General features: G+C 36.3%; 2 long non-coding RNA genes across 2 annotated transcripts; one reads left to right on the forward strand and one right to left on the reverse strand.

Annotated features, from left to right (window-relative positions):
* Nucleotides 1-12,311: 12,311 nt before the first annotated feature.
* On the forward strand, nt 12,312-15,967 carry LOC122237045. Its single transcript, XR_006215244.1, has 3 exons — nt 12,312-12,389; nt 13,853-13,934; nt 15,860-15,967. It is a non-coding gene; the product is annotated as an uncharacterized LOC122237045 (long non-coding RNA).
* Nucleotides 15,968-38,322: 22,355 nt separating this feature from the next.
* LOC122237046 lies at nt 38,323-56,585 on the reverse strand. The gene is made up of 3 exons (XR_006215245.1): nt 56,516-56,585; nt 54,662-54,740; nt 38,323-38,422 (listed from the first exon to the last, which is right to left on the reverse strand). It is a non-coding gene; the product is annotated as an uncharacterized LOC122237046 (long non-coding RNA).
* Between the last annotated feature and the right edge of the window lie 15,504 nt (nt 56,586-72,089).

A 72,089-nucleotide genomic window follows, 5' to 3' on the forward strand; every position in this document is an offset into this window, starting at 1 on the left:
TTTGAATATAAATGGACTAAGTGCTACAATCAAAAGACACAGGGTGAGAGAATGGATAAAAAAAGCAAGATCCATCTCTATGCTGTCTACATAGACTCATTTCAGACCTAAATCCACATGCAGATTGAAAATGAAGGGATGGAGAAATATTTATCATGCAAATGGAAATGAAAAGCAATACTTACATCGAACAAAACAGACATTAATACAAAGACCATAAAAAAAAAACAAAGAAGGATACTATATAATCATAGAAGAGACCATCCAAAAACAAGATATAACAATTATACATACCTATGCACCCAACATGATATATAATACATACATAAGGTGGCTATTAACAAACATGAAGGAGTTATCAGCAAACATTAAGTGATAATAATACAATAACAGTCAGGGACTTTAACATGCCACTTGCATCAGTGGATAAATCATTCAAACAGAAAATCAACAAGGAAACAGTGGCTTTGAATGGCACATTGGACCAGATGGATCTACCATATATATTCAGAACATTCCATTCTAAAATACCGGAATATACATTCCTTTCAAGTGTAGAAGGAACATGCTACAGAATAGATCACAGGGAGGACCCAAAAAGAAAAAAAAAGTCTCAACAGATTCAGAGAGACTGAAGTCATATTATGCATATTTCTGAATGCAATGCTATAAAACTAGAAATCAACCACAATAAAATAAATACATGGAGGTTAAATAGCATGCTACTAAACAATGAATGGGTCAACCTAGAAAGTAAAGAGAAAAAAAAATACATGGAGACAAATGAAAATGAAAACAAAGATTCAAAATCTTTGGGATGCAGCAAAAGCTACCCTAAAAGGGAAGATTATGGTAATACATGCCTATCTCAAGAAGCAAGAAAAATCTAAACCTAACCTTAGTCCTAAAGGAGCCAGAAAAAGAGAGCAAATAAAACTGCAAACTGGGAGAAAGGGGAAATAATAAAGGGGAGGGAGCCAAGAGGGCAGAACAGCATGGAAGTTTTTTGTGCGTCTGGCATCCATGAAATACAGCCAGACCAACACCAAACCATCCTGTACACCTAGAAAACTGATTTGAGGATTAACACAGCAATCTGCACAACCTGAACCACAGAATTCAGCAGGTATGCGGTGCAGTGAGGTGAACTTGGGGAGCGCGAAGCCATGGCAGGCAGGGAGCCACTTTTGCAGGCAGAGAGAGGACAGAGACCAGGGGTGGGGGGAGAATACAAGAAAAGCACCCCTCCCTAAAAGCACCTGGAAAGAAAGTGGAAAATTGGAAACAGCCACAGGGACTAAACTAAAAAGGGAGAAAGGAGAAAGGAGAGGGTTTAAATTCCAGTAAGACTGTAAACAAGGGGAGTGCAAAGACTGCAACTCTGCAGCTCCGTACCTGGCAGTGCTCTGGTAGGAAGGGCAAATCCCCAGGAACAAGGTGGGGTCCGGGAGATTCTCAGGCCACACGTGGAAAAGCGGTTCCACTGCTGGAAAGACATTTGGTAGAGACTGTTAAAGCCTCCTGGTCCCAGCAGACCCCAGAGAATGGCCACATTCGCTGGTGCTGGAACAAGGTCGTTAAGAGTGAAGGCTGGTGCCAGATGTGTGTTGTGATTTTCCATAATCCCTGAAATGCTGCTGCTACACTATCTTGCGAACTTTTTCTGGGGTGGGCTGGCACCTGGCCACAGTCTCAGGGCACCAGCAGCAGCAGAGTCCAGCAAACGTTCCTGGGTGCTGATTTTTGGCCATTGCTCAGTGAGACGCTCCCGCAGAACAGGTCAAAGCCACAGTCCTTCAGAAGTAAGGGGCTGGGGAAAACAGCTACATCTGAGACAAAACTTGGAAGAGAGGTACTGCCTGGGGCTTGGTCATGGACTGTGTAAAAGCAGGGAGTGGATGAAAGCTGAAGACAGAGGATGGGTGTGTGATAGCTGATTGGGGAGAACAGAGTTCCGATACTAGAGACTGGGTAGCTGGGTGACGCCATTTTCACCCTCCCGCACATGCACATAAGCACCTACAAGCGCCCCAACAATCTACCCCAGTAGGCTAGCAGCGCCGTCTAGTGGAGAACAGAGCCATTACACTAAGCCCCACCCAACTGGGCCAAACTTGCTCTTCAAGAACACAAGTCTCACTGCCTGCTTAGTTTATGGACAATAAAGCACTTCACAGTCTGACTTCTAGGGGAAAATGAAGTAATTTCAGTCGTACTTCAATCTGTTAGCATGTCCATCTATTCAATTTTCTTTCTTTTTTTCTCCTTTTCCCTTCTTTTCATTTTCTTAGATACAAAAAGAGAAAAAAATTCAATTTTATTTTCAATTTTTATTAAAAATATTTTTCTTTAAATTTTTTACTATATTTTTTACTTTTGTGTAAATTTCTTCAAATTCTAATTTACTTCCATTTTATTTTAGTCTACTTCAATGTATTCACTTTTTCAAACTTTTTAAAAAATTTTTTCTTAATGTTTTATTTATTTTTGAGACAGAGAGAGACAGAGCATGAGCAGGGGAGGGGCAGAGAGAGAGCGAGACACAGAATCCAAAGCAGGCTCCAGGCTCTGAGCTGTCAGCACAGAGCCTGATGTGGGGCTCGAACTCATGAACCATGAGCCAATGTCAGACACTCAACTGACTGAGCCACCCAGGCGCCCCTACTTTTTCAAACTTTCAAACTGCTTCCTTTTTTTCTTTTTGTTTTTTCTCTTTTTCTTGAATACAGAAAGAGAAAAAATTCAATTTTATTTTCAATTTTTATTAAAAATATTTTAATTAATTTTTTTACTATATTTTTTACTTTTATGTATTTTTTCAAATTATATTATACCTCCATTTTATTTTAGTCTACTACAGTGTATTCACTTCTTCAAATTTTACACAATTTCCTTTTCTTTTTCTTTCATTTCTTTTCTTTTTCTTGAATATAGAAAGAGAAAAAATTCGTTTTTATTTTTAATTTTTATTAAAAATATTTTTATTTATTTTTCTACTATATTCTTTACTTTTGTGTAAAGTTTTTTCAAATTCTATTTTAATTCCATCATTTCATTTTAGTCTACTTCAGTGCATTCATTTTTTCAAATTCTCAAATGATTTCCTTCCCCCCCCCCGCCTTTTTTCTCAAATCTATCAAACCACTTTCAACACCCAGATCAAAACACACCTGGGATCTAGCATCATTTATTCAATTTGTGTGTGTGTGTGTGTGTGTGTGTGTGTGTATGAGTCTGTGTGTTTAATTTTTCAATTTTAATATTTTTTCAATTTTAATATATTTTTAATTTTAATTTTTCTACTTCATTAATTCCTTTTCTCCCTTCAAATTGACAAAATGAAGGAATTCACCCCAAAAGAAAGAGCATAATGTGTATCAGGCTACATAGTTGCCAACTCCTTACTATAGGCTATGCATGTGACTTTCCTCCAATGAGTACAGTATGAAAGTACAGTATAGAAAGGGAGGGGAAAAGAGCAAATTACAGTGCAGAAACCTAGCAACACTACCTCAACCAGTGATCAAGATAAACTTTTATTACATTGACAGCATATTCCCTTGATATGATGAAATGGCCCGTTAGCTTTGTGTTCTTCTTCCCCCAAACCTATATTCCCAGTCTAATTATCAGACAAATTCCATTCTACAAAATACCTGACCACTACCCCCTTAAACTCATCAAAAACAAGGAAAACCTGAGAAATTTCATAAACTAAGAAGAGCCTAAGGAGATGTTACAACTAACTACAATGTGATATCCTGGAGGGGATCCTGGAACAAAAACCAAACAAACAAAAAAAGACAGTAGCCAAAAATTAATAAAATGTAAGTAGCACGACTTTCATAACAAAGTACTGATATTGGTTCTTTAATTAAAACAATGTTAAGAAATGTATCAGACTGATGTAACATGTTCTTTAAAAAGGGGAAATTAGGTATGGGGTATATGTAAACTGTACTTGGGAAACCATAAGCTCACCAGGTATAGAAATACACGTGGCTCATACTAAGCAGAATGCACTCACTGCTCTTTGAGAACTTGCGGTATGAACTTGTTCTGCTGATATATGATCCCCTCTTTCTTGAACAATATGCCTTAACTCTTTAAAACTGAACCAGGACTGTTGGGAATTGATAGATTAAAATACTCTGTGTACGAGATTATTTGTTTCTAAGAACCTCCTGTGAAATCATATTGTGTTTTTGAAACCAGAATTCTAAAAGTGGATCTCTATACCTATCTGTATGAGAAACACCTATTATACTTGTTAAAAGGCAAGGACCTGGGCTTTCCTACAGTTTTTCTGAATCAGAATCTCCAGGGTTTCTCTTTGAAAATACCAGATATCATCTTAAGCTGTCAAATGGCATAACTTATAGAGATTTAAAAATAGTGATGTTTGGGTCCCACCCTAAGAGAGTCTGAGTTAATGGGTCTGGAGTGTCAGTTGGGCATGATATTTAAAAAAAAAAAAAATTTTAATGTTTATTTATTTTTGAGAGAGAAAGAGGCAGAGAGCGAATGGGGGAGGGGCAGAGAGATAGACACAGAATCCGAAGCAGCTCCAGGATCTGAGCTGTGAGCACAGAGCCCAAAGCGGGGGGGGGGGGGCGAGGGGCGGGGGGAGGGGGGGGCGGCTCAAACTCACAAACTGCAAGATCATGACCTGAGCTGAAGTTGGATGGTTAACCAACTGAGCCACTCAGGTGCCCCGGCATGAGATTTTTTTAAAACTATCCACAAATGATAATAATGTGCAGCTAAGATTAAGAATCACTTTATAACAGTTCCCCAGGTGGTTCTCATGCATATAGGGTTTGAGACTCACTGCTTTTAAACAATTTCTAAGAAGCCTTTCCTGAACCAAGCAACCTTGAAAAATCTACTCTGTCAGGGCTCTGATTTGCAAAAACTAGATTTAAATATCTCCCTAGATTTAAATATCAATGTAGGAATTCAGGCTATCTAATTTTGTAAAATGTTTCCCTTAAAGAGTCTAATTCATATACAATCTTTCATTTAACAAGATTCTACCACATATTTAATGAGCAGCTTTTTGCAGTGTTCCAACTCTGTCTTTGACTCTCGTTCTAGCATTCATTCATATCAGCTACTGGTTCCTGGACCCTGAACTGTAGCCCCTAGACTGGATTCCGTACAGCTCTAGTTCTTTTCACTCAGGTGAATTACTCCAGCATCTTTTGTTGTTGTTGCTCTGAGTTTTCTTCATCTCCCTACACTCAGGGAACACAACCCCTTTCATCCTTACCCTTTTGAGATATGCTTTCAAAAAAACATGTTAATATGGCTTATTTTCAACTTAGAAGGGATATAGGTCACAGTCATTTCACTCTTCCAGAAGAACTGATATTTTTAGCATCATGTTACACTATGGAATGAACAATTTTATAAATTAGCAGGTATTAACAAACAATGAACATGTGGGAAATGAATATTTTGATAATTTGATTTTGATATTTAGAAATTTATCTAATTTCTAGAAATCATACCTTATCTTATTTACATGTCTATACTCAACTATCAGGGTATATAGCATGGAAAGTTTGAATGTCTTTTTTTTAACTAAAGGAAAAAAATTCCAATTATTAAAATTTATTTTTTTTTAACATTTATTTATTGTTGAGATAAAGAGTGAGACAGAGCATGAGTGGGGGAGGGGCAGAAAGACAAGGGGAACACAGAATCGGAAGCAGGTTCCAGGCTCTGAGCTGTCAGCAGGGAGCCTGATGTGGGGCTAGAACTCACAGACTGCGAAATCATGACCTGAGCTGAAGTTGGATGCTTAACTGACTGAGCCACCCAGGTGCCCCCAAATTTATTATCTTATTAGAAGAACAAATATTGTTAGAGTGTTCATACTACTCAAAGCAATCTACAGATTTAATGCAATCCTTATCAACATACCAACATTTTACAGAGAACTAGAAAAAATATTCCTAAAATTTGTATCAAACCACAAACAAACCCAAAGAGCCCAAGAAATCTTGAAAAAGAAAATGAAACTAGGAGGTACCAAAATCCCAGTTTCCGAATATACTACAAAGCTGTAGTAATCAAAACATTATGGTACTAGCACAAAAATAGACACTGGCATAAAACTAGGTCGCTGGCTTACGCCATACACACACAAAACAATTTTGATCAGTAGAACAAAATGAGACCCCGGGGGTTGGGAGACACCTGGGTGGCTCAGTTGGTCAAGCATTTGACTCTTGATTTTGGCTCAGGTTATAATCTCACAGTTCATGAGTTTTGCCACAAGTTAAGCTCTGCTCTGACAGATTTTGTCTTGGAATTCTCTCTCTCCCTAGCTCTCTGACCCTGCCCCCCGGAAAATAAATAAATAAACATTTAACAAAAAAAGAGACACCAGGTGCACCTGGGTGTCTCAGTCAACTTTGGCCTAGGTCAAGATCTTGCTGTTCCTGAGTTCGATCCACATCAGGCTATGTGCTGACAGCTCAGAGCCTGGAGCCTGCTTCGAACTCTGTATCTCCCTCTCTGCCTCTGCTTCTTTCTCTGTCTCTCTCTCTCCCTCTCTCTCTCTCTCAAAAATAAATACAATCTTTAAAATAATTATAATTAAATAAATTAATTATAATTAAAATACTTAAAATAAAATCTTTAAAAAAATAGAGACCTCAGAAATAGACCTACATTTATATGGTAATTTACTCTATGAAAAAGAGGGCAGAATATGCAATGGGACAAAGACAGTCTCTTCAACAAATGGTTGTGAGGGGTACTTGGGTGGCTCAGTTGGTTAAGTATCTGACTACTTCTCAGGTCATATCTCATGGTTCATGGGGTCAAGCCACACATCAGGCTTTGTGCTGGTGGTGTAGAACCTGCTTGGGATACTCTCTCTTCCTCTCTCTCTGCCCCTCTCCCTTTGACCTAACCCCCAAAAATAAGTAAATAAACTTTAAAAAAAAAACAAAAACAAATGGTGTTCAGAAAACTGGACAGCAACATGCAAAAGAATGAAACTAGGTCACTGGCTTACACCATACATAAAAATTAACTCAAAATACATTAAGGACTTACACATGAAATCTGAAACCACAGAAATCCTAGAAGAGAGCACAGCAATAATTTATCTGACATAGGCCATAGCACATTTTTCTAGACATGATACCTAAAGCAAGGGTAACAAAAGCAAAAATAATCTATTGGGACCATATCAAAATAAAAAGCTTCTGCACAGAAAATGTAACCATCAGAGACAACTAAAAAACAACCTACTGAAAGAATATATTTGCAAATCACATCTCTGATAAAGGGTTAGTATTCAAAATACATAAAGAACTTATATAACTCAACACCAAAAAACAAATAATCCAATTAAAAAATGGACAGAAGACATAAACAGACATTTCTCCAAAGAAGACACCCAGATGTCTAATAGATACATGAAGAGATGTTCAATATCATTTGTCATCAGAGAAATGTAAATCAAAACCACAATGAGATATCACTTCACACCTGTCAGAATGGCTAAAATCCATAACACAAGAAACAAGTGTTGGTGAGGATGTTGAGAAAAAGGAACACTCATGCACATTTGGTGGGAATGAAAACTGGAACAGCTACTGTGCAGTTTCCTCAAAAAATTAAAAATAGAACTGTTATATGATCCAGTAATTCCACTATTGTGTATTTACCCCCAAGATACAAAAACAAAAAATTCAAATAATATAAACAATTGAAAACGATATATGCACCTCTATGTTTATTGCAGCATTATTTACAATAGCTAAAGTATAGAAGTAGCCCAAATGTCTATTGAATTAATAAAGAAGAGGTCACACACACACACACACACACAATGGAGTGTTACTCTGCCATAAAAAAGAATGAAATCTTGCCATTTGCCACTACATGGATGGATCGAGAGAGTATAATGCTAAGTGAAATAAGTCAGTCAGAGAAAGACAAATACCATACTATTTGACTCATATGTGGAATTTCAGAAACAAAATAAAAACAAGTGGACAAAGAAAAAAAGGGAAAAACCAAAAAAAACAGACTCTTAACTAAAGAGAACAAACTGATGGTTACCATAGGGAGGTGTATGGTGGGTTGGGGGAGGATAGGTGAAATAAGTGATGGGGATTAAAAAGCAAACTTATCATGATGGGCACCGAGTAAGGTAAATAATTGTTGGATCACTATATTATACACCTGAAACTAATATAACACTGTATGTTAAGAACACTGGAATTAAAGGGGCACCTGGGTGGCTCAGTCAGTTGAGTGTGCAACTTCAGCTCAGGTCATGATCTCATGGTCTGTGAGTTCGAGCCCTGCATCGGGCTCTGTGCTGAGAGCTCAGAGCCTGGAGCCTGCTTCAAATTCTGTGTCTCCCTCTCCCTCTGCCCCTCTGCCACTTACTGTCTGTCTTTTTGTGTGTGTGTGTGTGTCTCTCTCTCTCTCTCTCTCAAAAAATGAATAAACATTAAAAATTAAAAAAAAGAATACTGGAATTAAAAAAATAAACAAAATTTAATATCATGCATGAATATAATGTGAACTTCTTTGGTCTGAAATGGAAATAAATTTATTTGCAGCCTTAATATATATTTAGCCATTATAACTTAGGCATTATTTTAAGGACCTTTCATATGTTGTCTCAATCCCAAAAACAACACATAAGGGAAGTATTCTTTCTATTGTTATTTTATAAGGAAGGCAACTGGAGTACAGAGACTTTGACAAACTTTCACAGCACAGTGGGGCTAAAATAGGAACCCAAGTAACCTTCCCCAAAGCCTGTTTTCTCCTCATTGTATAGCTATGCTCCCTACTACAGTATACTCTTCCTTATAGTATTTTGAGAACGTAATATGTCTCAACAATACTATAAGTAGTCTGAGGTCTAGATACATCTTTGTTTTAACTTTTACTATGCCATAGTACCAAACATATAAAGTCTTTCAAATAGCAAGCTTTTAAAAAGAATGAACAAATGAAAAAAAAATAGATACATGAAAGAGTAAATATGAGATACAGTTCTTATCAGTTCATATGGAAGCTTTATGGAAATATGGACTTGGATTCAGGAAAAAAAAGAAAAACTTACACACTTGCTGGTTGGCCAGTTGTCCTGACATGTAGTGAAGTACACCTCAGTTGTCAGGGGCATCAAGCATGATGTCACGGAATTTTTGGCTTCCTTTGTTGAATTAATTTCACATTTAGCTCTTGGGATTACTATGGTGTAATTGTTTATCATATTTGGAAGCTCTGACACAAGCAATAATCTAACTGGAATATAATTTAATAAACAAAAAACAGGTGTGTTTGGAGTATCTGCTAAGATAAACTTTATTAAATACATACTCTAAGGACATTATATATAAATTCTTCCACATTTCTAACAAAGTTGGCCATTTATGCATCCAAAAAAAAAAAAAAGTAAAGGAGTAAATGCCAACAGAATTTAAGCCAATGCATGACAATATTCTTTATGTAACCACAAAGTCAGTTCATTAGTTCCTTACTTGCTATTGTTCATTCATTCGTTTATTCATGGACTTTTAAGAATGGACATGAAACAGAGAGGTGCCATTTTCTACTTTTTTAAATAGAAAAGTTGTATGTTGAAATCAACACTACAGCTCTCAGCCTCCCAGGACAGACTTTTCAAAAAAGAGAGTATGAAGTCAAAAGAGAAAATTACTGATGCAAATATGATGCATACATATTAAAAAGTTTTTAAAAGGTTCCTTTCTTCCTTGAAATGAGGCACCTAACTTCCCAACATTTCTAAATAATTTTAGGCTCAGCAGTGCCCTCCAGGGTGAATATGCTGCAGCCAGCATTGCAGCCTTGTGGAGCCCAAAGGAGAGCGATTTATCACTTACTGATCCACGAGGTAAATAGAGGTTATAATCAATCTGTACCTTTCAGCACACTCTAGGACATTAGAATTCATCCCCAAAGGGAATATGCTGCAGGATGACTATTCTTTAAACAATTATAAGGTAGAATTCTACCTAGAAGTAAAAGAAACAACAAAAAGGATGGAAAGTAACTGTAAGGATGATTTCAATTACATGCAGGTATTTACGTGTGTACATATATATGTGTTATAAAAAACACAAAAAGGGATTGGTTTTATTTCCTCGAAAAACAAGATAATATTATAATCAATGAAAAAATCTAATAAGATGGGGCAATTTGTATGACATTCACACATGTCTTCAAGTTTTACTACCCTGTTCCATTGTAGCTATACATATAGTAATGATACACATTGAGAATACTGACAGAAGGAGATATCCATTATATAATTTTTATCATTTTCTTTCACCAGATCTCATGTCTTGTCTTAGGGTATACTATGAATTTGTATTTTTCAAAATCCTGCTTTCATCTTGTTTTACACTGTTTACCTTAAGTAATTTCTGTTGGCTCCTTTTTCTTTTATTTAAATATTTATTTGGCCTCATGTCCAAGAAAAGGGGAATTAATGTTTATTGATCACAGCATCTCCTCGGGACTGTAAACACCTTATCTTGCATCATATCTATATCTATATCTATATCTATATCTATATATCTCATAACATTATAAAGGTTTGCATATTTTACGTGTGAAGGAACTGGATATTCAATAGTTAAGATTCTGGCACTAGATAGGGCAACAGAGAAATATCTTTTGGGAGAAACTTACTAGTCCCTTTAACTCGCACCACATTGCTGACACACTAAAGTGTTTTCAAGGCACATGGAAGGCTGACTGAGGAAATCAGAGAATGTAAAGCCTTTAACCTTCTTCGAAATGAGGCCACATTTAGAATCAGAATGTTAGATAGGACTATAATATTTCAGATGCTTCTTTAGAATCCATTCATTGCTCCCTTCCATAGGAGGAGGAGTTTGTTGGCCAATAAGATAATGTAAAGTTATGTTTGTACAGGTAAATCCTCAATCATATTCTATGTCACAAAATTTTCCATATTTATTTTACGAAAGATGCCAATGCTAAGAGTACAAAGTGAATTTCATGATTTAACCCTTTTGTGCCATAATCACAAGCCAGTTTAAGTCACCAGGCCTTTCTTCAATTCCTCAAATGCACTTAACTTTTTCCATTCTTAGGCCTTTGTTCACTGTTTTCTCTCCTGGAAACTTTTCCACATCTCCTTGCCTACTTCTACTCTCCTTTGTTTAATTTTTGTTTTTTCTCAGCCATCAGAATTTAGCTATTATTTCACTTTCTCAAGGAAGCTGTCGCTAGTTCTCTATACTAAATGCGGTCACAGAGACACCCCTTAGGTTAGCTTTGCAGCTTTTTCGCAGTTATAATTAAAATATTGACTACTTAAAAACTTTACTAAAATTATCCAAAATATTAAAAATGCCTCAGGTCTGGTTTTCTTTAAATACTCTCCTTTAATGTGAAGATAGCCCTCAAAATAGCGGTTGCAAACTAGTGATGCAGCATGCAGATGTATTTGCTAGGCTCACACAATGTTTAAAAATGTGATTAGTTACTAATATGTGAATAATTAAAAATTTAACTGCAAAAAAATTTCCTTTCCTAAAATTCAGAAGGTCTGACACATCTAGAATCTACTTTCCTGAATGACAATAATTAACGAGAAACATGTGGCCTCTGTACCATTTTAAACGGAACATTTATAAAATATATTTCTCATTTACCACTACTCCTGGCTGGTTTTATGTCTGACTTTCTTGTCACATTTCCATTGCCTCCATGTCTTTTGCAGGCACTTGAATAGCCAATTCGGCCTGGGAGGTTTATATGTGAAATCATTATCTACCCCTAACCCCCAAACCAGTGCTCTTCATTTTAATGTACATATGGATCCTGAGGAATCTTGTTAAAATGCAGATTTTGATTCAGTACATAGAGGTGTTGGGTTCCGAGAGTTTGGACTTCTAACATGCTCCTAGGTGATATGCTGAAGCTGTTGAAACATGAGCCACACATTAAATAGGAAGGCAGAGCTACATGTATCTAGGTGAAAACGAGATTCATGTGGAATTGCTCAATAGAATCAGGTTGATCCTACTATGAGGGAAAATAATGAGGTTGGGTCTGTGGCCTCGTGTCCTGACTCAGGGAGATAGATTTGAAGAATTCTCTGGAATAAGGTACTCTGAGCTATGTGAATGGAACGCAAAAGTGAGTAGTACTGAAGGAAGGAGTGTCCTTGGGTACTAATGGTAGACTTGGCCTAGATCACAGGCATATATTCTGTCTTGACAATGGATTGACAGCACTAAGAGTTCTGGATTTTTAGGGAGAGTTCTAGAATGCATGGCACAGGTCGCAGAATATGGTAAATTGTGCCCTAAATGGTATAAGGCTCCATTGATAGAGAAATAGAGAAGGTATATAAATGTATTTTCTGTTTATCTGATTAATCGTGTTATAACTTAGAGAGCAGACAGAGTAATTATTAGGTATCTAATTGTTGTATGATTATTTCTAAATAATACTGAGTTTAGTCAGCAGCAGTACTGTTTAGCTACCATGTGTTGAGTTACTGTCATGAAGGATCACAATGTTCTTGGTGATTACTTCTATATGTTGTGTCATGGATGGAGTATGTGTGTGTTGGGGGGAGGTTTGAAAAATTAGTGACTCACAGTATCATTCCCTTTTCTCAGTCTCTCTACCTCATTTCTTTCTTGCCTAAACTGACTTACATAAGAAACAGATGAAAAATAACACATGCAAAATGTGGTAGACAGAAAAGGAGAGGGGGAAATAAGGAAGAACACATGCCTGAATTTAGTTTGTGGAAAAACAGTGAAGAGAAATTATGGGGAGGGTTGTCTATATAAAATCAATTATTAATTATGTTTTGGAGAATAATCACTGCTCCTAACTTTGCTCTTCAGAGGAATTCAGAAGACATAATATAGTTATTCAAGGCTTTGAAGTTAGAACAATTTTTCTTCATATTATAACTAAGCCATTATGGAACTTAAAGGAAGCAAAATCCAGTATAATTTTATTAATTAAATACCTAAAACATATTCTTACATATTGTGAATGCAAAATATATTTATTAATTAGCCATTGATTTAAGTTAACATTTTTTCATAACTGATAGGTTTATGTAATGACTAATTTTTTGCATGCAACTTAGGATATTTGTGTTAATGTTAAAAAATGAAATTATTTTTAAATGTGGAGACCCTCAGTCCAGGGATAGGCATGGTGTATATACCATCACAAAGGATTTCTCGATTCCATATCTGATGTTAATATACTGAGCTCAAAACCACACCATAGAATTTAGGAGTTGGTTAAATTTTATATGATATATATATATATATATATATACACACACACACACACACACACACATATATGTACTTCATATTGGAAATATCTATAGATAATTTATAATTATAAAACTGATTCACAAATATACTACAAATGTAGAAAATGACCCAGTGCTGAAACACAAAAAGATTAACAAGATGAAAAATATTTTTGATTTTAATATACAGATTCTAGACAAATCAAGTAGTAAGTCTTATTGATAACAAGAAACAAGTGAGTATTTAGGACAAGTGAAGACACACAAATGCACACACACACACAGTTTTTTGAATAAGATCTAGAAAGTAAAATAACATTTGCAGTTCATTATTAAACTTTTATCCAAAATGTCCTCCTTTAGAGACTTATGAGCAGAAGTCACAGAAACATTTTTAAAAAGTTAATAATAGCTAGAATATCTAAAGGGGTATTCACTGTTCCACCTGCACTGTCTCATCCTTACAAGACTTAACTATGTGAACACATAATCTGTGTTTCTTTCTCCTTAACTGACTGACAGATTTTGTTTTGAAGAATCCATAGTGAGATACTTCCAGGGAAGTTTGAACAACTTTGCAAGAAATAAATAGAGGAGAACTTGAGTAAGTGTCACAGGTAATTAAATCATTAGCCAAGTTTTAAGAATCTCATCCGGGGCAGAAATTATAGTCGTGGCTTCTTTATTGTGGTGGAAGTTAATTGTGCCCCCAGTAAAATGTCTGAAAGGGAGTTTCTAATGGTTCCTTGCCCAGCTCCAATCTCAAAATAGTTCATTTGTTTGTGTGCAGGAGCATGTAGAACAGAAACATCAAAAACTTTACAGCTTATAAATAAATTCAAATTAAATGGATTATCTCCTTTTTAAGTTTTTACTACGTATTTTAAATTAAAAGAACGTATTGAGGTAGGAGAGAAACGTGAAAATGTATGAGAAGTATATTGTTCTTAGTCACTTCTTTTGGAGAAGGCTTCCCAGTGATTTTTCCATAATATTCAAGCTCTTTGGGAGGGCTTTTACAGAATCTCTCCTACAAAAGACAGCCAAGGTTCCCATCATTGCCATTTACTCAAGGATCATTTATTTTCCACCTTGTCTACAGTCTCCATTTCAATGTTATCACTGTTGAGTAAATTGTCCAAAAGCAACAATCTGTCATTCACCAAAAACAACTTCAACCCTCTCAGACATTTAGAGGGAATATATCTGGAGCACTATGGAATATAATTTGCAAAACGACATCGTGGCATCCTGAAATCTTTTGTTCACTTCACATGATAGGTCATTTCTCTGAAAGTAGTTATGTCATCACTGCATTGTGGCAGAGTTCCAAGAGCAGATCCTTATAGCTAGTTGAGGTCACTTGGCAAACCTGCTGACAATTCCTGGCCATGGTGAGATTCATCCCAGTGACAAAGTAAATATTCATTTGGAAACACAGACATTGAGCCCTACTGGCTAGGATATATTAAAAGAGTGCAAGTACCCATATAGAGTTCTATGATAAGATGAAATTTAATTTTTCCATATCCAAATAAATGACCATGGAACAATCATATAAATACTGAATGAATGATTGATTCATTAAATCATTTATTCCCTCAACCAAATTTATGGAGTGCCTTCTACACCACTGCATCAGATATAAAGGGAGAAGGTCAATGAATTAGTATCAAACAAATATCTTGCCTGTCAAGAGTTATGCAAGAAATGTGGAGGGATATTTAGCAAGAAATACAAAACAATTTCTAAGAAACTATTTAAATATAGATCAGGGAGGTGTGGTCTGGGTACCTTTTTCATTCTTGAATCATCTTGTGATCTCAAAGGTAACTATGCAAAGGCACCACACGTCACAGAATCCCCAGTGGTGGACATCTGTTACCTCTTGGTAGGGCTCCCTAAAAGGGGAATCTGGATTCTTTCAGGAAGTGTATTAGATCTGTCCACAAAAGCATGGGATGTCTTCCGGGGGAATGGAGGCCAAGACTTTTTATTTTACCACTATGTCCATGAAGAGGTTTGCTGTCAGAGCAGACCCTATGTCAGTGAGAAACATGCGCATTTTGTGTAGTTGTTTGCTGCTTCCTTTCCCGACTTTCCCCTATGATTAAGGAATAAAATTTCACAATAAAATCAATATTTCAATCATAAAAAAACACCACAAACTTCCTCTATGACTGATCAAACTTGATAAATCCAGCCCCATCAACCCAATACCCACTGCAGACTTGCCTTCCTTGCACTACTGGGCCCCATACTCTCCTCCTCTGATGAAATTCACATTCTAAATTGCACAACTGTCTAAAATTAATTAAGGAAGGCAAACTTGATTTTAAAGTATTTCAGTGGCCCACTAGTAAGCCCGCTCTTTTTATCTTAAGACATATCAACAATTCTGGAATGGATTTTTTTTTTTTTTTTTTTTTTTTTAGGAATCATGATCTAATTCATTCCTCTTTTGAAAAGGAAGACAGGCTAGTTAGTAGCAGGTAATTAGCACTGTTAGTTTCTGATTTCATGTTCCAGAATTTTAAAATATATGCTTAATGGAGCATCTGAAGGAATTAAGTTAGAAGATAGAAGGTGGTGGAGAAGACATACTTGAAGAGACAATGGCATTTGACAAGTACTGCAAGCCAGTTAGAATGAGAAAGAGAAAAAGAGAAAGAGAAAGAGAAAGAAAGGAAGGAAGGAAGGAAGGAAGGAAGGAAGGAAGGAAGGAAGGAAGAAAGAGAGAGAAAGGCAGGAGAGGACTGCTGGCCTAGTTAGACATTTTCAATTTCACTTTACTTGAAGGCATGAACAATCTAAATAAAAGGTAAGAGAGAAGATGTCACTTGGTTAGAAGTTAGACAAATCTTAGTAAGTCCAGACAATTAACCATTTGGGAAAGCTGTTTGCCTTCATGAACTTCAGTTTCCTAAGGTCTAAAAACAGTGATCAGTTGTTGTGAGGATTAAGTAAGATCATACATGCGCAACCATGTATTCATAATAGATCCATGACAAACATTTGAATCCTTCCTTGTTCCCCTTAGTGCAGACAGCTTGTTTTATATAATTCTGAGACAATCACCACAAGGCCCCAAAATTTCCTATTAATTTTGCCCCTAAAAACCAAATCTATAGAATTCTGAACTGAATACACCATGGAAATACTTTCCAAATAATTTTTATCCTTGTACCTAATAGAATAACTTCTGAATGTATTCTCATGAATCTAGATTCTTTTATATTTTTTGTGTTTGTATTGGCAGATCAGTGGTGTGAGAAAACATATTGGAGCTTTGGGCAAAATAAAAAAAAAAATCAATAATACTGATCATATCTCCATTGTAATATCTCACTTATTGTTCATTTTTGCAATAATTTTGATTTGAAAAATGTTCTAATAAGTATTATTATCTTGATGACTGAGTCTTTTGGAACCTCCTTAAATTGTGTGCCTAACATAAATATCTGACTTGCCTTACCCTAGACCTGGCCCTGTGTGAGATGTTTTTAGATGCAGATTCAGATATTTTGTTTTTGTTACTTTACACTACATTTCAGGATGAACCTCACCAGAGTATATTCTGTGAAATTAGCAACAAGGATTGAGGTAAAAAAAAATTACCACCAGAATATAAGTGGGATTAGTTTATCCTAACCAATAAGGTGGGATCCCTGGAATAGTCTCCCTTTACTTTTATTATCTTCAGTGTGACTCCTTTGTGGTCTGCAGCCCAGTGTTTGAAGGCCCCTGAAGGTGTGTGCAGTGAAGGTGGTGCCACTGAAAAACCAGGCATCTCCTCTTTTTGTTAAAACACGCCTAATGCTTCATGCTTTTTCTAACAATAAATTATGATTCATTGAACATTTATAACATATTGGGCATTGGAATATATGTTTTTCCCCACCTTGTTTAATTCTTTCAAAGAAGGCAATAGGAAATTATTACTAATAACATTTTAAAAACGAGCATTTAACAGTTGAACAGATTTAACATTTACAGTGACAAATCTAAAATTCATAGAGACCAACCTATCAAAAGTTTGTTCTTTGAGTCAAGTCCCAAATATGTTAGCCTTGCTCAAGCAAAATAAAATTGGAAGAAATAAGACAAATTAGGAGTTGGAACTCTAAACTCTGGAAATAAGAATTAGACTACAGACTACTATGTCTATAATTAACAGATCTTATGATCCACACAATACCAGAAACAACATCCTAATTAAAGTATTAGAACACTGGGGTGAAAAAAAACCAATGCAACAACAACACACACAATAAAGTAAAAGTGTAAGCACTGAGAATAGAGAAAAAGACATGAGGCAAGGATATTATTGTAGAAGAGAAAAACTGGCCAGGTTCTAGGGAAATCCCAGGAGCTCATATTGGCAGAAGTTGGAGAATAGAACACTATGATTATTCTAGAAAAGATACAGGCAATTAATCAGATGGAGCTTGGCAAGCTGTCTGCTGATTAAAAGCCAAATAGAAAAGGGGCATAATTATCAGAGGGTAAGTAGATGATAAACCATCCTTGTTTACCTGGGACTGAGAAGATTTTTCCAGACATACGTTACACAGTACTAAAAGCAGGACAATCCCAGGAAAACTGAGACAGTCTCAGGCAAGCCATGATGATTGGCCACTCTAGAGTATATTAGAGGTCCTAAGTCTTAGCGATTGATACACAGAACTGGTGGAACTGGATGAGGCAAGCAAAGTCAAGTGTACTAGATTTGGAGATGGGAGGACAGGCAAGTCAACTGTAGGACAGGGCAGATTCAGAGATGGAAGTACAGACAAGAGCGTCAAAGGTCTTAGTCATTCAAAACTCCATTAGGCTAATTACGAGATAATACATGTACACAATGCTGCAAAGTAAATGATAATGAATTTCATAACAGGAATAGAACAAGGGTTATGGGCATTGAGAGGGTAAAGAATTGCCATTTTCAATGAGATGAGAAAGGACACATTAAAACTGGGGTTTTAAGCATGATTGGTTTGTTATTAAGCAGATTTGGAAGAAAGTCAGAAAAAGAAAATATGATATTAGAATGTACAGGAGATGTACAGGTTATACACTGGATTTGACTTTTCATTAGTAGAATTTGAAGGTGAAATAGAGTTTGTAGAAGACAGTATTTGGAATTAAATTTGGGATTTGTGTTTGATGTCAAGATAAACATTTCAGATTTTATTCATCAAACATCAATGAACCAATCATTTGAAAGATTTTGATCAGGGAAGTGGGCAATAATGCTGACCTATGCTTCCAAGGATTTTGTATCCACAATAGTGAACAGATAGATCTGGGATAGGAAGTCACTGGATACACAGAGTTCTTGCAAAAGACAGTAATAATTACACAGAAAGTGAGAAGAGACAAAGGCTTGAAAGAACCAGAGAAGGATAAAAAGAATAAGATAGTGAAAGGATTAGAATTCAAGGCAGTGTGGCAAAATAAGATAAACTCAGGCTTCAGAAATCGACAAGCTTTGGCTGATGTCTCTGATTCTCAGCTTACTGAGGATCTGATGAAATGGCCTGACATACTGACAATATAGCCTCAAGAAGAAATCTCAACTTTTCAAAGCCTCAGATCCTATACATAAAATATATATAATATGACCCATCAGAGGCCTTTTGTTAATTATCAAATATGACAATAAAGTCCATATTATAATACCCAGTACCTAGACCTTTAGTGAATGATGACTATAATACTATAAATTAATAGAAATTGGTTAACTGATTGAAGATGGCAGTAAATTGTATAGAAATGTCAAAGATATTTTCAAAATTTTAGAGTTATATGAGATTCCGCAAAAGTTCATAATATAGCTATTGAGGGTCTCTCTATATAGTTGTAAATAACTTTCCTGGTTTCAAGCCCCATCTTCCTCACATTCTAGCTCTATAGACTTGAATATTCACCTAATTTTTCCAGTTATTATATGAGGTATACACACAGAAATTGTAAATATATATATATATTTTTTTCATATATATATATTTTTTCATTTACTAGTTGGTATATATCCTGCAAAATGCTCATATTCCTAAACTTTCTTAGGACTAGATTTTAGTATCAGGCATGTCAAAACGAAAAGAATCATTCTCTAAAGAAAATGACTCTCAATTTTGCAACATATAATAGGTTATCAATAAAGTTATGATGCAGTGCCTGAATGGATGGTACTGAATTAAACCGAGGAGATGCTCAGACAAGAAAGGCTGTACTGTAGGATGGGTATTCCCTTGGCAGGTTAATGGAGGATTCAGGGTTTAAGCATCAGCACATAGCAGGATTCATTTGATGGGATTCTTAAATAGGAATGTGTTTGCAATACTCTATCCAACCTATTCCTTAGAGCACAAGCGCCTTGATCTGTGATAAAACCCTGTGGAGTCTTTCTCTTTTCTAGATTCATAAGCTGATTCTACTTATTGCTTGGAGATCCTGATGATGGGGATTTGCATGTTAAGGTGTTAAAGTGGGACCAAAAATTTTCCAGGAGCAGTCATGCGACACCAAAGTTGTAAAAACGTCTTGAATGATGGCAACTTAAAAGACCTAATGGTCCAGGCTAAATGGAAAATAAACCTGAATATAGTACAGAACCATTCCCAAGAAATGTTGGCTTTGAAGGAGGTTCATTTTGCATGCCACATTGGTCCTCTCTGAAGGTGATTTTTTTTAAAAAGAGGCAAACTGAGGACATACTGTGCTTTCCACACAGACGATAGTAAAAATTGAGAATACCAGTGCTCACATTGGAATTTCCATAATGACTAGAGAATATATATCCATATGGCTTGGGAATGTCCCTCAGCCAATAACTCATAGAAGGAAATTATAAGTGCACTAAGGGGCATCGTTAACAATGATATTCTCTTAACCTTACAGCAATGTATTTCAGTTTATGGAACTTATACCAGCATTTACAGATCTTTGGGGAAAGTACTAAATATGGGTTTAATCACCATGGTTAGATATGTGAATGACCAGGCTGGTAAAACTGTTTTTGAGAGTATACTCCTTCTTTTAATTTCAACAGGTGTTGGAAAAATGGATCTGCATGGAATATTCATGCCTTGTATAAAGATATCTATCTAGTAAAGAAAATGAAAGGTGCTCTATAAGAATTCATTACCAATATGAATATATTAAGAAAACCAAATTGTTGGTTGCTAGCATAAAATTAATTGTGCTTTGTTAAAGTTGAATTCACAATTGTGAAGACATTCATAAGATGGTAGGCATTTATTGGATACAACAGCTCAAGCTAACACATTTTTATGAGAGGTAGATATGATTCAATTATTTGCTGTTAAGTTACATTTCCTTCCCTCCTGTCTAAAGTGGTTGCCTTAGCAACACAGGTGCCCAGATGACTCATCATGCATATTGTTTTGTCTTTTCCTCTGCTTTGATCTGTTCTCTAATATGTCAGGTTTAAAAAAAAAGAGAGACTTTAAGAAAATGCTTTGGGGACATTCACCAAGAAACGACCCTAGGAAAGGGCAGTTTTAGATACTTTTTTCTTCTCCCACCACATGCATTTAATCATAATAGTCATGCAATGTGGTCTGTATACCCTGCTCCATTCTCTATCCATCCTTCAATGTTTAGTTCATCTGGCTCTTCCATGAAGTTCCTTGGTACCATATTTGCTCAAATCTCTACTGCCCCTGAAGTTTTGTAACAATTCATAAGTGGACTATTGATCTGCCTTGTCCTGTGGTTATTGTCTTTTTTTTAAATGTATGATAGTACTGAATAGGGCTATGATAGAAATAAGCAGTTTGAGATATGAGCACAAAGGAGGAAAATCTGACCCAGTAAAGCCAAAACTTGTTCAATACTCTGGTGCACAAAGGAATAGTTATCCTGGATGGAAACAGGCCATTATTGTACATGAGTTCTGCTCATATATATAAGCAAAAGATGTCCATTTTAATAATTTTCCTTGCTGGCTAACATAAATGGTATCTAAAATGTAGTAGGCACATTTGTCTAAATAATTTCAGCAGAGGTTATTGCCAGGAAAGGATTTTGGGGTCTGGACTTTACCTTTACTTGCTACAACACACACAGCCTGAATTAAGTGGTTAATTAGTTGCTTATACATACATTGTACAGAACCTACACTTAACAAAGGCATAGAGTGGATGGGTACCATTTTTAGCATAGCTCTATTCCCTCTTAGCAATCACTTCTTCTCAACAAAGTTGCAGAACTTTCTGAGTTTTTGAATATGGCAATTTCTTTCTCATTACCAGCACCTTATGCCAACAATGCCTCTCTTTCCCCACTATCCCATGACTGTGTCATCCCCAGAGAGAAGTCAATCTTCACTACGGTGGCATGAATGTTGCTTGCCACATGTTTAGCACATTCTATCTCAGACATAGCACGTTTATATTTAATAAATGTCCAATGGCATAACTTGATGGTGTTATGGGGGATTTGTGGACAAAAGACATTTTGGAGCACACTAAATCATACAAACGTCTTTCTGTGGCACCATGTTTTCCTCTGCTACTAATCTGGCATTACAAGTGAAGAAATATCAATTGTCTAAGGCCAACTCAATTTTGGAGAATGGAAATTTTGCATTTTCCTTTCTTTTCCTTGCTCCTCTCACATGGACCACACCAAGTACTCTTCCTAGGAAAATGAAACATCACTTAGGAGACTGAATTGAGATGGATTGAGAATTCACTTTATTAGAAGAAACACCTTCATTTTTCTCATTAGTAAATCTAACTAGACGGTGCTATGCAGTCATGATCATATTCATCTAGATCTCACATCTTTGCAATGCAGGACCAATGGGATGCATAAATATTACATGAATGTGTTCTAGTGGTAACTATAAAGAAACGCAAATAATTTGGGGCGCCTGGGTGGCACAGCCAGTTGAGCGTCTGGCTTCAGCTCATGTCATGATCTCACGGTTTGTGAGTTTGAGCCCTGCATTGGGCTCTGTGCTGACAGCTCAGAGCCTGAAGTCTGATTCGGATTCTGTGTATCCCTCTCTCTCTGCTCCTTCCCACTCATGCTCTCTCTCTCCTTCAAAAATAAAAACATTAAAAAAATAAAAAAACACAAATACTTTGCCAAAATCAGCACATGAAACATACACTTTGTAGAAACCAATTCTTCAGTTAAAAAAAAAAAAAGTGGTAGGTGGAGTCATGTTACTGTACTACTGATTGAGTCCCTTCTAAATGCCTGAGATCTAACTCCCTTGTTCAATTTGTCAACTTGTCTCCCCAATACTCATTTTTGGTATTAAAAAAACACATGACTTTTATTAAAATACTTGTCTATGATCCTTTATGGATGTCTTTATGCTTTATTTTCCTTCTACTTCCTGTAAAGTGTGACATCTTAGCTCAGTGGAGGTATAAAGTAATTCAAGACTACTTGCCCTTCCCTTTCTCTACCTACTCATAGGAATGGGTTTGTATACCAAATATGATGTCACAGTCTAGTTCACAAAAAGATAATGATGTTAGAACTTAGTGCTATATCACGCTGTATTCCCTCCCTTAATGCTCCCAAGCACTGAGTGGGTGGTAAGAGGAGAGGTTAAGTGAGTATTGGAACATCAGACATTAGCGATTATCTAATCACAACACTGAATCTCATGGCTGAAAAGTCAGCTCTTTCCTCAACTTCTTTCAACTCTTCTCATTTATGAAATAGGAAAATTTGGTTTGTGTCTCGTTTGTCTCTAGTAATATCACTGTACCACTTGCTAAATAAGTCTCTATAGTTTCCTTAGAGAAGAGATAATAAAATATCCTCCCTCAAGCAGTTGTTGTCAGGATCAAATGTGGCATCGTACACACATAAAGTATTTAAAAAACAGAGTGCCTCACACATAATAAATGCACAAATTCAATGAACAATTATTTATATCATTATAATTTTCCTTTAAAATAAATGAAAGGCAGACTCCAGACTCAGAATGTTAGGCATGCAGACAGGCATCAACATCTTAACTAGAATTCAAGAACTTATTTTCCTTCCAGTTTATATTATGGTTTACTACTATGCAAAACATGTTTTCTGTTTGTGGATGTGCTATAGTGTTTTCTTTATGAGTAAGTTTATTTCAGCAAAAAGTGAGTCAATAAAAAGAATATATGAAATAAAGCATAATTCAGTTCATGCACTAATATAGGAAAATCTCTGAACAAAATGACTTACACTTGGGACTATGTATAAACGGTATGCATGTTAGCTCTTTTTACTGTCATGTGCTTCCCCATATCCCCAGCACCACACCCTTGCATCTATCAGTTACTTTGCTCTCCTGCCTAAAATGCTTCCTCATCACAGTTTGGTTCATCTTCTCCAGGAAACTACCCCCATTCAACCTGATGTGTAATTACCTTCTTGTTTTGTTGTAAAAGGGCTTTGTGGTCAAACATCACTATGGTCACTCCTGACTGTGCCCCTTGCTAGATGTATGATTGTGGGAAAGATACTTCACAGTTTCATCAGCATTAGTGTAAAGAACATAAAGTCAATGACTATTTGTATGTTAGTGGTAAGGATTAAATGAGATAAAATATAGGAGACATTCATTAGCTAAAACTTCAATAAAATTCAATAAAAGTTCAATGGTATGATGGCTATACTTGTATTTTAAAATTGCATCTGTTTTAATTTTCCTTCCTTCATCCCTTCATCTTCCTTTTACATCTATTCTTTGAACATCTTCTCTGGGTAGGGCCTTTGCTTACTACAGAAGGTCCCCAGACTTACATAGTTCGACTTACGATCTTCTGACTTTACAATGGTGTGAAAGTGACACACACTCAGTAAAAACTATACTTTGAATTTTGAACTTTTCCCAGCACGGTAATATGTGGTATGATACTCTGTCATGAGGCTGGGCAGTGACAGCAAGCCTCAGCTCCTAGTCAGACATGTGGTCACGAGGGTAAGCAACCAATACAACCTGTACTCATACAACCCATAAAACCACTCTTTTTTTTCCCACTTTCAGTAGAATGTTCAATAAATGATCGCATATTTAAAGCTTTATTATAAAATAGGCTTTGTGTTACATGAGTTTTCCCAACTGTAGGCTAACATCAGCATTCTGAGCACATTTACAGTTGGCTAGGCTAAGCCATGGTGTTTGTTAGGTTAGGTGCATTAAATGCATATGTGACTTAATGACATTTTCAACCTACAATGGACTTATTGGAAAGTAATCCCATTGTAAGGAGAGGAAGATCTGTACTTTGTAATATAGACAGAACAATTTCTGCTCTCTTCCCGAGGTCTCTCACCAAAACCATATTTATTCATTTAATTTTTGTTTACTGAAGCCTTAATTTATATCTCCTTTAAAAGTTTTTGAGTTTGGTTACAATAAAAGACATTTAAAATAAGCCCACTTACATCTCAATGTTATGTTCAAATATTATATGGAGGGAATGGGATATAAATATGCCAAATACTTCGGCTAATAGAATTACTGTAATTGGACATAAATTTAACTGTGCAGTCTTGACAGCCTGGGCACAAGGGGGAATTGAGACAGGTTACATGTCTGATGAGTATTTTCAAAGTTTGGCTAGACATGACTCTGGGCCCTGTAAGCTAAAAGTGGCTTTCAACAAGTTGGATCAGGGATAGTTGATCTATAAATTACTTCCCTAAGTGTTTCCTGTTGGGAAATATTTGTCATATAAGCATGGTAGAATTTTATTAAATATAACTAAGTCAGGCTACATGTTTTGAAAAAATCATTTGTCCAGCTTGCCACTGTTTTTGTGTTTTCTTATAAAACATTCAACTATAAATTGGAATTTGATATATCGCCCACCAAGTGACCAAACTGAATGCATAATGCAATATTTGGAGCTGTGGAATAATTTTTGGATAGCTGATGTATCAACAAACTAATTCTACCCATTTGTTTAGTATTTTACAGTTTACAGAGTGCTTTGGAATATATTATCACTTTTAGAAACACAGCTGAAATATATTAGAAAGAGCTCTGGAGTTGAAGTTAGATGATTTGCATTCAACTCTGCCCACCGCAGCCTTATAACAGCTCCCCCTATTTTTGTAACTTCCTCTTCCTGACTCATCCATTCAGAATGATTCTGCAGATAGGCATCTCCAAGTTAGCACAAATTTTGATGATTAATTCCTTTGTAACTTTCTTTTTTATTCCTACAAGGAATGCTGGTATAGGTTATAATAAAAAAGAAAATGATTAAGTTCCTAGCCAACCATATGGTAAGGTTATTCCTTGAGGTTTTTTTCAGCCCACGTACCACTGACTTCACATAGTGTTCTGGAATCCCTTCATCTTCTGACCTTCTCAGTCACCCTCCCTCTTGAAACTATACCCCCCTGCACTGCTGGCTCCATTCTGGACAGAAGTGAAGAACTGTCATAGAGGTTGGTGTTGACCGTTAGAACAAATGAATCATCAACTCTGGTCTTTCAGATAATATTGGTCACTTTTGATATAACTGCTATATATCCTTTTACTAAAATCCTTCTGTCTAGTTTTGCTGCATTGCCAGCAACAACTTCCTCCTCCTCCAAAGAGTAATAGAAGGGAAAACAGAGAGGAAAGATGTGTATGTGCCCTTCCCACCCAGTAGACAGAAGAGACCTTGGAGGGAGAACCAGTGTCATTCAATGTTGTTGTTTTATCATCTATGTAACCCCATTTGAAATGGGTTTTCCATAATGTACAGTAAGAATATGAAAATTGATGAATTGATGGTGTACTTTATGAGAGAAAGAATACTTTCCCTGGGTCCTAATTCTAAGAGGGTTCTTTTCATTTTATCGTTCAGGTACCTAATGCTGATTTAATTGTGATTTGTAGTATGTGGCACAGTATGCTTATAGGTACCTGATGTTAGGTCAGTATATATCTCTCTTTCTATCTCTTGGTTTATCTCTATCTTTATCTAGTTTGTTTTGTCTTCCTCTCAGATCCCCCACTCCCATTCATTCTTTACATACACCTTCATAGGCACCAATTCATTCTATTGAATATTTGTAAAATCTATGGCAATAATTCATTTGTTTGGCTTAGTAAGAAAAATATTGTGCTATAAATCCTGTCTCTTTATTCCTTTTATATCTTTTTAAAAGATGTACCCATTCTGTCCTATATCTTTTCTTCCTTATATCCCTTTGAACTTGTATTTATGTAATAATAGATTAAATTGAACATTTTATATTCTCATGTCCACACTATTTTTTAGACAATTTTTTTCAGAGTAGTTTTTGTTTTATAACAAAACTGAGGGAAACCAACAGAGATTTCACATATATCCTCTGCCCCCCCCCCCACTCCCTGCATAGCCTTCCTCATTACTGACATTCCCTACCAGAGTGGTACATTTTTTAATCAAGGAGCTACATGAAATTACCATGAAGCTACACTGACACTTCATACAACCCTATGTCCATTGTTTATATTATGGTTGGCTCTTAGTGCTGTACATTTAATGGGTTTAAACAATGTATAAGGACATATATCCATGATTATAATATCATACACAGTATATTCACTGTCTTCAAAATCCTCTGTGCTATGCCTATTCATCTCTCACTGGCCTCTTCCCCACCCCTGGCAAGCACTGATCTTTTGATTATCTTCATAGTTTAGCCTTTTCCAGAATGTCTAATAGTTGGAATCATATAGTACATAGCCTTTTCAAATTAGCTTCTTTCACTTATTAAGATGCATTTAAAATTCTTCCAGGTCTTGTCATGGCTTGAAATCTCATTTCTCTTTAGTACCGAATAACATTCCATTGTATAGTACACCAAACTTTATCGGTTCATGTTCTGAAGGACAACTTAGTCACTATAAACTTTCCTATAAATTTAGTTGCTATAAACATTCATGTGCAGACTTTTGTTTCAACAAAATACATAGTTTTCAACTCCTTTGGGTAAATACCAAGAAGAGTGATTGCTGGGTCAAATGGTAAGAGTGTGTGAAGTTTTGTAAAAAAGACTGCCAAACTGTCTTCCAAAGTGGCTGTATACCATTCTACATTCCCCTAAGCATTGAATGAGAGTTCCTTTTGTTCTACATGGTCATCAGCATTTGGTACTGCCAGTGTTCTGGATTTTGGCCATTCTAATATGTGTGTGGTGGTATATGATTGTTTTAATTTACATTTCCCTGATGGCATATGATGTAAAGGATCTTTTCATATGCTTATTTGTCACCTGTATTATATCTACTTTGGTGAGGTGACTCTTAAGGTCTTTGGGCCATTTATTAATTGGATTTTTTTCTTACTGTTGTTTTAGGAGTTCTTTTTATATTTTGGATAAGAGTCTTTACCAGATGTGTCTTTTGTATGTATTTTCTCCTAATCTGTGTCTTTCCTTCTTTCTAATTCTCCTGAGGTTTCCTTTAGCAGAAAAGAATTTTTTTTTTTTAATTTCAATGAAGTCAGGTAATCAATTTTGTGGATGTGGCCTTTGGTGTTATATCTACAAAGACATCACAATACCCAAATTCATCTAGATTTTCTCCAATGTTGTCTTCTAGAGGTTTTATAGTTTGGCATTTTACATTTTGGTCTGTGATTCATTTTGAGTTAATTTTTAAGGGTGTAAGATCTATATCTTGATCGATTTTTTTTTTTTTACATGTGGACGTCTAGTTATTCCAGCACCATTTATCAAAAGACTACCTTTGCTCCATTATATTGCCTTTGAAACTTTATCAAAGATCAACTGACTATGTTTATGGGGACCTATTTCTGGGATCTCTATTCCGTTCTTATCGTTCTGTTTATCATTTCATCAATACCACACTGCCTTGATTACTGTAGCTTTATAGTATGTCTTGAAGTCAGGTGGCCTAAATCATTCGACTTTGTTCTTCTCATTCAATATTATGTCAGTTATTTTAGGTCTTCTGCCTCTCCATGTAAACCTTAAAATGAGTTTGTCAAGATCCACAAAATAACTTGTTGGGATTTTTGACTGGAATTTCTTTGAACCTATAGATCAAATTGAAAAGAACGGACATTTTGATGGGCATTAATCCTCCTGCTCATAAACATAATCTCCCCATTTATTTATTTGATTGCATTCATCAGAATTTTGTAGTTTTATTCACAGAATTCTTATACATATTTTGTTGTAGTTAACTATTTAATTTTGGAGGGAGTGCTACTATAAATAGCACTGCATTTTTAATTTCAAATTCTATTTGTTCACTGTTGGTATAAAGGAAAGCAACTGACTTTTGTATGATAACTTTGAATCTTGCAAACTTGCTATAATTTCTCATTAGTTCCAGGAGTTGTTTTTGTTTGTTTGTTTGCTTGTCAATTCTTTTGGATTTTCTATATAAACGTGTCATCTATGAAGACAGTTTTATGTCTTCTTTTACAATATGTATACTTTTATTCAAGCACTACTTTTTAATAAAGATGACTACCTTTATGAGGGCTATTTTTCCTTCTTCTGCTTTTTTAAAATGTTATATGTTTTGTCTTTCCTAGTTGGTTATTTTTTTAAGTTTGTTTGTTTGTTTGTTTATTTATTTATTTATTTATTTAGAGAGAAACAGAGACAATGCAAGTAAGGGAGGGGCAGAGAGACAGGCAGAGAGAGAGAGAATCCCAAGCAGGCTCCACACTATCAATGCAGAGCCTCATGCAGGGCTCAAACTCCTAAAACCATGAGATCATGACCTGAGCCAAAATCGAGAGTCAGATGCTTAACAAGGTGAGCCAACCAGGAAACCCATTTCCTTGTTGTTGATTTTAGAAGTTTATTATAAATTCTAAATAATTAATTTATTATTGGTTTTAGACATTAAAATGTTTCTCTATTCTGTCAGTTGTCTACAATTCTGTTTGCCATTTGTTGAAGAAAATTCTTAATTTTGCATGAGTCTTTATGTAGGAATTTTTAACAAAATGATGGATACTAATTTCAAAGTTAGTTTGGCAAAAGAAAAATGTAAAACATTTTATATTTCTGATTCAATCATGAACCTTAAATACTGTAAGCACAGAGTTGAGGCCCTATCTACTTAAAACAGATGAACAGACTGAATCTATTTGTTTTGATAGCAGATTGCTTGCTTTGTTGGCATTTGTCCATCCATTGTATAATCTATTACATTGCTTCCCATTTGCCTTTGTTGTTATAGTTTCTATTTCTTCAAGAATTATGCTATGAATAATCCATAAAATAAAATCCATGAAATAATTATAAAATAATGAGAGCTAAAACTTAATCAGAAATACAAAAACAGATATGGAAAATCATGAGAAGATACATGAAACAATAATCTAAGGCAAAACAAAGTCATTTTAGCCTACAAAAAAAAAGAAGAAAATATACAGTTGATTACATAATTTTTAGAAGGAAGAAAAGTAGTTAAAACGTTTTAAATTTTGTGGTTGAAATTTATTTTCTAGTAGCCAATAACCAAAGTTATCCCTTTGGACTTTCTGATCAGATGTAATCTTTTTTTCCAACTCAACAATCTCCAAAATCCTTGAAAACATGAATTAACCACTTTCCTTTTTGATTCCATGGCATGTAAGGCTCTACTCAAATTTTAAAAGCCTTTTAACCTATCATATTTCCTTTTAGGCAGGAGTTTTGAAGGAGGAAATAACTCATTTCAAGAACCAATAGTCAAAACCACATGATGCCAAAATAATAGACTGATTTGTACAATACTAGTGAAGATGGTATCAACCTGGATTTTAGTGTCATATTAAACCCAGGAAAATATTAACAATACAATATAGATGGTAAGACTTGGGAGGGAAACACAATAGTTCCATCAATTATTATAAAAACTCTCAAGTATAAGAATTTGATTTGTCCTGAATTGTTTCATAGGAAAGAAGTAGACGCAGACAAATTTTAGCTTAATTTAAGAAATAATATTATAAACCTGGAATGGCTCAACAATAAAATAGACTGATTCAAAAGACAAGGAGTTTGTTACAAAAGTCAAGCTGACCCTGGAATCCTAGTGTTAGGAACTGGAAAAGACAAGGAGAAAATGGGTGACTTGGAAAAAAAAAATGAAGACTTATACATGGTAATTTTACTTTCCAAAGAGCTGCTCTTCTTTTGGACAGGAAAGTGATGGAAGGAATTAGGTCTTGTTTAAAATCATTTATAATGCAATCATTGCCAATTTCTGTATCTCTCTTTCTCCTGCTCTTTCTTCAAAAGATTCAAATAACAAGTATCCTTGGTTCTATTCTCCCTTCTACTCTTACCAAATCCATGCTTATAAAATAATCTGTAACTAAATACATAAATAACAGTCTTTGATAATATTTGCACTTTACCTAAGATGAAAGTTTGACATGAAATTAAGATAATGTGATGCTGGCGTTGTTCACTGAGATTAGAACTATTAGAGGAGGTCAAATGCCTAGAAGTAAGGCTTAGGGCATGTTAATAATGGAAGTGCAGTTCTAATTTTAACACATTTGTTGTCTCCTGCTGCCACAGGGCCCCTCCTGAAGCGGATCACCTAAGGAGAAGCGAGCTAAGCCTGCCCCTCCTGCTCCTGTGCACCTTGCCTACCCAACCCAGCTAATATGCCAGATCCCCAGCACCACAAGCCTGGCAGTGTGCAAGTAGCCCAGACGGGACACGCCAACCCACAGTGAATCCCGCCCCTAGGAGAGGGGAAGAGAAGGCACACACCAGTCTGACTGTGGCCCCAGCGGTGGGCTGGGGGCAGACATCAGGGCTGACTGCGGCCCCGCCCACCAACTCCAGTTATACACCACAGCACAGGGGAAGTGCCCTGCAGGTCCTCACCACTCCAGGGACTATCCAAAATGACCAAACGGAAGAATTCCCCTCAGAAGAATCTCCAGGAAATAACAACAGCCAATGAACTGATCAAAAAGGATTTAAATAATATAACAGAAAGTGAATTTAGAATAATAGTCATAAAATTAATCGCTGGGCTTGAAAACAGTATAGAGGACAGCAGAGAATCTCTTGCTACAGAGATCAAGGGACTAAGGAACAGTCAGGAGGAGCTGAAAAACGCTTTAAACGAAATGCAAAATAAAATGGAAACGACGACGGCTTGGATTGAAGAGGCAGAGGAAAGAATAGGTGAACTAGAAGATAAAGTTATGGAAAAAGAGGAAGCTGAGAAAAAGAGAGATAAAAAAATCCAGGAGTATGAGGGGAAAATTAGAGAACTAAGTGATACACTAAAAAGAAATAATATACGCATAATTGGTATCCCAGAGGAGTAAGAGAGAGGGAAAGGTGCTGAAGGTGTACTTGAAGAAATAATAGCTGAGAACTTCCCTGAACTGGGGAAGGAAAAAGGCATTGAAATCCAAGAGGCACAGAGAACTCCCTTCAGATGTAACTTGAATCAATCTTCTGCACGACATATCATAGTCAAACTGGCAAAATACAAGGATAAAGAGAAAATTCTGAAAGCAGCAAGGGATAAACGTGCCCTCACATATAAAGGGAGACCTATAAGACTCGTGACTGATCTCTCTTTTGAAACTTGGCAGGCCAGAAAGGATTGGCACGAGATCTTCAATGTATTGAACAGAAAAAAAATATGCAGCCGAGAAACCTTTATCCAGCAAGTCTGTCATTTAGAATAGAAGGAGAGATAAAGGTCTTCCCAAACAAACAAAAACTGAAGGAATTTGTCACCACTAAACCAGCCCTACAAGAAATCCTAAGGGGGATCCTGTGAGACAAAGTACCAGAGACATCAATACAAGCATAAAACATACAGACATCACAATGACTCTAAACCCGTATCTTTCTATAACACTGAAAGTAAATGGATTAAATGCGCCAACCAAAAGACATAGGGTATCAGAATGGATAAAAAAACAAGACCCAGCTATTTGCTGTCTACAAGAGACTCATTTTAGACCTGAGGACACCTTTAGATTGAGAGTGAGGGGATGGAGAACTATTTATCATGGTACTGGAAGCCAAAAGAAAGCTGGAGTAGCCATATTTATATCAGACAAACTACACTTTAAATTAAAGGCTGTAACGAGATGAAGAAGGGCATTATATAATAATTACAGGGTCTATCCATCAGGAAGAGCTAACAATTATAAATGTCTATACACCGACTACCGGAGCCCCCAAATACATAAAACAATTACTCATAAACATAAGCAACCTTATTGATAAGAATGTGGTCATTGCAGGGGACTTTAACACTCCACTTACAGAAATGGATAGATCATCTAGACACATGGTCAATAAAGAAACAAGGGCCCTGAGTGACACATTGGATCAGATGGACTTGACAGATACATTTAGAACTCTGCATCCCAAAGCAACAGAATATACTTTCTTCTCGAGTGCACATGGAACATTCTCCAAGATAGATCATATACTGGGTCACAAAACAGCCCTTTATAAGTATACAAGAATTGAAATTATACCATGCCTACTTTCAGACCACAATGCTATGAAGCTTGAAACCAACCACAGGAAAAAGTCTGGAAAACCTCCAAAAGCATGGAGGTTAAAGAACACCCTACTAAAGAATGAGTGGGTCAACCAGGCAATTAGAGAAGAAATTAAAAAATATATGGAAACAAACGAAAATGAAAATACAACAATCCAAATGCTTTGGGATGCAGCGAAGGCAGTCCTGAGAGGAAAATACATTGCAATCCAGGCCTATGTCAAGAAACAAGAAAAATCCCAAATACAAAATCTAACAGCACACCTAAAGGAAATAGAAGCAGAACAGCAAAGGCAGCCTAAACCCAGCAGAAGAAGAGAAATAATAAAGATCTGAGCAGAAATAAACAATATAGAATCTAAAAAAACTGTAGAGCGGATCAACGAAACCAAGAGTTGGTTTTTTGAAAAAATAAACAGAATTGACAAACCTCTAGCCAGGCTTCTCAAAAAGAAAAGGGAGATGACCCAAATAGATAAAATCATGAATGAAAATGGAATTATTACAACCAATCCCTCAGAGATACAAACAATTATCAGGGAATACTATGAAAAATTATATGCCAACAAATTGGACAACCTGGAAGAAATGGACAAATTCCTAAACGCCCACACTCTTCTAAAACTCAATCAGGAGGAAATAGAAAGCTTGAACAGACCCATAACCAGCGAAGAAATTGAATCGGTTGTCAAAAATCTCCCAACAAATAAGAGTCCAGGACCAGATGGCTTCCCAGGGGAGTTCTACCAGACGTTTAAAGCAGAGATAATACCTATCCTTCTCAAGCTATTCCAAGAAATAGAAAGGGAAGGAAAACTTCCAGACTCATTCTATGAAGCCAGTATTACTTTGATTCCTAAACCAGACAGAGACCCAGTAAAAAAAGAGAACTACAGGCCAATATCCCTGATGAATATGGATGCAAAAATTCTCAATAAGATACTCGCAAATCGAATTCAACGGCATATAAAAAGAATTATTCACCATGATCAAGTGGGATTCATTCCTGGGATGCAGGGCTGGTTCAACATTCGCAAATCAATCAAGGTGATACATCACATTAACAAAAGAAAAGATAAGAACCATATGATCCTGTCAATCGATGCAGAAAAGGCCTTTGACAAAATCCAGCACCCTTTCTTAATAAAAACCCTTGAGAAAGTCGGGATAGAAGGAACATACTTAAAGATCATAAATGCCATTTATGAAAAGCCCACAGCTAACATCATCCTCAATGGGGAAAAACTGAGAGCTTTTTCCCTGAGATCAGGAACACGACAGGGATGCCCACTCTCACCGCTGTTGTTTAACATAGTGCTGGAAGTTCTAGCGTCAGCAATCAGACAACAAAAGGAAATCAAAGGCATCAAAACTGGCAAAGATGAAGTCAAGCTTTCGCTTTTTGCAGATGACATGATATTATACATGGAAAATCCGATAGACTCCACCAAAAGTCTGCTAGAACTGATACATGAATTCAGCAAAGTTGCAGGATACAAAATCAATGTACAGAAATCAGTTGCATTCTTATACACTAACAATGAAGCAACAGAAAGACAAATGAAGAAACTGATCCCATTCACAATTGCACCAAGAAGCATAAAATACCTAGGAATAAATCTAACCAAAGATGTAAAAGATCTGTATGCTGAAAACTATAGAAAGCTTATGAAGGTAATTGAAGAAGATTTAAAGAAATGGAAAGACATTCCCTGCTCATGGATTGGCAGAATAAACATTGTCAAAATGTCAATACTACCCAAAGCTATCTACACATTCAATGCAATCCCAATCAAAATTGCACCAGCATTCTTCTCGAAACTAGAACAAGCAATCCTAAAATCCATATGGAACCACAAAAGGCCCCGAATAGCCAAAGTAATTTTGAAGAAGAAGACCAAAGCAGGAGGCATCACAATCCCAGATTTTAGCCTCTACTACAAAGCTGTAATCATCAAGACAGCATGGTATTGGCACAAAAACAGACACATAGACCAATGGAATGGAATAGAAACCCCAGAACTAGACCCACAAACGTATGGCCAACTCATCTTTGACAAAGCAGGAAAGAACATCCAATGAAAAAAAAGACAGTCTCTTTAACAAATGGTGCTGGGAGAACTGGACAGCAACATGCAGAAGGTTGAAACTAGACCACTTTCTCACACCATTCACAAAAATAAACTCAAAATGGATAAAGGACCTGAATGTGAGACAGAAAACCATCAAAACCTTAGAGGAGAAAGCAGGAAAAGACCTCTCTGACCTCAGCCGTAGCAATCTCTTACTCAACACATCCCCAAAGGCAAGGGAATTAAAAGCAAAAGTGAATTACTGGGACCTTATGAAGATAAAAAGCTTCTGCACAGCAAAGGAAACAACCAACAAAACTAAAAGGCAACCAACGGAATGGGAAAAGATATTTGCAAATGACATATCGGACAAAGGGCTAGTATCCAAAATCTATAAAGAGCTCACCAATCTCCACACCCGAAAAACAAATAACCCAGTGAAGAAATGGGCAGAAAACATGAATAGACACTTCTCTAAAGAAGACATCCGGATGGCCAACAGGCACATGAAAAGATGTTCAACGTCGCTCCTTATCAGGGAAATACAAATCAAAACCACACTAGATATCACCTCACGCCAGTCAGAGTGGCCAAAATGAACAAATCAGGAGACTATAGATGCTGGAGAGGATGTGGGGAAACGGGAACCCTCTTGCACTGTTGGTGGGAATGCAAATTGGTGCAGCCGCTCTGGAAAGCAGTGTGGAGGTTCCTCGGAAAATTAAAAATAGACCTACCCTATGACCCAGCAATAGCACTGCTAGGAATTTATCCAAGGGATACAGGAGTACTGATGCATAGGGGCACTTGTACCCCAATGTTTATAGCAGCACTCTCAACAATAGCCAAATTATGGAAAGAGCCTAAATGTCCATCAACTGATGAATGGATAAAGAAATTGTGGTTTATATACACAATGGAATACTACGTGGCAATGAAAAAGAATGAAATATGGCCTTTTGTAGCAATGTGGATGGAACTGGAGAGTGTGATGCTAAGTGAAATAAGCCATACAGAGGAAGACAGATACCATATGGTTTCACTCTTATGTGGATCCTGAGAAACTTAACAGAAATCCATGGGGAAGGGGAAGAAAAAAAAAAAAAAAAGAGGTTAGAGTGGGAGAGAGCCAAAGCATAAGAGACTGTTAAAAACTGAGAACAAACTGAGGGCTGATGGGGCGTGGGAGGGAGGGGAGGGTGGGTGATGGGTATTGAGGGCACCTTTTGGGATGAGCACTGGGTGTTGTATGGAAACCAATCTGACAATAAATTTCATATATTGAAAAAAATAAAATAAAATCATTTATAATGCCATTATTGCCAATTTCTGTATCTCTCTTTCTCCTGCTCTTTCTTCAAGAGATTCAAATAACAAGTATCCTTGGTTCTATTCTCCCTTCTACTCTTACCAAATCCATGCTTATAAAATAATTTGTAACTAAATACATAAATAACAGTCTTTGATAATATTTGCACTTTACCTAAGATGAAAGTTTGACATGAAATTAAGATAGTGTGATGCTGGCGTTGTTCACTGAGATTAGAACTATTAGAGGAGGTCAAATGCCTAGAAGTAAGGCTTAGGGCATGTTAATAATGGAAATGCAGTTCTAATTTTAACATATTTGTTGCCAGTAAAATTGTATCCATCCTTGTGAGGGCATGCTTGCATCCTCCTTCCTTAACACAGGAGCAGGGTGCACACACACACATCCCATTCTCTCATTATTTTCATCTAGCACACAGTTACTAAAGAATCAAAAATAATATCATGGCCAGAAATGCCTGTTTAAACCTCTAAATCTCAGGGATTCTGAAGAATCAGTATATAGTACTAATCCAGATCTCTTGACTAACAAAGGCATGAGTAAGGTAAGAACCCTCCCTGTACCCAAATATAAAATGTGTCATTCACCTTCAGATACTGTTGCTTCTGGAAAGCCTTATATCTAATAATTTGTTTCCTTTGATTTTCTGGTGACGTGACACATAATGTGATTTTGCTTCCAGGAAATCGAGTATCAGGGCAGTGGTGTAGAAAACGGTTCATTTATGTGAAGTCGTTTTTGGCCTTCTTTATCTAACTCTATTTTCCAGTGTTAAATACTGACATTATACTTTTGCTTAATGGGCCTCAGAATATCATCCTGGAAGTGATAAGGGACCAAATTTAGCAGGAGAAGGAACTAATGTGAGCTTTGAGGGTGGGGGCGGAGTAAAGTAGTTCCTAAATACTTAAAAAAATGTCGTATCCAAATATACATTTAGATAATTTGAACCTAGAGAGAAACCCAAATCCAATAGGCATCCAATCTAGGGACAAGACAAAAAAATACAGCCTTTGGAGTATAAAAAGTTAGTGGGAGAATCAAGGTCCAACTAAAGAAAACCCTTAGAAAAAAAGCTCATATAATAAATATAGAGTCTATAGAAAAGAAAAGACCTAAATATTTGGCTGGGTGTAGAGGAGAGCTTCTCCACAATGCTGGGTTACACAATGGAGGGAAACAGGTAAAATAACCTTACTCTCTAAGACACAAGGTTAAAAAGAGCAAGTGGTAAGATTTGGCTTCAGCATGGGATACCCAGGAAAGCCCTCTAGCAGACATTTGTTAAAGTGTTTAATACAGCTGCCCAGGAGTATTTCTAACCAAATACTGCCATACTATGGGCTTATTATCACCCCCTGGTTCCTGAAGTGGAAGGTTAGTCTGCAGGTGCCTGGGTGCCCATTAGACAGGAAAAGGATGAATCTACACTAAGAAAAGAATTTATGCTGACATAGATTTTTCCCCGCACAGTGCTTATAAACTAATTTTCCTTGCATACCTATTATTATAAAGCATATTTTTGCTCTGTGTAATGAGAGTAACTTAGCTTTAATTAGTGTGTTGAATTTGTAGCTTTTATAATCAGCCTCACATAATTTCACGTGGGAGAAAGTTCAAGCATTTCCAGAAGCCTCCCTATATGTTCATCAGGTCAACTAGACTAGATGGACAAGAAGGAAGTTTTGGTTGGCCAACTCCTTCCCTTCCTTTGACAGTGAAGTTCCAGCTACTCAATGGCTAAGAATCATTTCATTTTCATATGGTCACAAAATCACTGGAACATAGAGTTCATCTTTTTTTTTTTTCCTTAAGACTGTATAAAGGACATTGCCATTGTTATCTTTGTCATGTCTTAAAGCACTGTCTAAATTACCATCTGTTCAAAATGAATTATGGTCAAGAGTGTATAACCCTTAATTTTTCAGGATACACTAATTGATATAACACATTTGGAGAGGAAAATTTTAAGATCGGAGTCACAAAATCTGGGAATATAAAAGATTAAAAGTGGATAGTAAAAAAGGAAAAAAAAAAACCAGAAATCCTGGATTAAATTTGGGGAAAAAGTCTTTTATTAACTTTCTTAGTGGCCATTGCTTTGGTTCCAAAACAGTCACTTAGAAGCATAATTTTGTTGGCCTATTGTGAGTCTCTGTTCCCAAATAGTGTGAGCCCAGTGCTCCCTATGGGGAGAGGTGGACCTGAAAAGGAGATGACGAAAAGGTGAATGAAAATAATCTTCTTCACATTTTTAAATTGTTAGTTCTTGCCAGGAGATGGTTTAGGGAGCAGGAATCACTGTGGTTATCAAGCCTGAAAATGCTGCTTTCTCTTCCTTCCCCCAGAAACCATATTTATGACCATCTTAATATCTTCTTGCTCCCCTCTCCTCATGTCAGCAAGTTGTATTTTTTGTTCTCCTTCTATAGCACCTCCCATGTATATAAATATATAAATATATATATGTACATATACTTCACTCTACAGTAAATAATAGAAATAATAATAATGCAATCTTGTTAACTATTGAACACTTGTTAAGTGCCAGGCACCTTAAGTAATTCACATGCATTATCTTAATCAATTATCACAGAAATACTGGAGTTCTCCATGTTACCAGAAAGGAGAATGAGGCTCAGAATAGTTAAACAATATTGCTCCAAGTCACACAGCAAGAAAGTAGGCTGAGGATTTGAACGGAGAAAAACCTGAGCTTTTGAGCACTGCTCAACACCTCTTCTCTCCATGTCACACTTTCTGAAGACACTAGTCCTAGTGTAAACTTTCCTTAAGACTGCCACCTGAACCATGTCAGGTTTCCTTCTCATGGATTGTTCCTACCTACTGAAGGGAGCATAGTAGTGATCTGTATTCTGGGCTCTAGTAGCTGACTGTCTGAGTTTAACATTTTATTAAAGTATATCAAATCTTCTAATGTCCCCTTTACAGGATTTTAAGAGTAACATTGAGTCTTCTTATTGATCCACATATCTGCGATAAATCCTGGTTCATAGTCTTACACACAGTACTCACTGTACAAATATTTATAGGATGAGCTTACCTGAAAAAAGTGAATTTTTTAAAGACAATTTTGTTTACAAAAACAAGTCTAAGGTTGCCACGTTTTTTAATACTGATGGCATTACTAAGAGAACTAAACTCTTTGTTAAATGATGTAGAAGAATACAAATAACAGAGAATGATGTAGTGGAATGATCAAAAAGACATAAAGCAAGGTCTATCTCTACTTTTCTGTGAAGGAATATGCTGTGGTGGAGAACTCAGTAAACCCCCTGTGTTGTAGTAAGTCATCACTCAAACTAGATAGTCTCTGTTGGACTGTCCTATCCTCTCTCACTCTCATTCTAGAGTCTGTACTCATTCGGTCTAGTAAAGACTTCCAGGATCTTCTAAATCATAAAACCTGTTTTAGGTTTTCCACCTATTTTTTGGGGTTCAGCTGGTAAAGGAGGAATTCTCTTCTCCCATGTTTCCAACCAAACCAGAAATTCTATTCAAGGACCAGGAATCATGGACACAGCCTTGCCTCACAGATGTGTCACGCTGGGCCACCACTGAAATTTTAGACTGAGGAATCCCACATGTACAATCTTGATAATTTACCTCTCGCAACGCGTAAGACGAAAGATTTCTTAAAAAATCTACTTTATAGGCAAGAATGTATACTTATCACGGGATTATCACAGATAATTGAAAGTATATTAATCTGCAAGGGTAAGTCTGTGGATGTATTTCTAGGGTACGTAAGTCCAGGGTACTGAACTGCCTCAGCTAAAATCACCAGCTACCATTCACAGTCTATATGATACTCAAAAACACATTTAATTTCTCTGTTCCTCCATCTGTAATATGAAACAGTAGCACTCATGTGATAAAATTGATTTGAAGATTCATGAGAAATTACTTGTGAGCAACATCTCCAAACATATAATAAGTAAGCAATAGAATAAGTATCAGATGTTAAGTTTGTTACTATAAAGTACTACCATGTAATTACTCTAAGTGTGGCTCCACACAGAATGAGGCTAAGACACTGCTTCTCATAGTATTTTTTCTTTTGAAGGATATGAAAAAAAAAAAAAAAAAACCCTCTGCCTCCTGTAACTGGTGCTGGTGTAATACACTTGCTAGTTTAAGACTTGAAGAAGAAGGATTAGGAAGAAAAGATCTAGCTCACAGAGCAGACCCAGGGTGAAATGTCATAGGGGAGAATTTTTTTTTTAAGTAGTCTCCATGCCCAATGTGGGTCTTTAACTCACAACCTTGAGATCAAGACTCACATGCTCTACTGACTGGGACAGCAGCCAGGTACCCCAGAAAAAATCTTTCATTAAAAAATATTAAGCATTTAAAATGTGCCAGGCTCTATGCAAGATGCTGTGGGATTGTATATTGTATATTGATAACTAAGCCATTCATGCCAGCACGCTCAAGGTACATATTTTCCCTTCTTAGAGAAAGACAAGCAAGAAAGTAATCACAACACAATGGTATAAGTACTCTAACATAGGTAAATGCAAGATCTGTAGAAAATGAAGTACCTAATACTTTCAGGGAAAGTGAGAATGCTTTATAGGTAAGGTGACACTGTCTGTACAAAATGTTAGTCAGGTTGTCAGGCAGACAAAAGAAACCAGCATGTGCAGAGACAACAGGAAGAAAAGGCAAGAGATTGTTATAGATTCAAAAGTAATTTGGTATAACTAATATAGAGTATATGGTGGATGGAATGTAAGGGCTTTTGTAGGAAGAGAGGCTGGAACTTAAAGCTGGGATTTATTATTAGAGATCTTACATGGGAAGCAGTTTGTTTTTAATTATACCTGCAAATTGCAAGAGGCTGCTGTCCTCAGAATTCAGAATTTACTTCTGACAGTGAAGCGTAAGGCATATGAGTGAGGGAAGAGAACAGAGACTGGAGTTCTAGAGCAGCCCTTGTCCAAATGTTGTCCCTAGACCAGAAGTAACCACATCACCTGGAAACTTGTCAGAAATGCATACTCTGGGGCACATGGGTGGCTCAGTAGGTTGAGCATTGGACTTCAGCTCAGATCATGATCTCTCTGTTCCTGGGTTTGAACCTTGCGTTGGGCTCTGTGCTGATAGCTCAGAGCCTGGAGCCTGCTTCAGATTCCATGTCTCCCTCTCTCTCTCTCTCTGCCCCTCCCTGCTCGTACTCTCTGTCTCTCAAAAATAAATGTTTAAAAATTCAAATTCTCAGTCTCTACCCCCATAAATCCTGAATCAGAAACTCTGGAGTGCAGCCCAGCCACAGGTGTTTGAGCAAGCTCTCTAAAGAATTCAGACATTCACTAGTGTTCGGGAACTATGGTCCTAGATGGATTTGCTGATTTTATCCAGGTAGAATCATATGCTATTTCCCATAAGCAGAAGCAGTGCAGATGGAGTTTGAGAAATAGTCCTGAGGTTAAAGTGGGTCGTAATTGAGTAAGAGCGAGATGTAAGAATGAATTTGGTAGGTAGGGTCAATCAAGTCTATAAAGCTTATTAAGGAGATAGGAATACAGAGTGATGCAATTTGAAGGGACAGGGAAGGAGTCTGAGACACCATACTAGTAAAATGTTACAATCAGCATCTTGAGTGTCTGGCAGAAATACCTAACATGAGGGTGTGGGGAGAAACAAGAAAAATAGCTTTATTTACATCCTCGATTTCATCTTATTTTAATCTGCATCCCTCATGAGCTTCAGTGAGTTTTGGTATTGGTCTGTATGAAAATAATGATTGTTTTTTTTGTTTTTTTTTTTAATAGGTAGGGCCAAAGCTGGAGAGAAATTTGTGGAGATACATTATATTCCTTGAAATCTTGGTGGATAATAAATATAATTTCCATTCTCTTCCCTACAACACTGCTAAAAACATCCCATCTTCCACCAATTTACACAAGCCCAGATGTTCACGAACTCCACATATTTCATATGGAAGCTCTTTGTTTCTGCCTCTTAAGCCCTTGCCAATTCTCAGTTTGACAGTGTTCTTTTTCCAAGCAATTTGAACCAATTTTATATGTGAAACTTCATGAGACACTTCATCAAATTCTTTGCTTCAGCCCAAATATATAGCATTCAGTGCACACTCTCAGCCACTAATCTTATAATTCTATCTCAGTGAGTTTGACTGGCATGGAGCGCCTTCTCCTCCAGGTCACTTAAACATCCTATGAAACCCTGGGCTCAGGAATAGTGGGTCTCTAAGGTGGGGTCAGGGAAGAAGAGCAGGGTCAGAAACTGGGGACACAGGGGAACCCAGAGTAGTTATAAGGGGAAATAATCCTACTGAAGGCATTTGCGGAGTGGAGAGGGACGGAAGAACTCAACATTGCATCCACAAAGTGGATACAAACACAGAAAGTGTTTTTATATAGTCAGCCCTAAGTATTATAATAGAAAGCTAATCTCTTGTTTTTATCATTCTCCCTTAAGCTACAAGAAGGCAAGAGACATTTTTTTTCTCCTTCACCATTCTACCCTAAACGGCCAATGAAAATCTTATCACAAATTAGACACTCCTAAGTAATTTGTTTCAATGTATGAATGAATCCACCTCACAGATTACCAGCTCCATCTCCTTCTAGCACTGACATGGTACCTCATATCCGTAACATCACTCTGATAAATATATGTCACCTGCTGGATACTTCTGATGACCCACTACCTCACCTGAGGCTGGAAATCTTGCCATTGCATTTGAAACGTAGAATGAGACAGTTTGTTAAACTTCAAAATATAAGGTGTTCAGCTATCTTCAAATGATATGAGAGAGAACAATAAAGTCTAGAGGATGCCAAGGATATCACATTTCTCCAAAGGGACAGAGAGTAAATGGTTTAATTTTTGCAGTCCATAAGTCTATGTTGCAACTATGCAACATTATGCAATTATAGCACAAAGTATCCATAGATAATATATTTGAAAATGGGCACGGCTGTGCCCCAATAAAATTTTATGTACAAAAACATGTTGGGGGCAGATTTAGCCCCAGGGCTATACTTTGCCTTCTTCAACAAGGACAGTCAAAGTCTTTGTTGCCTAGTCTTTGTTGAGCAGTTCTAACAGTGTAGCAAGATCTGTTGTCAAAATATTGATATCCATGTTCCAAATGAACATCCAAACAAGCAGACTCTTTGAGGCTAAAGTATCAATTGCAAAAATATGAATTCGAAAGCCATACTGCTAGACTTTTACTGTATGTTCTTGGCCAATAGACATACTTTCTTTAGCCTCTGTTTTCCTGTCCTCGAAATACAGAAATACCATGTGCTTTTATTTTAAGGCTCTTATGAAAATAATCCATGTGAAACATGACAGAGACTGGAATAGAGTAAGAACACAGGGCAAGGAGAACTGGAAAAGAAACTGAAACTCAAGATCAAGTGATTTGCTCCAAGTTCCAACACCTTTTTAAAAACATTTTTTTAATGTTTATTTATTTTTGAGAGAGAGAGAGAGAAAGAGTGTGAGTGAGGGAGGGGCAGAGAGAGGGAGACACAGAATCTGAAGCAGGCTCCAGGTTCTGGGCTGTCAGCACAGAGCCCAGTGTGGGGCCTGAACCCACGAACCACAAGATTATGACCTGAGCGAAGTCAGAAGCTTCAGTGACTGAGTCACCCAGGTGCCCCAAGTTCCAATAGCTTTTGACAGATGATGATATTCCACATATCCACCATCATGCTTTTCTATCAAGATATGGTCCTTTCCATACTAGGCAACAGTGTCCTACAGTTTCAGAGGTCAGAGAAATGAGTTTACCCTTCTTATGTGACATGTACCAGTACAACTGAAGCTATTCCAAAAATACAGCATGCCAATTGATGAAGATACAGGTTTAATCACTGAGAACAATGTGCTAGGATAACTGTGTTGTCTTTCTAGCTAATGATCAATGTCAGGCAGCATATTCTTTTGCTTTGTTAACATCTGCTTACATACCGATTAAGAACGTATTTCTGGGTTTCAATCATTTCATGAAAAAAGTTAATGGAACATGAGTGGGGACAAACAAAATTGCTGTCTCACTGCAGCATACAAAGTGCATACATTATTCTGTTCCCTGCATCCTGAGGAGTCAACATTCACTATTTAGTTCCTTACTAACCTGACTTTCTATGATCTCCTGACAGAGAGGAACTCCAGATTGGCATGTGGAAACAGCCCCATGTTTCAGTGTTTACATGGTCATATCATAAAAGGTAAAGTGCAAGTAAATCAGATAGAGCTGCCAATTTGTTGCCATAGGCAGTTATTATGTTACATGCAAAATTGGAATTAGGGAGAAAAGTCTTGCTGACAAATGGAAGAAAAGCAACTCTTTTACATAAAGTCTTATTAAAACTTTTTAAAAAGTTCTATATAGAATCATCAACTATTAGAGTTAACAGATATCTGGCCTTAAAGATGACTGCAAAGCAGAAACAAACCGAGAACACAGGTCATATACCTCTAGTCTTATTTCTTTCTCCATTAAAGCTATGCTATCACATACATCATACACATCTAGTACACTTGAATATTTGGTGATAAGAATAATTCCAAATATTATTTTCTTTCTCAAATATTATTTTCTTAGTTTTATATCCATAAAAATTAAGTGAATTAAGATTATTTTTCATATGCACAAAATTGTTCAGTATTAAAAAACAAAACAAAACAAAACACTGTGACTCTAAACATTGCTCCTCATTTCACAACTGAATTATGTCATATTCTCTCAGAGCCTTCTACTCCGAGGCTGAGGTATCAGCCTGGGCAGAAGATGGAAATTTCCTGCATAGCAAAGAGGTTACTATTAAATTGACTTCTTTGACTGCTTTTAGGTAAATGATAGTTGTGTGTATTTCTTTTTTTATGTCAGCCCTTTATGGTAAGAGAGAGAATACTTAACTTGCAATCTACTTAATGTCACAAAAACCAGGCCATATTTGGCCTCGGTGTTTGTGTCTGCCAGAAGGGAGAAGACCCAAGAAAGGACCTGGAGTGTATTAAGAATCTGCCCTTTTTAGGTCAGAGATTCTGAGGTAAGAAGAAAGGGGGGCTGGCATATATAATGGGATATGTCCTCCTCTCCCTTTTTCCCTTACATGGTAGGAAAGGGGATAGGAAGATCCAGATGGCTGTGGGAAGTCAGATCCCTGCAGACCAAAGCACTCAAGTCTTACAAGAAATCCTGCAAGTAATTACTTCTAAAGAGTTGAGGAGCAGTGGTGAATGCCCTAGGAATGAAATGTCTGCATAGATTAGTCAAACACCTTATTCCTGGCTTCTCAGAGATCTATGGAGGGCTGGGCCCCAGGAGTTGCAGCTTGCTTTAATGAGTGCCCTGCATAAGGCTTAGCTTCTGGTCCCAGAGGCCAGGGTGCCTATTGTGTAGGGGAAAAAAAAAATTCTACTCTACCCTCTTTGGGTCTCTGGCTGGTCCTAAGAATTAAATTCATAAAAGACAGGTTAATAGGAAAAAAGCATACAAAGTATATAGAATTTTTACACGTACATGGGAGTTTCCACAAGAGAATGAAAACCATAAGTGACCAAAGAAGGAAGATTTTATACCTTTGGGAAAAGAAACAATACATTTTAAAGAATTGATAAGACAAAGGGGTTTGGGCTACAGAAGTAAATGATGAAAATGCAAATAGGAAAATAAGGATGAGAGTAACAATGTTTTTGTGTGTAGATTTCTTGGTCCCAAGAACCTCTTCTATTCTCTTGCTACAGGGGGGCATACCTTTCTTTCTTTTTTTTTTCTTTAATTTTTTTAATGTTTATTTCTTTTTGAGAGACAGAGAGAGGCTGGAGGAGTAGAGTGAGGGAGACAGGCTCCCTCTGCATTGGCAGCAGAGCCTGATGCAGGGCTCGAACTCACAAACTGCAAAATCATGACCTGATCTGAAGTCTGGCACTTAGCCAACCGATCACCCAGGCGCCCAGGGGCATACCTTTCATGTGGGAGTTTTATCTGCTGCTTTCAGGAAGATGGAGGATCAGAATTTCCTTTTCACAGGTACTATTCTTAAGTGCCTTTGTTTTAAAATAATGAAAATGCCAAAGTGACATATTTTTGGGGTGACATGTTCTGAACTCCTTCAGTGGCACAGCAAACATGAGCAAGTGCTCAGACCAAGTACTCTGGCAATGGTTCCAGCACTTCACCTTGCAATGTTACCTCGACTATAACCTTTGAGAGAGGGCTCTCAACTAATTAGTCCATATGCAGATAATAGATAACAATGAAGATTCACAAAACACTGCATTCAAGTAAGAGCCTCTTCTATTCACAAGCACAAAATGTTAAAAGTCCCTGTATATACCCAGGTCCCATGAAGGGGATTTAAAAAAAAGGACAGAACTCAGGGATGAGTAAATGTTCTAAATACACTGAATCTTCTATAAGATTTTATTTAAGCTATTTATTATAAAAAATAGGGGTTTCAATATCTATAATTTTATTAAATATAATTAAATATTTGGAAATGTATAAGGCTAAATTATTACACTGAAATATTTTTTTTAAATTTTTTTTTAACGTTTATTTATTTTTGAGACAGAGAGAGACATAGCATGAACGAGGGAGGGGCAGAGAGAGAGGGAGACACAGAATCGGAAACAGGCTCCAGGCTCTGAGCCATCAGCCCAGAGCCCGACACGGGGCTCGAACTCACGGACCGCGAGACCGTGACCTGAGCTGAAGTTGGATGCCCAACCGACTGAGCCACCCAGGCGCCCCATATATTTTTTTTTTTAAATAGGAAGAAATAAAATGTTTTTGATTGGGAAATATAACTGTCTCAACTAATCTGTGGGACAAGGGTCACAAGGAAAGGAAGATTAGCTACTTAAGTGAATGAAAAAATATGGTTAGTTACTAGGTTTTAGTAACTAAAAGAAAACAGATGAGCTGGATATACCCATAAGATATAACTGGTTCCATAAACTAAGATAGTTTAATTTAGGGAAGGGTGAAAGTAATAAAGCTCATGACATCATTTCTATGAGACTGATACCATTAGTGTGTATTTTAAGTAATGAGGTTATCATTCCCATTTTATATATAAAGCCATTGAGGATCAAGGTCATTAAAAGATGTTGTTAGGACCACCTATTTGAGTTTTGACTTATTTGACTACCTGAGATAACTGCAGAATATTTGAGAGTATGAATCTCTAGAACCTCTCTGTAATCTACAATTTTGGGGGGTGAGTCAAGTGCCCACAAACACTGAAATAATCAAATATATGTACATCATACCTATATATCAAAATAAATTGGATTTTAGATGGTTTAATCTATCTGTATTAATATAAGGGAAGATATTTGTCAAACTATAATGCTATGTCAATTTCTGGAAAGATTCTTCACATTAAAAATGTGTTTCTTTCTGACTTTCTTTCTTTCTTTCTTTCTTTCTTTCTTTCTTTCTTTCCTTTCTTAATGCTCAAGAAAATGATAGGGATAAAAATGATAGAACTCATCAATCAGTCTCCAAATGTAGCTTCACAACCTCTGGGCTAACATGTCTTTCACAGACCTCAGAAGTTTGTTGATACTTCTTTTCCAAGAAAGTTCCAGGGATACTGAAAGGGGGAACCCAAGGCCAACAAACTTCTCTGCAAGCTTTCTGGAAGACACTAGAAGTAGAGAATATGATGAGGTGATGATGGCCAGCATCTTAGTTGCTTTAATTTAAACTTGGAGAAATTCTAGGGAAGAAAATAAACCTATTCTAGAATAGTAAGAGATAATCTATCGAACTTAAATGAAAGCACCACACTTTAATTTATAAACTATTTCAAGTATCAAAACAGTAAGGGGTCTTTATTCAGTTCTTCTGTGTCTCTTCAAAATTAGATTTTATCTTTTGATGCCAGGAAATACCAATTTCTCTCACTCTCTCTCTCTTCCCCCAATTTCTCTTAATTTAATAATGTTTGTTCTTTTGAGGTGGGGCGGGGGGAGTTGGGGGACTACCTCAAGGCTAGTAATTTGGAATTTTTATATTTGGCTATTATAATTTTTGTTTCCTGACTTCTACAATAATACTCTCATATTCTACATATAAAGTTCCTAATGCAAGGTCAAATATCCAGAAAACCTGCCTTTTCATTTACTTTTATCTCTTTTATGAAATATTATTGACTACTTACTCCTTTTATTATGCTGACCTCTTTGAATCAATATTGTACCAGGCTATTGTCCTATCAGCTGGTATTTATAGTATAGAAGATGCCCAAAGGTAAGAGCAAAATGTTCTCTGGAAAACATGTAATTTAATACCACTCCTATAGAGAAAGAACCTATTAATTTCATAAAGAGTATCCAAATATATTAATAGGATTATAACTAATCCCATAATTATATCTTTGGGTAGAAGCAAGGAAAAATAGTCAATTCCATAGACACAAACAGAAAAAGGTCAATATCTAGTTTAATTTTCATGTTTTCAAGTTCATTGCTATTATAAACTGTTGAATTCTATCAATGTCTTAACTTTTCAAGATTTAAAAAGTGAAATCTCATCAATTCAGGGCTTTTTAAATTATACTTCAAAAAGTTAATATCCATCTATTAGATTATATATATATATATGTATACAGAGATACATATATATATATATAGAGAGAGAGAGTAGACACATTAGGTTCTTCATCACATAACAGAAAATAAATATTTAAGAAAGAGAACACTCAGTTTTATGTTTAATCAAGCAAGGAATGTGGAAAATGCAGTTCCCTATGGACAGAAGAGTTTACCTAGCCTCTGGAGTCTTAAGGCATGAATCAAAATAAATCATACTGTTTTATTTTTTTTATTTTTTAAATTATTTTTTAAACCTTTATTCATTTTTGAGAGGGAGAGAGAGACAGAATGCTAGCAGGTGTGGGGCAGAGAGAGAGGTAGACACAGAATCTGAAGTAGGCTCCAAGCTCTGAGCTATCAGCACAGAGCTCAATGCAGGGTTCGAACTCATGAACCATGATGGTGACCTGAGCCGAAGTCAGATGCTCAACCAACTGAGCCACCCAGGCACCCCAACCATACTGTTTTAAAGCTGAAATTTGAGTCAATCAAGCAAAAATGCAAAGGAAAAGCAGAGAAAAATACACAACATCTATAAACAGGAATCATTTTATGGGCCTAACTTTTCTCCCTAAATAGCTTTATGGTCTTAGATAATTTAATTAAGATCTCAGCTTTACCACTGGACAAAATTATAAAAGGATATACAATGTATTTTTCCAAAATATATAACAAAAGGAAACAATGTAAACACCCGTTTAAAATGTTTTTTCAGTTAGTTTTTAATTACCTTTATATGAATTGCTTTATTATAATACCATACATGTTATTAAATTACATGGATTATATAGATTAGATTCCCAAAGAGTTTATAATCTCAGATTAGTTCACAAAAAAACATTTTACCCATCATCCACTTGTTCTGAGTTCTTTCTCTGTTTAGCACTTATCACCCCCTACATACTAAAATTTAAGATCCATTAGAGCAGGGACATAAGTGATTTTTGCTCATTGTTTTTTCTTTTGCATAGATTTATGGATAAAATATTGTTATTGAGTGAAATACATCATTTGGAATTCCCTAGATTCTGCTCCAGTAACTAAAACCTACAAGTCTTTATTAATCAACAGGCACAAAAATGTATTAAAATTTTGTTAATATTCCTTCAGTACTTTAGAATGCAACTGCATTTGGATAGGGCCTTTAAAGAGATAATCTCCCACCTTCAGAGTTTTTTTTTTTTTTCCCATACACTAGCAACGAACAATCCAAAAATGAAATTAAGAAACAAATTCCATGCACAATAGTATCAAAAAGAATAAAATGCTTACGTATACATTTAACCAAAAAGTGTAATACCTGTACACTGAATAATATAAAATATTACTAAAAGAAAATGAAGGTCTAATGGAAAAACATCCTGTATTCATGGATTGAAAGCTTTAATTTTTAGGATAATGTATTACCTAAGTTGATTCATGCATTCAGGGCAGTTCTATCAAAATCCCAGCTGCCTTTTTGAAGAAATTTATAAGTATATCCTAAAATTCATACAGATGCAAAAAAAAAAAAGTATCTAGAAAAGTCAAAACAATCTTGGAAAGAAGAAAATTGGAGGATTCATACTTCCCAATTCCAAAACTTACTAAAAAACTACAGTAATCAAAACAGTGTGATACTAGCATAGGGACAGACATATAGACCAATGGAACAAAATTGAAAGTCCAGAAATACATTCATAAATTTTGTTCAGTTTATGTCTGACAAGGTTTTCAAGATAATTTACTGCACACTGAATATTTGTATTCCCATAAAATTTATACATTGAAACTTAATCCCCAAGGTGATAGTATTTGGAAGTGTGGCTTTTGGGAGGTGGTTAGACCACCAAGGCACAGACCTCGTGAATGGAAGTAGTCCCCTTATAATAGACACCCCAGAGAGTTCCCTTGTCCTTTCTACCATATGAGGTTCCAGGGACAATGGCAGTCTATTAACCAAAAAGTAGACTGTCATCAAACAATAAATCTGCTAACACATTCATCTTGGACCTCCCAGCCTCCAGCAACATAATGAAGTTTTGATGTTCATAAACCACCCTGTCTATGATATTTTTATAGCTTCCCAAACAGACTAAGATATAATTTAATGGGGGAAAAATAGTTTTTATAGCAAATGGTGATGGGGCCACTAGATATCCCCATGCAAAAGAACAAAGTTAGATCCCAACCTCACAATACACACAAAATTTAAATAAAAATGGATCAAAGAGCTACATTTAAGAGATAAAACTATAAAACTTCTGAATTTTTTTTAATTTTTATTTATTTTGGGGGGAGAGAGAAAGAGTGCAAGCAGGGAGGGGGCAGAAAGAGAGGAAGACACAGAATTTGAAGCAGGCTCCAGTCTCTGAGCTGTCAGCACAGAGCTTGATGCGGGGCTCAAACTCATGGACTGCAAGATCATGACCTGAGCTGAAGTGGAATGCTTAATAGACTGAGCCACCCAGGAACCCCAAAACTATGAAACTTTTGGAACAATACATATATATCTTCAAAAATTTGGACTATACAATTGCTTCTTAAATATGACATGAAAAAAACAAACAAACATAGATAAATTGGACATCATCAAAATTAAAACCTTTTGTTCTTCAAAAGACAATCTGAGAAAAGTGAAAAGACAACTCCAAGAATCAAAGAAATATTTGCAAATCATATGTCTGATAAGGCTCTGACACAATATATAAAGAACTATCATAACTCAATGATAAAAAATAAGTAACCCAATTAAAATGGATTTGAGGGGCACCTGGGTGGCTCAGTCGGTTAGGCATCCAACTTCGGCTCAGGTCATGATCTCAGGGCCTGTGAGTTTGAGCCTCGCATCAGGCTCTGTGCTGACAGCTCAGATTCTGTGTCTCTTTCTCTCTGCCTCTTCCCCACTTGTGCTCTCTCTCTCTCTCTCTCTCTCTCTCTCTCTTGCTCAAAAATAAATAAACATTAAAAAATTTAAAAATGGATTTGAATAGCTATTTCTCCACAAAAGATGTACATGGCAAGTCAGCACATGAAAAATGCTTAATGCCATTAGTTATTAGGGAAATATAAATCAAAACCATAATGTAGTACCATTTCACACACTAGGAGAGCTATTATCAAAAGGCAAACAATAATATATCTTGGATGTAGAGAAATTGACATCCATTTTAGATGTCATCCATTTTAGAATAAGATCCATTTTAGAAAATAGTCTGATAATTCCTCAAAAGATTAAACAGAGTTACCACATGATCTAGCAAATCTATTCCCAGGTACATAGCTGAGATTTGTAAAGATATGCCACAACACACACACATAAAACAAACAAGAAAAACCAAACAAACAAACAAAAAACTTGTACATGAATATTCATAAGGGCATTACTTAATGTAGCCAAAATGTAGAAACACCCCAAACTTCATCAAGTGCTAAAGGGCTAAACAAAATTCGGTATATCCATGTAATGGAATATTATTCAGCTATACAGAAAAAGAATAGGGTGTCTAGGTGGCTCAGTTGGTTAAGTGTCTGACTCTTGGTTTCAGCTCAGGTCATGATCTCACGGTTCGTGAGTTTGCGCTCCGCATCTGGCCCTGTGTTGATAGTGTGGAGCCTGCTTGGGATTCTCTCTCCCTCTTTCTCTACCACTTCCCGCTTGCACATGGTCTCTCTCTCTCTGTCTCTCTCTCTCTGTCTCTCTCTCTCTCTCTCTCTCTCTCTCTCAGAAAAAAATAAACATTAAAAAAAAAGAAAACAATGACTCATGCTACAACATGAAGAACCTTTAAAAAATCATGCACAGTGGAAGAAGCTGGACAAACAGGGCCATATATTGTATGGTTCCAATTATACAAAATATACAAAATAGGGATATCCATAGAAAGAGGTAATTATTTTCATATTGCCTTTCTATCATCAGAGAATGAGAAAATGATTAGCAATAGTCATTTTTAAAGGTTATCAACTAAGAAGTCTCAGGGAGAAATGTTACACAAGTTGTTTTGTTTCTCATGTTGTATTATTCTATAGAAAACTGGAAATACAGAGCGAAGCATTTCAAATGGTGAAAATACTGCATTCAAAGAACACAAAAGGAACTGGATTAATAGGGATGCTCAGTTTTTAGTTAGCTGACTAGTTACCTCAGATATGGGAAGTTTTAAAAAATGCAGATACCTGGACCTAACTCAAGAGTTAATGACTTACACCTGACATAAGAAGTTATGATAGGAGGGTCCTGGAAATTTTCATCTCTGAAAATGTTTCTGGGTATTTCTAATATACCAGAATACATAGGAATCAGTTCTATAACCAGCCTGCTGGAGGGCAGGGACTTTCTTTACTCATATGTTTACCTTTCAAAACCAAGTCCAGAGCAGTTTTCCAATAGATGGTGAACTAAAACCCTCATTGTAACTGAATATAACTCACCCATAATTTAATTACCAGGGTCAAATTTCATCAAGGACTTTGGCCATGAATAACTCTTTAATACTCAAGTTACTAAATGGGCAGCCAATTGCAAACTTTCTAGTAATCCTATCAAATTACTCAATTTTTTTTGTTGTTTTTTATGAGCAAACTATGTTGGTTTGGCTTTCTTTTTCAGATCTAAGTCTGAGCATCTGTATACCTTATTAATGCCATTACCTTCCATATTTCAATGCAAGACATTTTATGGGAACCTGCCATTAACAGTATAAAAACTAATTGCAAGTTGTATGCTACATTAATTCTCCCCATAAACAAACATCCAAGAAGTGAAACATCTGCTAATAGAGAACTGGTCATTTTATCCACATACCTGCCAAGACAGATGGAAGGCACCTCAGACAGAATTTTGATAAGTGGAATATTACAAGCTAAAACACACTTTTGTAAGCTCTTGACAAGTTCCATGTGAACTGCTGTCACATTTACACCTTCAGGTGCCACTTTCCTACATTAGCTCACCTTTGTATTTGAACTCATATTGTATTTCCTGGTGAACTATGGATATTTTAGGTAAAGGACATGCCTGTGTGATGACTGCAATCCATACCAAACACACAGCTTTGATTGTTACACTCCTGGGCTAATAGTTGTCTGAAGACATCACCTGGTCCCTCCTCCAGTCTTTACATTGGTAAAAGTCTAGTTCAACTGAGATGATTGGCTCTCTCTTCTCCCTGGATACTTCAAATATACATTCTTTACCTGTTCTTTTAGATACTCTTGAGTATTCTCCAAAGATTAAATCCCATGTACAACCTGACTCAGATTAAGGGGCTTCCTGACAAGTAAGTGCCCTATAATTGTTTTCTAGGCCATGTTAGAGCAAACAGAATGATAATCCCCTCTCAATGGAAAAGGAGAATAAGTTATTTATGTCACTGTTTCCCTTTTTATCATTGGAAACCTAAGGAAAGTAATATGAGGCTAAGTCTATTCATGTTTTTAGCTTGACAAATTTGTCTATTATTTCTCTTTCCAACAACTGTTAATAGTTTTGCCTGACTTTTTTCCCCCTTATAGGGTTGAGTAATTTAGGGAAAATGGCTGAACTGGTTGTTGATAGATACATGAAGTTGCAAGGGTAAAAGGTAAAGGATAAATTAGGAATTTTACAAATGTCATTCAACCATTCTAAGCATAACAGCAATTGAAAAGGCAAAAATAGGGTACTGAGGAGGGCACCTTTTGGGATGAGCACTGGGTGTTGTATGGAAACCAATTTGACAATAAATTTCATATATTGAAAAAAAAAAAAAGAAAAGGCAAAAATACCCAAACAGTGACTAATTATTGAGAGCTGGCTTGAATTAGTTGAATGTCATAGAATATACATATACCCATATGCTGCTTACCAAACAACACATGCTCTTCCTCCATGCCCAGTCTTCTTGCAGTGGTGTCCATGTAACCAGCTCTTGCCAGTTGTTGTTTCTGAAAGAAAGTGATACGTCTCTCTTTTTCGTACTTAGTTTGCCACCACATGACTAACTCCGGTTAACAGAATGAGAACAATAATGGTCTGCATTCCTCATAGTCAAAGAACCAGTATTCCCTCTTCATCTCTTTTTTTCCCCTGTCGCAAGGATACAGAAGCCAAGTGTTCCAAGTGGTACAAGCTTTTAAGACAGAGAATCATAGCCTGACCCACAATGGACTCTGAATGACTGAGAGAGAATGCTTTGTTACTTAATCCATTCAGGTTTTATGATTTATTTTTAACCTCATCATAGATTGGTCTATTTTCATTAATTAAATGGTCTTTTTTAACACCATGCTTTGATTCCTTAGTAACTACCATATTTTCTAGAGTGTAGCACTCACATGTGATCTGCAGACCTGTGCTGAAACAAAAGCTGAATGTCACAGTTAGTAACCACATAAATATAGAAACTGAGAGTAAGATTATAGATACTTTATACAGCAACTGAATATTTCCATGACATCTTAATGTGTGATCATGTTTCTAGAGATTTATTTTCATTGTATTTCATATAATTTATTGTATTATATTCAGTTGTATTGTTCCATGACTGATTTCAGGAATAACAAGGAAAGTGGCCTCTATAACCAATCAGGCACTTGAAAATGTTCAATGAAGGAATTAAAATGCTCGTGTTCTTTATATAGAAGACAGATAGTTTGACTTATTTTAAAATGAAATTTATCATTTTGGGTAAATGTGATGTATACTTAACTAATGTAAATAATATATTGGAAAACACATACAAGAAAACAAAAGTCACCAAAATTTCATTATCATTAACATTTTGGTGAATTCTAGATATCAACCTATATACAACTGCAGTCTTTCAAGAATATATATAATTAGATTATAGTAGACACATTTCTGCAATATTCCTTTTCAGTCAAATATATATCATGAACAAATTTACATGTCAATAACTTCAATTTTACTCATTATTGATGCATACCTACCTACACTGTATACACATACCATAGTTTTTTTTATCCAGTCCCTCATCAACACAAATTTTGGTTATTCCAACCATTTGTTATCTGTGGCAAATGGCAAATTTCATAAACATGCTTATGAATACATATGTTCACATACATAGGATGTTCTTTAGGGTAAATTGCACAGGATCCCTGAAAATGGGTATGTCTATCTCACAGATAGTATGGATTTATGATCTTTTGAACAAGGCCCATTTCTTGACCACTAAATCAAACTCAGTATTAAAAAAAAAATCCTCACATTTTACATAGTAGGGATCCATTTTCTTTTCCTACTCATAGAGGTAACACAGTTCCTAAGGCCTGCATACATGTGATATGGAATGGACTGCAATTACTGTAATTTACTATTATATTATTGGGAACAAGCCAAGGACAAACCCAGCTGGCCAGTAAGGCCTGCAGAACCATTCTCTTGGACGGTTATAAGTATATGAATTGGATAGTGGCTTTTTTGTATCTCTCCCTCGGCCAGCAGGTGTAATGGGATGAGACTAAATGTTCCTTGGTGAGCCCATACTTTTATGATCCATCTGTTCAAGTAGGAAGGAATGAGGCAGGTGGGATTCTTCATGCTACAATAGGACCTAGATAGAGGCAAATGGAAACAATGATTTTCATAATCTTTGCAGAGCTATAACTCATAGTTTGTAATTCATATTAAAATTACGTTCCCACTGTCATGAAAGCTATGACTAAGGAAGGGTGAATTTTAAAACAAAATTCTTTACCTTTAATATATCACATTTTTTCGTGAACCTTTTCACCGGTGGCGGCTGGGGCCCTGCGGAGGCCTACCTGGCGCAGCAGGGCACTAGGAGGGTGGGTCCGCACAGAGGCGCTACAGCTCCTGCTGGGAGATGTGGCTGGGCAGCCACAGCCGAAGGCAGCCGGGTCCTCGTGGGGTCACACACGTGCACCGCGACGCCGCGAGAACGTGAAGCCTAACTGGCCTCAAGCCGCCCCAGAACTCAGCGCAGCTGGAGGAGTGAAGCGCGCAGCACGAGCGTGCGTCCTGCCGCACGAGCGGCCGGACCTGCGCATGAGCTGTGGCAACCGGAGCGCGCAGCTTTACCTGCACCTGGCGGGGCCCTGGCTCCAAAGAGGAAGGGCGGTAGGTTTTGCTGAGGAGCCTTATTATCCGTGGTTTGACATGGAGCTCTATGAAGGTGGAGACCAGTGCCAACAAAAGCTTCATGCTACGGTGCACAAGCACCACTGCATTCCGGCACAAAATCCATATCATGCCCAGTAACCTAAAGCCAGGTAACATCGTCATCATGGAGACGCCTGGCACTCCCCATCCGTAAGGTAGCCGGTTTTGGACCACACAAGGTCTGTACTGGCTGGCTCCCGCGAGGCAAAGAGGGCGATCAAGACAACAATAAGGTGAATGTACATGAATTCCACCTGTCCTCAGCCTACGGCTCAGACTTCTACAGGGCTCCTGAACTCTGGAACAGGCGCTAGACAGCCAAGGCCGACATCTTTATCCTGGGCATTAACACCTGGGCAAAGAATCACTTTCAATGCCTCAGACCAAGAAGGAGCTCTTGAGAACCTGTATCAAACAAGGGTCCGAGATAGACCTTGTTGGTGAATTGCCACTTGAAACCCAAAGATGGAGTTGCACATCTTTCACAACATAGGACTTGAATGTCTGAGGGAATCAAATAGCTTTTGAAAGGTATGTTAGCCGCTAACCCACAGGACAGGCCGGATGTCTTTGAACTTGAAACCAGACTGGACCAGGTCACGTGTGCTGCTTAAAATTCAGGACAAGCATCTGGAATGTTTTTAAACTAGGTGAGTGTACTTTTTCTGCACACACCTTTCCAGCACTGGATATTTCATCCTGGGCCCTGGAGTGGGCCGGGTGGAGCTGGGGAGAGACGCGGGGCTGGAAAGAACTAAGTGTTTGTTATCAGAGTTTCCCTCTAAATTTCCTTGAGATATGTGGGATAATTTAACTATGAATTGGAAGGTCTTCTGAAGCATTTTCTGAGTAGGGGTGGCATTTGAGGTGACTCTTAAGTTTCATAGAAACATTTCATCTTCAATTAATGATTACTGTAGAAGCTGCAAGAAAAATAATAATAAAGCCTGGTTAGTTCATTTGACTTGAAGAACAACTTTTAAGTTAAAATGTCAGGAATTAGGGGCGCCTAGGTTACTCGGTTAAGGGTTCCGACTTCGGCTCAGGTCAGGATCTTGCGGTTTGTGAGCTGCACATTGGGCTCCGTGCTGACAGCTCAGAGCCTGGAGCCTGCTTCAGATTCTGTGTCTCCCTCTCTCTCTTTGCCTCTCCCCTTCTCAAGCTCTCTCTCTCTCTTTCTCTCTCTCTCTCAGGAAAAAAAAAATTAAAAACATGATCAGGAATTATTTTCCTCTTGAAATGGAAAAAGACATTTTTTTCCCCTTAAGTTGTATAGCTCTCTGGATTGTTTCCTTCACATTTCAGGGAGCTCTCTATAGCCTCTTTTTGTTATATACACACAAACATTCTACCAATCCTATTGTTTCAGTGGTATCTGGAAAAAAATTAAAAAAGAAAAAGACCTGATAGGAAATGCTATAAAAAGGAAGTTAATTCCATAGGAAGGAAGTATCTTTTAGAGAAAAACCCATTTCACAGTGTGAAAGTAATGATGGGAGGAATATATTTAAAGGAGGAAAGGAGGTTCTCAGTAGTTATCGTTAGAAAGATGAACAGGTCTTATCTGGAACCTGGAATCTTATTGTGGGGCTACCTTTTAAACATTAATCAGAGACTACTTTGGTTCAACTTAATGGATGTCTGGGCAGCATGGACAAATGTCATCTAGCTCAAAAGTGTACATTCTAGGTAAGGATTATCCAAGAAAGAAAATGAAGCAATTTCTCATATAACAATTTCATTCCATTTCAAGCCTCATCTTAGTGTGTCTGTGCATGTAGGTGTGTAGTAATTCACATCTTTGGCATGGGGACTAGGACTGTATTGAGAGACTCTAGGACATCAGAGATTGGGCACATTTTTAGGAGAGATGGAATTCAGCTTGCCACTGTGACCTTTATATATAATGCAGTGTTGTTTGTTCAGGAAAATCATTTTCTTTGGGCCAAACTGAAGTGGCTTATATGAATATTTAGGGGCTAGCTTTCTAGAAGATGATCTCATACCCTAATATTCCTTGAGTCAGTACAAAATCCATAGAAATATTTTTAGTTGATTTACCCTTTACAGGGACCCAGAAACCTCTTTTTTTCTAACTGTAAAGAGATATAATTGGCATATAACATTGTATAAATTTAAAGTATACATCATGATTTGATACACAAGAAATTTGTGAAATAGTTACACAGTAAGGTTAGTTAACACCTCCATCATCTCATATAATTACCTTTTATTTTACCATAGAACATTTAAGATTCACTCTCTAAGGTATTTTTTAATCTTTTTTTAAAGTTTATTTGGGGGGGGGGGATGAGTGGGGGAGGGGCACAGAGAGAGGGAGAGAGAAAATCTCAAACAGGCTCCAAACTGTGCAAACCAATAGCTTCAAATCAATGAAAGCTATTCTTACTAGTTTGCTATATCAGCTTAAACTGCCTTTATGATAAATTTAAAGTATATAACAGCTGTTTGTTGGTAAAATCTTATACTTTAAGCATTAAGAGACATGCATAACTTTCTCTGACTCCTTAAAACCTTTTTCAGACTTTAATGATGCTCTGTCCATGCTCTTAATCTCCTTCATAATTGTGTACATTTTGATATTTCCTTTCCCAGAATGGAAGTTTTCAGACTGTATAAGCAAAAATCTGTCCTGTCTTCATCATTATAATAATTTTACTCCAACATTCTCCATTTTTTACTTTAGTCTTGGGTAGTCTGAGAATGACAGATCCAATGACAAGTGTCCTTAATACCTTCCTTGTCTTGAACAAAAAAGGAAAAAAAAATCACGGATTGAATCTATGCCATATCATGTAGTTGAAAAATGACTACACTTGAACTGAATTCTGAGGTTCTAGAAAGGTTTCCTTTCTCTTCCCTGCCTTCAATTGTTTGGAATTATGATCAAATCCCACTACGCATTAAAACCAGAGCATTCCAGGGATTCCAGCTCAATCCCAGCTTTCTGTTTACCAGGTATAGCTTTTTTGAAGAAATGGTGCTCCTTTGGAATCTGTATCCAGATGGCACTGCAAAATGAGGAGAACTTGTCTGATAATCTTAGAATTTTCTAGAATGTTTGTTTTGAGTACTAAGAAATAAATTTGTCAGGCTGAACATGTGGTGGAGAAGGCACAGGCAGCCTTTCTAAATTGATTCTCACTTTCATAAGAGAAAATTGTTTGCTATGTGACTTTTAAAACCATTCATTGATTTTATGAAACAAATATTTCTTTAACAAAGAGATTGCTTATCATGCTGTGACCCTGAGTACGTATTCTCCTCAAATTACTCTTGTGTTCCTGGATTTGGGGGTTAAGAACACAGACAGACATAATATATTAATTTAAAAGTCAATTTTGGAGGCACCTGGGTGGCTCAGTCAATTAAGCACAAGACTCTTGATTTCAGCTCAAGTCATGATTCGTGATGAGATTGAGCCCCATGTCGGGAGCCTGCTTAAGATTCTCTCTCTCTCAGGGTGCACCTGAGTGGCTCAGTAGGTTAAGCGCCTTACTTTGGCTCAGGTTATGATCTCACGGTTTGTGAGTTCAAGCCCCACATCGGGCTCTGTGCTGACAGCTCAGAGCCTGGAGCTTCCTTTGGATTCTGTGTCTCCCTGTCTCTCTCTGCCCCTCCCCACTCATGCTCGCTCGCTCTCTCTCTCTCTCTCTCTCTCTCTCAAAAATAAATAAACATTAAAAAGTAAAAAAGCTTCTCCCTCTCTCCCCCCTCCCCTGTGCACGTTCTCTCTCCACACACTCAGTCTCCCTCTCTCTCTCAATAAAGTCAGTTCTTAAAGGCCATAAATGGATAAGGCCCTATCCCACCTTTTGGTTTGAATAACCCTGTACCTAGTATGGCACTGAAAAGATAGTATGACACTGAAAAGCCAATATCCTGCAAGATAAATGATCAGGTTCTCAAATTTTATATACTCTATTCGATTAACATATACGGTGATGCTCCTTTGTAAAATGTGAGAGCAAACAGGTTTGATATCTAAATGGTGAAAAATATCACAGCATGTATTCTGACTTTAAATAATTACTCTACTTTAAGGTGAATCTATCCTCAACTCCACTTCTTTCCTTTTCTTCTTTTTTTCTTTTTTAAGTTATAAGACTGAAGTCATTAGAGTCTTATCTCTCCAGGGATATCAACTTGTTTCTCCTTCAAATGTATAGATGGGCAGTTAAGCTCAGCAAGTGGTATACGTTCTTTCTTTGAAAACAAATTATAATTATGATTTATTGGAACTGGACTTTCAAACTCAAAGACCCCAACTAAATGCCATAAATACAGTAGGAGATTGGGTGAGTAGAGTCATGAAATCTTGGATTAGGAAATAAATGGCATCCATATGCAACATATGAGATTTGGTGATGGTGGGGTGTGTGTGTGTGTGTGTGTGTGTGTGCGCGCGCGCGCGCGCGTGATTAGAAATGTTCATCACCTCTTGGTTGACCACAATAGAAGGTACTTTACTTTGCCATTGATGCTGGGTTTTGCCAGTAACTTACTTTAGCCAGTGGAATGGAGAGCAAGCAGGAAGTTTAAAATGGCTGTCTGCTGTGCTTTCTTTTTCCTGCATTTCACCATATGAATTTGCTTCAAGTGAGGGTTGGTCTAATGAGGATACAAGTTACATAAAGCAGATCCTGATCCAAGATGCAGCTTAAAACCTAGCACACTTGAGCTGTTTAAATCCGCCATACCTCAGCAGACCCATAGATACACAAGTAAAATGATTATTATGGTTTATTACTCAATTTTGTGGAGTTTTTATTACATAGCATTATTTAAAATAATGTGAAAATGGGCAATATGATAATATGAAAATTATGTGTTTATTTTTAATATCCTTCTTCCAATCAGATGTTCTCACATTGATTATAGTAGTGATTGTGAACACTATGAGGCAAATAACCTCAGATTCTTGCTCCCTGTTTAGTATTTCCTGTGGGACTTTGGAGGTTAACCTACATAAGCCATAGAGTTCAAATTCACAAATCCTGTAGTGATCTACCCTGTGGGGTTTTTGTGACTGTTAAGTAAGTATGGTAGTATATTCAACTGCAAACAAAATATTTAAAACATAGGATGCAATACATAATAGTCATTGTTATCCTTTTAGTTACTGATGTTTAGTGTATAAACATATGGAGATAAAATATATTTATTTATTTTTTTTTTTTTTATAAAAATTTTTTTTAATGTTTATTTATTTCGGAGGCAGAGAGAGACAGAGCATGAGTGGGGGAAGGTCAGAGAGAGAGGGAGACACAGAATCAGAAGCAGGCTCCAGGCTCTGAGCTGGCAGCACAAAGCCCGATGCGGGGCTTGAACTCACAAACCGTGAGATCATGACCTGAGCCGAAGTCGGTCGCTCAACCGACTGAGCCACTCAGGCGTCCCAAAATATATTTATTTTAATATAGCACTACACAACATGCCAAGTGTTCTGAACTCTCAGTTACCCATCTATGGAACGAGCCATTTGTGTGCATGTATATACAGTGTCAACCAATAGCTACTTCACTTGCAAGAACAAGGCCTAGGAGGGGTTAATGTGCATTAAAGGACCACTTCTAGCAAATTCAGTTCATTTATATAGCAGCAGACATGTTGGATCATGCCAATTATGCTATCAGAAAATGTAGACTCCAAGTTCCTTCCAGAGAGTAATAAATGACATCACCATCTCTCAAGCCTAAATGATGCATTGGAAGTGTATTCAAAATATGTATTTTCTTACTGGAAGAGGCAAATCAATCTTTAAATATTCTTCTTTTGGTATCTTGTTGACAACTGTTGGATGGATAATTTGTAGTATTTTGTTTCGTCTTACAGAGTTTCTAATTATAAATTCTTGAAGGAGTTTAAAGAGCAGGCAAACTAAAAATTTCAAATTAAGTAGATTTTGAAAATTCATCAAATCCTAGTTTCCAGTACTATTTTACCTTCTTCTTGTTAAAACTTGTTACAGTATTTCATGAATTCATCACCATAATAGAACTCCTAGTGGAAATGGGAAGGAATGATGGCTAGGTAACTACCAGTTATTAGGTATGTATATGATAGAGCAGACAAAATTGGTGACAGTATGGAAATTGAAGCTGGAAGCAGGGGTGAGTATGGTGCAGTGATAACATGCCTAAGCAACAGGAAGTTTCATTCTTCTTTTGTAAACGTTATCCTTCAGGCTACGCAAACAAAGTAATACAAAAATTGATCTGAAGATAATCAATTTATGCATAAAATCGATTTAGGCAGCTCTTAAAAATATTAAAAAATATTTCTGCAACATAAGGTAGTAATTGTGATCTGTTGTGATTATTGGTCAGTGATTTTCTGTTGTGATTATTCATCTGTTGTGGTCAATAAGTTTATTCTAAAACACATTTTTCTTTTTTAAGTTTTTAATAGGCTTTTTGAAGAGCAATTGAGGTTTCTATTAACATGTACAAAAATAGAGTTGCCATATACAGCTTCTCCTCACGTCCCCCCACAACAATTTCTCCATTGTTATTAACATTTTGTAATAGTGTGATAGATACCTTTGTTACAATTGATAAGCCAATATTAATATATTATTATTAACTAAAGTACATTGCTTACATTAAAGTTTATTCTTTGTGTTGTAAAGTTCTGCAGCTTTTGATAAATGAATAATATTATTTGTCTACCATCATGGCATAATACAAAATAGTTTCATGGCCCTAAAAATGTCCTTTGCTCCAGGTATTCATCTCTGTGCTCCTTGTTCTGAAACCCTGGACACCACTGAACTTCAGTTTTGCCTTTTTCACAACGTCATATACTTGGGATCATAAGGTTTATCACCTCCCATGTTGGTTTCTGCATTTAAGGATCATTCATATATTTTCTAAGCTTTAGAGTTCATTTCTTTTTTATCACTGAAAATGCTCCATTGTATGGGCATACCATAGTTTGTTTATCCATTCATCTGTTTAAAGAGGTCTTAGTTGTTTCCAAGTTTTGCCAATTATGAACAAAGCAACTATAAACATTCATGTATAGATATTTGTGTGGACAAAGGTTTTTAACTTATTTGGATAAATACTTAGGAGTGTGATTTGGGGATCATATTTTAATGCACTATTTAGCTTTATAAGAAACTGCCAAACTACAGTACGTTTTGGCATTCCCACCAGCAATGAATGAGTGTTCCCATTGCTCCCCATCACCGCCATGTGGTGTTGTCAGTTTTTTTGAATTTTAGCTAATAGGTATGTGGTGGTATCTTAGTGATACTTCAATTTGCATTTCCCTAATTACATATGATATTGAACACATTTTAATATGCTCATTTGTCTTTTTTTTGTTTTTTTGGTGAGATGTCTGTTCAGTTCTGTTGCCCATTGTTTTAAGTGTTTTCTTATTGCTGAGTATAAAGAGCCTTGCATATTTTGAGTACAACTTGTTTACCAGATATGTATTTGGAAATATTATTTCCCTGTTTGTAGATAGTCTTTTTCTTCTCATAAGTTCTTTTGAGGAGCAGAAACTTTTAATTTTAATGAAGAACAACTTACCAATTATTTTTGATGAATTGTGCTTTTAGTTTGTCTATTTAACTTATTGGTATGATGGGTTGCATTAATGGATTTATGCATGTTTAAAATCAGCCTTGTATATACTGTGAATGAATCACATTTGGACATATTGCATAATGTTTCCACACATTGTTGGATGCAACTGCTAATATTTTATTGAGGATGTTTACATCTCCATTCATGAGAAATATAGGTCTGTAATTTTTCTCCCTAAGAATGTTTTTTTTTTGGTTTTGATGTTAAAGTAATACTGACCTCATGGAACATGTTATTAAGTATTCACTCTACTTCTGTTTTCTGAATGAGACTGTAGGAGAATTGGTATTATTTTTTTAAGTGTTTCATAGAATTCACAGTGAAACCATTGGGCCTGGCATTTTCTGTTTTGGGAAGATTATTATTTGTTGCTTCAGTTTCTGTAATATATAAGCCTATCTGAATTATTTCTCCTTGTGTCCCTTTTGGTAGATCCTATATCTCAAGGAATTGGTTTATTTAATCTAATTTATCAAATTCGGGGGTAGGGAGTTGTTCATAGTATTTCTTTATTATCATTTTAATGACCATGAGATCAGTTGTGTTGGCCCCAATTTCATTCTAATATTAACAACTCCTGTTGTTGTTGTTGTCATTGTCTTTTTTTTTTTTTTCCTGTTTAGTTTGGTTAGTTTAGTTTTTTTTTTTTCCTGTAAAGTTTTATCAATTCTATTGATCTTTTCTAGGAATAGCTTTTGGTTTCCTTGATTCTATTAATTTCCTGTTTTCAATTTCATTGATTTTGATTCTAATTTATTGTTGTTTCTCCTTTTCTGCTTACTTGGATTCAGTTTGCTCAACATTTTCAAATTTCTTAATATTGAGGCTTAGACTATTAATTTTATATTTTCATCTTCTATAACATATGTATTTAACATAAATTTCTCTCTAAACACAACTTTTGCTACATCACATAGAATTTGAAGTTATATTTTCATTTTCATTTAGTTCCAAATAGTTTTTGTAATTTCCTTGCTGCTACTTCTTTTACCCATGTTACTACTCAAACTATGTTTTTTAAATATCCAAATATTGAAATGTTTTGGGATTTTCTAGCTTCTTTCTGTTATAGATATCTAGTTTAATTCTGTTGTCATCTGAGAATGTACTTTATGTGATTTTTATTCCATTAAATTTTATAAGATGTGTTTTATGAGCCAGGATGCAGTCCATCTTGGGGAATGTTCTTTGTGAGCTTAAGAAGAATATATATTTTGGTGTTATTAGATGAAGTATTTTATAAATGTCAATTAGATTCAGTTAATTGATGGTACTGAACACTTCAATTATAGTGATTTTCTGTCTGCTAGATCTATCAATTACTGATATTAGGGCTTAAATTCTTCAACTATAGAAGTGAATTGGTCTCTTTCTCCTTTCAGTTATATCAGGTTTTACTCACTTATTTTGATGTACAGATGTTGGGTGTGTAGACATTAAGAATAGTATGCCTGCTTGAAGAATTGCCTCCTTTATATGATGCCCTCCTTGTATCTGATAATTTCCCTTGCATTAAAATCTTTGTATGTCTGAGACTAAAATAACTAGTTCTAATTTCTTTTAGTTGGTATTAGTATAGTATAGTTTCTATCCCTTTAAATCTATCTTTGTTTATAATTAAAGTGTGTTTCTTATAGACAACATATGCTTTGGATTCTTATTTAACCCACTCGATAGTTTATGTATAGTTTAAGACCATTTACCTTTAAAATGATTTTTGATGGAGTTGCTTTAACATCTACAATATCTCCATATCTGTTACTATTTTCTATTTATTGCCCTTGTCTTTTTTGGTTTTGGTTTTTGCTTTTGGTGTTTTGTTTTGTTTTTCATTTTGCTTTTAATTGAGCATTTTATGTGATTTAATTTTCTTACCTCTCCTAGGATATTGATCATACCTTATTTTTTTTTATTTTTAGCGGTTGTCTTATAGTTTGCAATATTAACAACTAATCTGAATCTACTTTTGAATAATAGCATACAACTTCATGGTTAATTCAAATACCTTATAGCTTGAATATTACAAATTTCTCTCCCCCATACCTTATAAGATTGTTGTTACATATTTCACTTACGGCATTTCTCCCACCCAACCTGGCTTCTCCTAATTTTTCCTCTTTGTCTTTGGTATTCTGAAGTTTGACTAGGCAGTGCCTAGATTCAGTGTTTGTTTGTTTGTTTGTAGTTTTCTAGCTTGGTGTTCTCTGTGATTCCTAGTTTTGTGCCTACCAAAAATTTTAGAAAGTTCACAGCCACTATTACCTCAAATATTTCTTATTTCATCTTTCTATATTCCCATTATGTGTGTGTTACACCTTTTATAATTGCTTCAGAATTCTTAGCTATTTTTTTTTCTGCATTTCACTTTGGGAAGTTTATGTTGTTACATACTCAAAATCATTGATTCTTTTCATGTCAGTATCCAAACTACTGATGACCCCATGAAACACATTCTTTATTTTTGTTACAATGTTTTTATTGTTTTTATTGGTTTAATTTCTAACAGTTCCTTATGATATTCTTCTAGTTTCCATCTCTTTGCTTACATTACCCATCTCTTACAAAATATATCCGCTTTTTTTTTTTTTTCAGGAGAGCCTTTATCACATTAGTGTTGTTTTAAGTTTTTGGTCTGATAATTTGAAAATATTGGTCATAGCTGGCTCTGGTTCTTTTAGTATGACTTGTAATGTTTTTGTTGTTGTTGAAAGCCAGACATGATATATAATGTAAAGGAAACAAAGTAAATAGGCCTTTATTGTATGGTTTTATGTTTATCTGGCTGGGAGTTAAACTGTTTGTTGTTTGCTGTGGTAGTAGACGTCAGAGGCTAAAATTTCCTCTGGTGACCTAGTTTTTATTTCCTCTGCTATCTTGGGTTTCCTAAGAACTCCTTAAATGGGGTCTGAGCCTTGCAATTCAGTTCACATGTGGTCTCCTGTTATTATACAGGAACCCTATTGTGATAGTAAGATGTAGGGGGTGAGGAAGTATTCTATAATCCTGTGATTAAATATCATGTTTTAAGGAGTCTCTTCACCTGTGCTGTGACCTAGGTGCTTGTCAGCTTTCTATTTCACACCTTAGATGAGACAGGATTACTAGAAGGGGCTAGAGTTGGGTATTTCCTCCCACACCCCATTGGTTAGGTACTAAAAAATAGTTTCTCTTGAGAGCAAGCATTCAATGAGGAGTAAAGAAAGTTGTAGGCTTGTTTCACAATGACTTCTTTTTGTATCTTCCTTCTGGAAGCAGGAAGTAATTTTTCTCTAAAGTTTATAGTGAGAATCTGGTGGAGCTCCTGGAGGAAAAACTCATCGAGGTGTGGGGAAGCCCCCAAGGCAAGAATTCCAGGAGTTTTTGTTTCTCAAACTAGCCCATATTCAGTCTCCAGCAGTCAACTATCCTTTAGGTATTCCTACTTGATGCTGGCTCCTAGCACACACATGTTCGCACCTCACCCCACACCAGCCCACCCCATGGGATATGTGTGGGGTGGCATTCAAGGCTGCCCAAGGACAAAGGAAGGGACAGAAAACAAAGGGTTAAACTGATAAGAGTCTCCATCAGTTAAAAATATGTTAGTAAATTACATTAAAAAGGCAATCTTATCAATAACCTAATCTTCAGAAACATATAGATGCAGTTTCCTGAAATCCCAACATGACCCTTCCCTCCATAGTGATATGGGAAACAAAGGCAAGAAGGAAATGATAGGTAAAGTTAAATTTCCTTATAACCTGCAGCCAATTGACATATACTTGAGGCAAGCAGAATAAAACTTTCTCTGAGAACTCCCTACTGTCTTAATGTTAATGCTTTACTAGAGAGAAAAACAATCTTAGCTTGACAATAATCTGTGCCTCCCATAATCTGTGAGTCTTTAGCATATGAAAATTTCTTTGGAAACTTCCCTTTTGACTTCACCCTCCGCCCTGCCCCAACCCCATAGTATATAATGAGCCACTCTTCACAAACCCAGTACAGCTCTTTCTGCCCATGGGTCCTGTCCCCATGCTTTGAAAAATCACCTTTTGGCACCAAAGGTGTCTTCAAGAAGTCTTTCCTGGCCACCAGCTCTGGACCCCACATTCACCCCCAAAACTTCATCACTATGATCCCAATTCTCTGATGGATCTCTAGAAGAGTTATTGATTTTCAGTTTTTAAGCCTTTTTTGTTGTTAGGATAGAATTGATGTTTTTAAGGTTTTTTGTATGTCAGACTGGAAATAAGTCCATTCTATTTAAATATAAAATGAAAACTCTCAAAATAAAAAAGGAAGTGAAAAGAGTGTGAAACGACATATTAGAGAAGGAAACAAAAAACAACCTCTAAACCTATAAATTTTGTACCCAACAAATATGTCTTTTAAAGAGAAAGTGAAAGGTTAGGGAAGTTTTCCACTAGAATTTGCTCACATAAACCTTCTGCCCCTTTTTCTCCCTCTTCATCTTCTGTGACTTCTATGATACAAATGTTATTCCTCTTTAATAAGTCGCTGAGTTCTGTCAGTCTTATATTGTGATGACTTGTATTGTTACCCTCTTTTTTTTCAGTTTCATTATTTTCCATAATTTTATCTTCCATATCACTGATTCGCTGATCTGCTTTGTCCATCCTCACCATCATGGCAGCCATTTGAGATTGCATCTTGGTTATAGCATTTTTAATTTTGGCCTTAATAGATTTTAGGTCTTTTAACTCTGCAGAAAGGGATTCTCTAGTGTCTTCTGTGCTTTTTCAACCCCAGCTAATATTCTTTTAAACATGGTTTTAAATTCTAGTTCAGACATCTTACTTATGTCTGTGTTGATTAAATCCCTGGCTGTCATTTTGTCATTTCTTTCTTTTGGGGTAAATTCCTCCATCTTGTTATTTTGGAGGAAGAAAAAAAATAAAATAAAATACAAAATTAAAATTAAAAAAAATTAAAAACAAAACAAAAATCAGTTAAAGGAAGCTAGATCCTAGGTGTGTTTGGGTCTGCTTGTTGAGAGAAGCCTGATAGAAAAGGAAAAAAAAAGAGAGAGAAAGAAAAGAAAAAAAAAAGTTTAAAAATTTTAAAAATTAAAAGAAAAATTAAAAAAAAATAAGAAAATACAATAAGAAAATAACACCATACACAATAATAATTCAAAATGGATGAAAGACCTAGGGGCACCTGGGTGGCTTAGTCCATTAACTATCCAACTTCAGCTCAGGTCATGATCTCACAGTTTGTGAGTTCAAGGCCCACATTGGGCTCTGTGCTGACAGCTCAGAGCCTCAAGCCTGCTTTGGATTCTGTGTCTCCCGCTCTCTCTCTGCCTTCCCCCATTTGTGCTCTGTCTCTGTCTCTCAAAAATAAATAAAAAATTAAGAAAAAAGAAAAAAAAATCAAAATGGATGAAAGACCTGTCTCTGGAGGCAAGGGAAACAAAAGCAAAAATTAACTATCAAGACCTCATCAAGGTAAAAAGCTTCTGCGCATTGAAGGAAACAGTCACAAAAACTAAAAGGCAACCTATGGAATGGGAGATGATATTTACAAATGACATATCAGATACAGGGTGAAGAAATGGGCAGAAGACATGAATAGACAGTTTTCCAAAGAAAATATCCAGATGGCTGACAGACACATGAAAAATGCTCAACATTACTCATCATCAGGGAAATATAATGAAAACCACAATGAGATACCACCTCACACCTGTCAGAATGGCTAAAATGAACAACTCAGGAAACAACAGACGTTGGCAAGGATGCAGAGAAAGAGGAACCCCGATGCACTGTTAAGAATGCAGACTGGTGCAACCACTCTGGAAAACAGTATGGAGGTTCCTCAAAATGTTAAAAATAGAACTACCCTATGACCCAGTAATTGCACTACTGGGTATTTATCCAAAGTATGAACAAATGCTGATCCGAAGGGGCACATGCACATGCACCCCTTTATAGTAGCACTATCAATAATAGCCGAAGTATGGAAAGAGTCCAAATGTCCATCAACTGATGAATGGATGAGGATGTATTATAAATACATATACAATGGCATACTAGTCAGCAATTGGAAAGAATGAAATCTTGCCATTTGCAACAGCATGGATGGAACTAGAGTGTATTATGCTAAGTGAAATAAGTTAGAGAAAAGTATCATATAATTTCATATGTGGAATTTAAGAAACAAAACAGCTGAACATAGGGGAAAGGAAGGAAAAATAAGATAAGAACAGAGGGAGACAAACCATGAGAGACTTTTAACTACAGAGAACAAGCTGAGGGTTGGGCTAAATGGGTAATGGGCATTAAGGGCATCTGTTGGGATGAGGACTGGGTGTTATAAGTAAGTGATGAATCACTAAATTTTTCTCCTGAAATACATACACATCATATGTTAACTAACTTTTTAAATTAAAAAAAAAGGAAAGCAAAAGAAAATTTTCAGACATAACAAAAGCTGAAAGTATTTGTTGCCAGCAAATCCATATTTTAAAACAGATTAAAACAAGTCATTCAGGCAAAGAGAAACTGTCACCAGATTTTTAAAAATGGAATAAGTTGTAACAGAAAAGGTAACTGCTTGAATAATTATATAACATTATTTTTCTTATAACATTATCTTTGAAGTTTAGCTGACTACTTAAAGGAAGATTGCTGTGGGTTTAGGTTTATAAAATATGTATAAATAAAATGTATAAGAACAATACTGTAGGGGCTCCTGGGTGGCTCAGTCAGTTATCTGACTTCAGCTCAGGTCACGATCTTGTGCTTCATGAGTTCAAGGCCCGCATTGAGCTGTGTGCTGACAGTGTGGAGCCTGGAACCTGCTTTGGATTCCGTGTCTCCCTCTCTCTCTCTGCTCTTCCCCCACTTGAGCTCTGACTCTTTCGCTCTCTCTCTCTCTCTCTCTCTTTCAAAAATAAATAAAACATTTTAAAAATACTGTAAAAGCTAGAATGTGAGGCATGGAAATGTATTTTTGTCTTGTTCTTAATTATGTTTATTTCATACAGTGTTATTAAAAGTTGGCTTTTGATAAGGTAAAGATGTATATTATAAACTCTAAACCAACTATTAAAAGTATAAAAAAAGTTGTAGTTAGTAGATTAACAGAAAGAAAAAAAAAACCAAAATAATAAAAGACTCAATCCAGACAAAGGGTATATAAAGAAGAAAACAAAGGTTTAAAAATATAAAACAAAGAGTTAAGCGGCACTTGGGTGGCTCAGTTGGTTAAGCATCCAACTTCAGCTCAGGTCATGATCTTATGGTTGGTGGGTTCGAGCCCTGCATCAGGCTCTATGCTGACAGCTCAGCCTGGAGCCTACTTCGGATTCTGTTTCTCCCTCTTTCTCTGTCTCTCCCCTGCTCACGCTGTCTGTCTGTCTCTCTCTCAAAAATAAAACGTAAAAAAAAAAAATTAAAACAAAGAGTTAAATGATAGTTCAAACTAACAACATTATATTAAATTTAATTAACAATTATAAATTGGTTGAAGAAGCAAGGCCCAAGTTAATACTGCTTACATTGGAAAATAAGTTTTAATATA

This window comes from Panthera tigris, chromosome A3, assembly GCF_018350195.1.
Source record: "Panthera tigris isolate Pti1 chromosome A3, P.tigris_Pti1_mat1.1, whole genome shotgun sequence".
NCBI classification, from domain to species: Eukaryota; Metazoa; Chordata; class Mammalia; order Carnivora; family Felidae; genus Panthera; species Panthera tigris.